General features: G+C 49.6%; 2 protein-coding genes and 1 pseudogene across 2 annotated transcripts; all 3 read right to left on the reverse strand.

Annotated features, from left to right (window-relative positions):
• Nucleotides 1-15,782: 15,782 nt before the first annotated feature.
• On the reverse strand, nt 15,783-17,933 carry LOC149325493 (uncharacterized; annotated as a pseudogene).
• A 12,997-nt stretch (nt 17,934-30,930) lies between these two features.
• LOC149325494 (uncharacterized) lies at nt 30,931-43,798 on the reverse strand. The gene is made up of 2 exons (XM_089564305.1): nt 43,788-43,798; nt 30,931-33,226 (listed from the first exon to the last, which is right to left on the reverse strand). The coding sequence occupies exons 1-2, from the start codon at nt 43,796-43,798 to the stop codon at nt 30,931-30,933; spliced, it is 2,307 nt and encodes a 768-aa protein (XP_089420431.1).
• Nucleotides 43,799-52,955: 9,157 nt separating this feature from the next.
• LOC149325495 (uncharacterized) lies at nt 52,956-54,558 on the reverse strand. Its single transcript, XM_089564306.1, has one exon. It carries the CDS (start codon nt 54,556-54,558, stop codon nt 53,122-53,124), a length of 1,437 nt encoding a protein of 478 aa, XP_089420432.1. The 3' UTR covers nt 52,956-53,121.
• Nucleotides 54,559-67,736: the final 13,178 nt, after the last annotated feature.

The raw sequence follows: 67,736 nt of genomic DNA on the forward strand, positions 1-67,736 counted from the left end.
GTTCCAAAACAGTTTAGTTCAAGCGAAATGGATAAAGCTGTAGAACTACTGCTTTATTAAAGCCGCACCTAGTGTTCAGGATTTTCAGGCATACAAAGGGGATTCAAGACATTTGAAATTTTGTGGAAGATGGCGCAGAAGAGTGAATGTTTTAGAGTATCTAACAGTCGACCACTGCTGATCCTTCAGTTCTCAGCTCTCATCGCTCAAGGGTACGCGGAGTTCTCGGAATATTTTCAATGACAGCTCTACTCAGCAGAAATCGAGCACTGCCAGATCTCTGCCAGCGCAAGCACGATTTAAGACGCTTCAAGCGACAGGGGAGTCGGGCGATTCTGTCTATTATAGGCGCTATCATTTTATTCAAAATAGGCAACTACCGCCACTGAATTTATGTTTCGGTTGAAGATGAGTTCATCATGCAGTGTGTCCTTTAGCTTACTTAATTTGTGCGTACAAGATAATCGTCTCAATGATCCGAAGCAATACAGGAGATGATGGAGAAATACCTGTCTGTTTATACGTCATAGTTCCATTTATTTTCGAGCTTGGGTCTTCTTAGGGTTGCGCCTATCCAGTGCAATGTACTGTTTAGTGCCTATCATTAGCCTTTACACATCCGCCGCGGTGGCTCAGTGGTTATGGTGCTCGGCTGCTGACCCGAAAAACGCGGGTTGGATCCCGGCCGCGGCGGTTGAATTTCTTTGGAAGAGAAATTCTAGAGGCCCGTGTACTGTGCGATGTCAGTGCACGTTAAAGAACCCCAGGGGGTCGAAATTTCTGGAGCCCTCCACTACGGCGTCTCTCATAGCCTTAGAGTCGCTTTGGGACGTTAAGCCCCATAAACCATAAATTATAAACCATCAGCCTTTACAAGATTAAGTTATTTCCTGACCCATGAACCATTCCATCACAATATGCACTGCCGTAATATTAGCGTCTTGGTTAATGTTCCGTGTGGAACACGGTTTGTTGCTGAATTCGATGCTTTCATAGCGCTACTATTCGAAAAAAAAATGGAGACAACTTCATTTCTGCCTACCACTACTACTTGATTGCATTAAATCTTCGCGAAGCAATTGAAAAGCTGGAATTGACGTAAACGTGGACTGAATTTAAGCCAATTTCTTCTGGTGTATGCGTGCGCCACCACAAACATCTCCCGGCCTACGTCATCAGAGCACATGTTCCTGGCCCTATGGGTAAAGGATTCCGCGTGCAGAGGGCGCTGTAATCGGGAAAAATAATGGCTCTAATAAATGCGGCGAGGTTGCGGTCGTCACGATCAAAAACGACTAAGAAGTGAAAATGGGCTATTTTGCCCATGGGGAACACCCCTTTAACGTGGCGTGGTTTACACCACGAAGAAGTTTATTTCAGCCACACAACAGCTATTCTTTACTACTCACGTCGACTTATACCCCTGCTACACGGCTGTTTCGAATGCCTTCCAACCGAATGTCATTCGACTCGACTGCCGAACTTACGCTGCTACACGAAGTTTTTCGATGGCATTCGGTTCAGATGACATTCGAGTCGACGGAGCTCGGCGAAGACATTCCAGATTTTGGAATGCCTTCGAAACGCGAACACAGCTTGAACCGACCAATAGCAGTCACCGCCGCCGCCGTCGCTTGGCCCCGCCCACAGCCCAACAGTCGCGCGACTGTTTTCGGTTCTGTGGCTCTTCATTTCTACCCGCTGCTCACTTTTTTCTGCTGTTTGTTTAGCAAATAGCTCGTTTTCTGTCTTAGTGAGTGCTTGCAGATAATAGTCACCAATGAACATTTATCGCGTGTGCATGAAATTTCCCCAGGAGTGCGCCGATGAGGACGACTGCACTCATACTGCTGTTTACATCGCTGCGTATGAACAGCTTCAGCTTCTGCTCGTTTGCAAGACATTAAACGAAATATGCGCTTTAGTTCTATTAAATAATCCCTTCTTTTCTGTACCGGTTGTACCCGTGCTTGTTTACGCAGCGCGACGATCTGTGGGAAGCGCCGACGCGATCGCTCGCCTGAGAAACACCTGACAGCCGGGTTGTTGACATCGCGTAGGACCGGCGCTTCTCGCTAATTTTGCCGGCTTCCTCCGACATTCCCAGTACTTTATTTTAAACTACTTTATCCAGAAATATGTTTGGTGACCGTTTGCTTTAACTAAAACGACCTAACTTGCTACCCACAAGCTAGCGACGGCGACGACTGCTGCTGGCCGTAAAGCACTGCTCGGCAGCCCGAGCCACACCGCCGCTTCCCTTTCATCGTATGCGCGTCCTGCGATGTAAGCAATAGTTGATTTCATGTCGCTGTTGTCAAAACTACACTCGTTGGTCATTTGCATTCGCTAAAACTTGTGAATTCGTTCTTCACAACAACCGCAATCACCGATCCAACGCTGCGGACTCGCTAGGCCTAGTCGTCGCGGAAGGGAACGGAGTCGTCGTCGACTGAAATTAATTTGGCAAGTGGTTATCGCTAGTGAGTGTCCAAGTGTGCACATGTGAAATATAGCCGTTCGTTTCGCTCATTTCCAATATGGATAATGTATAAGCGCGCATGTATTCGCACAGTCACCTCATCCGCGTGTTTTCGTTCAGCCGCCGAACTCCCGAGGGCATGAAGGCTGACCGTCCGCCGATCGGATTAGTCGGTGTCGTTTAGCCAAAAAACTTGTCCCACTACAATAATATTAAAGTGAACTAGATAGTTCACAATAATCACATGCTGCTGTTCGCCGTGATAGTGCCGTTGTCGGACTAGTGTGACCGTCGTCGTCGTTGTACACTGAAAACGAGCTGAGGCTTTCGAATGCGTTTGGAAAGTGTCGTGTAGCACCGCGGGAGCCCGTCGAGTTCGAATACCATTCCAAGTCTCGACTGCCATTCGACTCAGATGTCATTCGAAAGTACCCGTGTAGCACAGGTATTAAAGTGCGTTGGTCGTCCCACTCCCTTCATCAATTTACAATAAGCTGAAATCGAACTGCTTCTATGTGAAACACTTGAAGGCGGCATAACATGCTCAGGAAATGCAGCGATCTCGAACACTGACCACTGTGGGCTTCGCTTTCTATTTGTCGATAGAAAACATTCGTAAACTTGTTGGAAAGGAAATGTCTAAATGTCTTTTACTCTGCGCTGAGGTGTTTCCGAGCTTATGTACACATGCTGGCGATCAACAACATTTCGACTCTGAGACCTCTATTGCACTGGCCGGTTCGTGTCATAGTAAAAAAGTATATAAAGGATGTTCAGTCCACACTCACTTAACAGATGAGCTGCCGAATTATTCTCTCCCCACTTTCTTGCATTTCTGTTTTCACCGCTATTAGTATGAGTGGCTAAGATGACACATTTATAAGCGAGTCGAGTTCGTTTTTTGTTGAAATGGAGCAGAATTATGTGAGTGCATTTTTTCGATATTTGTTTTAGACTATGTCGTGTGCGGGGCAGTGTTGCTTTCGAATACAGCCAGAACAAGCGGCCGGCGTGTTTATCCGCTTGCTGATCAGCCGCGGTCAAGTCCTCCCCCACCCCGACAGCAGCCACGTAGCCCTTGTGGCTGCGTGCGTGCGCGCGGGCCCTTCCTGCGCGGCACGTAACCCGCCGTGTTCATTGCGCAAGAGTCTGGGGAGTTCGCTCGAGAGAGGCGCCGAAGGATTCCGCCACGGAATACGCCCCGACAGACGTTCGCGTAATAACTGCCGCCGAAACAAAATAACTGTTAAGGGAGAGAGCGACAAAGAGCCCGCTGGCGAGGAGGGCCCCGGGTGAGGCATAAAGGGCTCGAGAGACAACGAAGAGAACGGTTTTTTACGTCGGGAAGGCTGCACCCTGATGGCAAAGCTGTCACCGCAATTGCAAATAGCTATGAATGAATTCGGCACTGTATAATCTGAAATCTTCGCGTGGTGGTGTTGATAACTCGGGATGAGAAGAAAAGAAAGAGAGAAATGAATGAATGAATGAATGAAAAACTTTATTGTACAAGCGTTCTTTCTGGAAGCGTAGGTGAAGCCCTCAGTCCAGGGCCCCAGCGGCCTCTGCAGTCTTGCGAGCCCTGTCGATCAGCTTGAGCTGCTCTTCAGACTTCGTCCTGGACAGCGCAGCCTCCCACTGCTCCGGTGTTGGTGTGCAGTTTATCGGCGCTGCCTGCATTTTCTGACAAGCCCATGTAACGTGGTAAAGCGTTAGGTGTTCACCGCATAGCGGGCTTTTGTTGTCATATGTGGAAGGATAGATTTTGCTGAGTAAACTCAGATTGGGGTATGTATTAGTCTGCAGTTGTCTCCAGGCAACCGACTGCTCTCTACTAAGGTCTTTGTGGGGAGGAGGGTAGATCCTCCGGAGGGCTCGTTGGTGTTCTAAGATTGCTCCATACCGTCTAGTGACTGCGTCTAGTTCCCCTTCGGTGCGCGCCTCCCGGTTGGCGTATGCTCGGGCGTTGGCGTCCGCACATTGGTTCCCTTTGACAGCCTCATGGCCTGGTGTCCACGTGATGAAGCATCTCGTAAAGGTGATTGTCCTCGCCTGGAGTATGTGAATGGTTGCAATGGATATGCGTCCACTGCTGTATCTTCTGCACGCCTCTTGCGAGTCTCTAATGATGTGTGCATAGGACTCGTCACTCTGCTGGGTGATGGCGAGTGGAATTGCTGTTTCCTCAGCCTCGAGGATGTTGTTGGTTTTTATCGAAGCGCAGTTGATTTCCCTGAGCTGGTGATCCACCACGTTGGCTACCGAGCCGTATCGGTGTCTGTATGTGGTTGCGTCAATGTATAATACGTATTTTTCCCCGGCGAAGCTTCTTTCGTGGAATTCAGATCTTGCCTTTCTTCTTGCCTTATGTATATCTGGATGCATGTTTTTTTGGAATCGGACTGATCTCAATGATCCTCCTGATTTCATTTGGAACGCTCGCTCATGCCCAGCAACCGCAGCCGTTTCTGCCTGTTTCGGACAGCATCAGTCTTGTTTTCTGCGCGAGAAGGTGGGCCTCGATATGTTCTTGTACTGTGTTGTTTATGCCCAGTTTAAAGAATGTCACTAACTAGAACTAACGCGCACCGCTTCTCCTTCTTTCCGCGAACCATAGCAGAATGGAATGCACTGCCACCTGAAATAGTGAACATGCCATCAGTCGACTCATTTTCAACTGCTCTAAAAAATCATGTCACATAACGCGCCATATCGTTGTTTCATTTTTCGCGCACATAAGCATTGCAGAAAGTGCTCCTTCCGATAGCTGGCAAAGCGATGCCTAGCACTCTACTGTACCTTTTGTCTTTTTTTTGTGCCTGCGTTTTCTTCGTGCGTCATCACAATTCTTGCTGCTCATATCTGCTCTCCCAACAGCATATCTACCATGTACTGCTTAACTTCTTTTGATATTGTTCTTTTGATTATGAAGTGTTCATTTTGTAACTTCATGTGAACGCCGAGAGTGTATTTTTTATTATGCTTTGTTTGTATCCCCTCCTTCCTAGGCCGCCGAAGGGCAGCCGGCAGTATTTGATAAAATAAAAATAATTTCTCCGTCGAACTGTTGACCGGCAGTCCGAGAGCGCATTTGTATGCTTTTCTAAGAATTGCCTCTAACTGCTCCTTTTCTTGCTCGAGCGGTGTTTGGTAGGGGACGCCGTATAAGATCCTACTGACCACGAGGGCCTGTACTAGCCTACATGTGTGTTCCTCCTTCATACCTCTTCTTCTGTTGGAAATTCTTGCAATCATCCTGGCCGCCGCGGTGGCTCAGTGAATATGGTGCTCGGCTGCTGACCCGAAAAACGCGGGGTCGATGCCGGCCGCGGCGGCTGAATTTCTTTGGGGGAGAAATTCTAGAGGCCCGTGTACTGTGCGATGTCAGTGCACGTTAAAGAACCCCAGGTGGTCGAAATTTCCGGAGCCCTCCACTACGGCGTCTTTCATAGCCTTAGTCGGTTTGGGATGTTAAACCCCATAAACCAAACCATAAACCAAGCAATCATCCTGGTGATCTGTGTTGTGGCATTTGCTAGCTGTCTGATCGTGGGATCAATACGACGGTTGCTTTGGATCCACATGCCGAGGATCCTAACTTTCGATACTTCCGGAACCTTCGTTTCCCCTATGTAGATAACTATCTATGGAGTTTTGGAGATCATACCCTTGTCTGAAGACTCTGAGCACCTCGGATTTTTCAGGGGAGCATGCAAGTCCACAGTGTCGGGCGTATGCGTTGACCGTGTCTGCTGCTCGCTGAAGAAGCTCTTGTTTTCTCCTAAGGATACCCTTGTCACCCAGATTGTGATATCGTCTGCGTAGATAACATGCCTGGTTCCTTCAATTTCTTCGAGTGCCCTTACTAAACCAATCATTGCAATGTTAAAAAGCATAGGTGATAGCACAGAGCCTTGCGGTGTTCCTTTTTCGGGGGTGTTGAAGGTGTCAGTCCTGATGCCTCCTATTCCAATGGTAGCGGTACGGTTAGTCAGAAAGGCTTTCACATAGTTGAATATTCTCTGCCCGCAACCCAGTTTGCTGAGCCCCTCCAGCACAGCCCTGTGACTGACGTTGTCGAAGGCCGCTTTAAGATCGAGAGCGAGCAAGATGTTTTATCCATATTTTGGGACGGTAGTAAGCACCTCCTCCTTGATCTGCAGGAGAACGTCTTGTGTTGATAGGTATTTTCGAAAGAGAGAAAAGAAGACAGGGGTTCTGCCTGACACAATACACCTTCAGTTGACATAAAATTACTGCCTCAACAATCTCGCTCGTTCGTCGGTGTTTGATTTAATAATTTGTATGCATGCAAACCTGAATCCTCTTTATAATTCATCTAGCATCGCTGATATTAGTCAAGGCTGAAGAGGCTGTAACGAGCTGCGCACTATCGAGGGCATTCTTGACGGGTGGAGGGCACGATTTGAGTCGTGTCTCATGAGAGAGCGTATTGCTGATTTCGTGCAACACTATATCGCTTTATTTGCTCAAAGAACACGTGACATAATCATGGTTTCCTCGAAACGCAATACACATGATTTGGAACTGCACGAGGGAATTAAGCGTATTCGTGTTTATCTTACGCTACTAAAAATGAAGAACAGAGCTAACATCGGTTTCCTCGTCCAACTGAGCGAAAAATTTCAGGTGGCACTTTGACAGTCTAAAATGCGTAGAGGCGAAAGCGTTTTCCGGACCACTTTGATTGCCTCTGTGGCACTGGTGATGTCACCACTGTATGACGCCACATATAAATGATTATTAATTACTAATTAATGGATAATTACTGATTAATGACTAAATACGAATTAACTGCTAATTAATGGTGCTTAAGCTTCGCCGTTAGGAGTGGAACACCACAGCGTGTTTAGCGCTGCTAGGCAGTCCACGGAACGCCACCACCCGTTCGGCGCGATCTTTTGCCCTTTGAACGCGACGCTTTTTGCGGGAAGGAAATGGCAGTAACTCTCTGTCATCTCGGTGGACACCTGAACCGCACCGTGCAGGAAAGGAGGAAGTGGGAGTGAAAGAAGAAAGAGGGGCCGTAATGAAGAAAATGAAAGTTCTGTTTGAGGGAAGGAAATTACGCAGTAACTGTCCAACACATATCTCGGTGGACACCCGTTAAAGCATGACACCTCTGCTGTCAAGCTTCTGCTGACAGCCCTCTGTCGACAACGATCAGGCTTTCGCCTTAAAAAGTCGCGGGACTATAATTAGGTGCAGTGCTAGCGCCTTCTAGGCCCTCGCAGAAGCACGCGTGGTCCCCGCACGCCCCGCCTCAAGCGAGCAGGCGCGGCCAGTTTTGCCAGCGTCCTTTAGATGCATATCAAAAGGACGCTTACTATCCTCCGAGCGGCAGCGGCGAAAGTGGGGAGAGGCCGAAATCCTCTTCCTCAACTCTCGCCTTCGGCGGCTTCGGTGGAAACGCGGCAGCGGGAAGGAGACGACGGGGCAACGGGGATGCTAGGGGACGGGTCTGGACCACGCTGGGAGGCGAAGGTGTCAAGGTGACGCCACTCCGTCTGCCTTGCTCGCTCGCCTGCCGCCAGCGTTGCACCGAGGAGGCCACCAGTTTGGGAATTCCCAATAAACACCTTTGCCTACTCCTCGATGTGCTATTCTTCGCGGCCACAGCCGCGGTCCGAGCTAGCGGTGCGGTCCTGTCTCACAGCGCACTATACAGGGTGTTTCACGTAACTTAGACCAAGGATTTAAAAAACCCGACACCAACGATACATTGTTCGCCATTATGTGGCGCTCCTCACAATATTTTGTTGTTGTTGTGACTGAGAGAAGGATGAAAAGGAAATTGCACGGGCCTGCCTACTGGCTCGAGCCAAGCCACCACCGCTGCCACGTGCAGATAGAGGAGAGTTAAAAGATCAGAGGGAAGAGAAGAGGGAAAGAAAAGAGGTGCGTCGCAGCAACAACTGCGTCCGCCGGAGCGGACGCTGCTGAAAAAACAGATACCGGCCGAAGCCGCGCTCCCCGAAGCGAGAACAGATTCTCTGTCGATAGGTTACCCACAATATTTTTTATCGCGCTTAATTCGTTAACTAAGATGAATTATGCAAATTTTCAAATTTTAATTTTAGTGCCAAGACCGTTACGTTAGGCTGTAGAGCAGGTTTATAAACAACCTATACAGTTTATTGTAGCATCGTGTCTCCTACGGGGTCCTCTTTTCCGGCATCTAAAGAAAGCCCGCGAAATATGAAAAAATACCACGTGACTACGGTCGTGCGCTACCAAATTGCAGCGCTATCAACGGCGTTTCGAGCGAACGGAGCGTGCCCACTGACCGGGACGATGCTACAATAAACCGGATAGGTTGTTTATAAACCTACTCTACAACCTAACGTAACGGTCTTAGCACTAAAATGAATATTTGAAAATTTGCATAATCCATCTTAGTTAATTAACTAATTAAGCTCAATAAAAGAGACGTTCTGAAGAGCGCCACATGATGGCGAACAATGCACCGTTGGTTTTAGCGGGCTGCGGTTTACCGCTTTTTTAAAATCCTTGGTTAAAGTTACGTGAAACACGCCGTAGACTCCACAACCTTTACTGCCGAACGTACAAGCCGCTCGATAGTGCAAGGCGTCTGCGGTTTCCGCGGCTGTGCGCGGAAAGAGGCGGTGGAGACGCGCCGCCCAAATTGTTTTTCCGGTGCGACACGGAGTTCGCCAACAGTTGACGCAGAAGTTTCCGTTATGTGTTGCTGGACGAAAGGGACGTTTTTCTGATGAGTTCGTGTCGATGCGGTGTGAGAGGGTCGGGAACAGTACGGAAACGTCGCATTGGCGAACGGAGTTTGCAGACTGCTTCCGCAGTGTGATTCGGCCTTAAACCAGCGTGACCGTGTAAGGTTAAACAAACCTCAGTTCTACAGTTAAAGCTGGATGTAAGGAACCCCCATACGGCGAATTTATCGATATAACGAAGTTGTTTAGTTCCCCAACGCCACCCCCATTGAAGCGCGCGTATTTGAGACCTCCATGCATCGAACGTGTAGCGGAGGTTGACCTCGATATAACGAACTTGCTGGGCCGGCTATCTGTTATATTGTGGTGAGTTACGAAATTTAGGAGAAAAGTTTTGCAACGACAAAGCACGAACTGACGCGAGAGGAACGCCAACGATCGCAACGAGCGACCGCAGCTGAGATAACGCGTCGTTTTCCAGCGCCGTCGGACAACCTCCGTTGCTTTCGCTTTTAGAACGCCATACCGCCTGGCACAACAACAGTTCATGCTAAAAAGCAGATAAAAAAAATTGCGCCTCTCCCGTAACCGAGAGTAGAGTAAGCATGAAATGTTTACGGGCCTAACACAGGCTTCATTGCTCGGCTTAAGCAGCTCTGACGGTGGCGGCATTGAAATCCAGGACGATGCAGAAGCGTACGCGGACACGACGAGACGCAGGCCTGACAAGAATGTATCTGCAGCGCGTTCGAATACTCCGCGAGCGTGTATGCTAGAGCACTGCACGGGCCTGAATTTGAGGCCCGAGCCCGGCCCGGGCCCGCGACCTGAAGCCCGAGCCCGGCCCAGGCCCGCGGCTTCAAGCCCGGGCCCGGCCCAGGCCCGCTAAATTATCGCTCTAGTGAGCCCGGCCCGGCCCGTGAATCCCGGAGTGAAGCCCAGCCCGGGCCCTGCCCGGCCCGCTTCACAGTACCGCTTGAAGTATACTGCTCACTCTGAGCAAGTAGACTGCTACTAGACCGATAAGAAACTGGCCGACAAAGGTTCTGAGTTTGGCTTGCAGAAACTTGGTTCTTTTTGACCCAGAAGGAAGTTATTAAGAGTAGTGCTCGCCAGGCCCTCTCGTGTACGTGCGCAAAGGTAAACTCGGAAGTTCCGAGAACCAAATAAAAAGGGCTGCATACGCGCGTAATAGACTACTTTGCATTTCCCTATGATTTTAATCAGTTATATTTTGCCGCCAGCGAAGTATAAACATTAAAGCTGCCTAGCCAGCAGTGGGGTTACATTTTTTTAGTGAACGCGATCTCACAGGTTTAACTCTTAGCCGAACTAGTCGCTTTTCAGCAGAAACGAAAAGCTAAAAGGCTTGAGTATTTCACGGTGTGTGTTTTGAAGACTATAAGCGTCCTAAACTAATATGTCCTTCACGAATGCAATTCTAATAGTGTATAGGTATGTTTTGGGATGACGAACGATCAATGGGCGGTTAAGACCGGTTAAATTTTACTCTCGTTGGTGGAGCAGAAGATAACGCGCGAACCACGTGATAACTTACAGGGCAAAACACTTGTCATGTCAACCAGGCTGAAGAAACAAGGAGGGATAGATGTGGTTATCAGATGAGATTTACAAACTCTCGCGAGCTTTTGTGACTATTTCATTTACGAGACGTTCCGGTCAGCTGATCAAAAAAAAAACCAAACGCGCTTTAGTTTGTGAATTTTCTCACACGAGAAAAATATAGCTATAAAAGAAAGCGATGTTTTTGGGGCTTAAGGGCCCAAGGGGAGTCAGGCTGTGAGAGACAGCGAAGCAGAGAGCTCCGGATCATTTCGACCACATAGGTTTCTTCAAATAGCAATGATAATACAAAGTACATGGCTGTCATGCTTGCCTCCTAAATAGAAATGCGGCCGCCGAGGCTAGGAGCAAATCCTGGTTCCCCGGCTCAGTAATCAACACCTTATCCACTAAGCCACCGCGGTGCGGAAACAAGGAAATAAGTCAATCAATAAAGCTTAGTTCTTTTCTCAGCGCGTACTATAACTCATAGCTCAGCTGTCTCGCTGCTCCAATGCCGCAATTGTGTACTTCACTCTGCAATAGTGAATGAATAGTCGGACACCAGCCGTTTCTATACGGACCGAAGCCCGGCTCGGGTCCGCAGGTTTAAGCCCGAGCCCGGCCCGGGCCCGCAACTTCAGGCCCGGGCCCGGCCCGGCAAAACAGATCATGTCCCGGCCCGGCCCGAGCCCGTGCAGTGCACTAGTGTATACATCTGCCTGCCAGAGGGGGAAAGGGCTTGAAGGCCAAGCGGCCGGTCTTTTACATGCGTGAGTGTGGGACCGCAGCGCCATCCTTGGGGAGGGAGCGAAAGTTTTCCGCCGAAAGCCCTTCTCGCCCTCTTTCTCTAAGCGGCCTTCTCTCAAAGCCCCTAACAGATCACGTATGACAACGAAGTGTATTGTGGCATGTATGTGCTTTTTCCACGCGTTATTAGAAATCAGAAATTATAATTCCGTGCATTATCAAATGCACAGCTCCACTGATATCTTGATAAATATTGAGAAGACACTGGCAACAGTTATTTTTTGTGACTCGTTTGGAGAGCAACCGGCGCTTGTATGCCGGTCCCGTAGGAGGGCTTAGAGAGTTTCGTTAAATCTCGTTCGGTCTCGTACGGTGCCCGGATGTTCTCGTTTCTGAGCCCGGATGAGTGGAATTCAGTGTCCGGATGATGGCTCTCGGTCTCGGCGTGACGTCACCACAATGCCGACAACGGGAGCTAAAAGCATTTCATGCTTAAAAAATTGGTTGTGGCCGAGCTAAGGTTAAGCCTGGATATACGTAGCGGAAAGCGTTCTTCTCGTTGCTCCGGTGTTTCGGCCGCACGCTTCGCCTTGGCTCGATCTTTCCTCTGTTGTTCGGCGGCCAGCTCCCAGGCGACCACCTCTTGATCGGAAGAACTTAATTTCTCCGCTCTTCTGCGTCGTTCAGCAGCAGCCGCACTCTCCTCGGCTTCCGTGTCGAACGCGCCCGCGCATGCGCAGTAGCGCGCGGCACAACTGTCGTAAACACTGCACCGGCTGAAGGTCACGCGTCGGAGAGGAGCGCACGCCGTCGTACGGAGCGGCGGAGGGAGCGGCGAGGCTTGCGCAATCAGCAACACCGCTTCTGAACCGACGACGGAGGGGCCTCGCCACGTGACCAGTAGTGCCGCTGTCTGTACGCCATACGTACAAACTTTTGTTTAAAGAAATTTATAGGTGGTGTTGAATGCTTATAATGCAATATTTATATTTGCTTAAATAAAATATGCGAATAAATGACACAATAAGGCTTATATATTACGCTTCTAGGTGTTTGCAGACCACCAAAACCGGTTTCGAGCGCATATCGGTTGCCAGCAACAGTGGTTCTGGCAGCGGTGGAGAACGCGCGGCGGCGACGCGTGTGAAACGAAAGCTCGTGGATCGCTTCGCTGGGCGGCTGTTCGCTCAATTCGCCGAATCCCTTGTATGCGAACTAACTCTGGAGCCGATAGCTCTCGCGTGTCGGGACTCCGGAGCGAGGATGGCGGAGAGCACGGCGGTATGGGTGGGGCCGGGCGGCACCACGTCGCCTGCGCAGCCGGCGTCCGGTAACCGGTATGTATCCGCTAAGCTAAATCTCTTTTTGACGCTTTTAGCATAGTGGAAACGTAGTACCGAATAAGTGTACACGTTTACCGGACTCCGGCTGCACATGAGCGATGGCCGCCTTGCAAAACCGCGTCAAAACCTAACGACTTCTCTTTTTATGTCTGCCATGAATTAGCCTCCTCACGCACGCTCACTTGAGGAACGGTTGATTAATTTCGCATCCGGTTAAAATATGCCCAATCGTTTGCGGTTCTTTTTTCGTTGACCGAATACGCGCCTCATTTTGGTGCGTATACTGTCTGTACGTTTTGTTCTTCAATATATCTTTGGTTCTACGGGTTCTGCAGTGCATTGTCATCGAGCTTCTTCCTGTGCATTCACTGATCCGCACTGCCAGATATTTATGGTTATCCACATTGGTATTTCCGTGAGACCCTTTGCTTACAGCCTCCTTTTTCTATCTCAAAACCGCAAATCAAGCTTGTCAGCCTCTCTCTTCTAGATTCCTTCTTATCGCTGTACATCTCGCACGCTACCAGCTAACAGGTCCTACCTAATCTGTCTGTTCCAGAAATGACGCTAGGGGCGCATGCGGCTGCAGTAGTCACCCATAGTAAAAAATCTCGGGAAGAGCACAGTGGGATCAAATCTCTGCTGGAAAAAATTGTTGCTGAGAAAAAAAACACCACCCAGGAGACGAGTGCAAATAAGCGATTTATTGGGACTATCACCCCGCCTTTTGGAGCATAACATAAAACGTAACATAAGAGAAACCTTGTTGAAAAATCAGATACACAAAGACACCGCGAAAACAACACTAGCGCTAGACAGATGGAAAGCGTTTCAGAACGTCCGCCCGGACTACATCCTATCGACACTGTATTCGGGTACAACTGAAGCAGGAAGCGACTAATCCCTCTCAGAGCAGACTCTCCAGCCAAAGGTGTCGACCGATCTACATGACATCGCGGTTAGGTGGCGCGATCTCTTTCGCATATCGCCTGTGCTCTGTCCCGCAAGCCCTCCTAGAGTTAACAAGGACTTACCGCGATGTCATGAAAATCCCTCTACACAATTCATAGGTTGGACAGCCTCAGTTGTATCACACTACAGGAACAACAGAACACGGCACACGTGCATGGATATACATCCAGGGATTCCTATTGCCTCAACCAGTGACGGACGTTGGGAGCACTCACAACAACCACCGTCCATTTAACCAACCACGCCGCTCTAGAAAGATCAGTTTTATCGCTCCCTCTATTGAATATCGCCGTCACTCCGCTACCTCTACTATCTGATATTGCTTCCAACTTTCAACACTCAATATACATCCCGATGATATCACACTCTAGTCCACCACTGGAACTCCTGGGCATGGACAGGATAGTGTACAAACAGCAAACAACTCTATACAAACACACAGACGCAATCTGTAGGCCTCACCAGAGTGCCCACGAGATCCGAGATGCCTATAATCAAAACTCCCATCCAGGCTCCTTCCACTCAAATAATCCTTTCCAGCAAACCCCTAGGTACAGTACAAAAATTTCATCTTGGCCTACACCTGAAGCAAGGCACGAAGGCAGTGCACAGCATACACCTTCTGCAAACAATACATCTCATCAACGGCTTCTCCAAACAGTCATACTCAAAGATAAAAGATAGTATACACATCTTAAAAGCAGATCATAACCTCACTAATACACATCTAAACTCTGAACACAAAACATGAATAAATGTAAAAGCAGAGCTATAGGCCTATGACGACACGGTAATAGCACCAAACTGCTACTGCTGGGATTACATAACAACGTGGAGGGAGTTCTCAAATAGCATAGAGTTTCCCGCGAAGGCACCGCGTCCACATACTGTCTAAAATGCCAGCCCCACCACAACAAATCATTATTGGGGTCCTGGGCTTGAAGGCAACCTTATAAATGAGCGCGCGTTCATGAGTTTGGACACAGACATCGCTTCCCCGTGCCGGTGGATGGCGCTCCCAACCCACATACAGTAAACTCGCTGGATCATTCTCCAGTGACTAACATACACACGCTCACACTCAAACGAGCGCTCCACCGTGCCATCTGCGGCGAACCACTCTACCCTCTCTGCATCTGATAATGCGAATGCTAAACGCAGTCTGCGTGCCACCTGTTTCCTCCGCCATCCCTCCCACCTCGAACTGTTGGGAAGGTTATAACTGCGTTTAAATTAAGCCTGCCTGCTCACCTCACTCTATCACAGATGGGAAATAAATCACCGGTTCCTCCTGACTACATCATCATAAGCCAAGCTGCGTCGACGGTAGGACAAAGGCTTCTTCAATTAAGATGGTTTTGTGCCAGCTGCAGCCACCATATCTCCGGAGAGTTCCAAATTTCATCCATCCACCTCAATTTCTGCTTCTCTCTGCTACGCTTGCCTTCTCTTGGGCTCCATTCCTTTAACCTTAAAGGGACAGAGTAGTGAATTATAAACACCGAATTCTTTTCAGCGCAGTGGAAAGCTTCCTGTATAATGTGCTTGATTCCGAAACACTTGTTAGAAGTGCTGTATGCTGAGTACTCTATGCCGTATTCAACGCCAAATTAAAGTTATAAATGCTTGTTTCTTCGGTACTGCAGTGCACAATTCTCACAGTACGAGACACCATAAACTCTTGACGCGTTTTGCTCAGCAATCGGTCTGTTTAACGACCAAGAGTTAACTTGCCTTCAGATTATACGCCAGTTTCTTCTTGATTTCGACTATTATTAACTCCCATTTCTTCCCTGACCAACTCTGCCCTGTTGCAATCTCCCCCCCCCCTCCCCCACCTTTTCATCAAGTTTTGACTATAGGACCCTGTCTATGCACCGAAAACAAGAAAAAAAAACGTGAAAATATAAGAACTGCGCGTGGTAGTTCTGATTGGATGGTGATTGGCCCGCTCTGTGCTTACTGCGGGGATTCGAGAACGTCGCTCAGGCGCAAGTACTGCCGTATGTGACGGAGGCAGCGTTCGGGCAGGTCATCCAGCTGCTTTTTCCGGTCCTCGCTGGGATTGCACTCCACCGAATCGAACACCACGCCTGCGAGGCGCACGAACTCGCTGAAGTTGGCCAGTCGGAGGGCGCTCTCAGTTACCAGTCGCTTTGCTCGAGCTTCTTCGATGAGCGCCACCGATTGAAGCTCCTCTACCAGTCCGGGAGACTCGGAGACCTGTTCAAAGGCCTCTGCTGTGTACTTGGCACTGGTGCCGGTGACGTAGGCAGCAGCGCGCTTTGCCAAGATCCGGTTCCTGTGCACGATGTCTTGTATGGTCAGACGCTCGTTCATCATCTCGGCGCCCTCGTAAGAAAACTTCAGGCTTTGCAGGGCGTAGTTGTTTTCAAACTCGGGCTTCAAGAGCTCTGAGACGAACTCTGTGAAAGCGTCGGGGCACGGAGGTTCTAATGTGAATGCGCGGAGTGTCCGGCTTCGCTGCAGAAGGCGGGCCAACGGTGCCATGTCAAAGTAGCCTCTCCTCGCGAAATGGACCCTCAGAGTCCTGATGGTTGAATTGCTGCACACTGCGTCGCATATAGCGGATGCGCATAGATTCCAGCATTTGTTACAGCACTCGCGCTGGATACGCAGTGTCAGTTTTTTGATAAAACGCGCCCTTTCTATCAGCTGGACGATGTCCGTTGATGCTGGATCCGTTTTACCATGGACGCACAGAATCGAGAAAACTTTCAGCTGGATTTTACTGGTCGTGGTCACTTGCGTAACAGCGGCTTGGAGGATGCTGAAAGGCACAGGTTGAAAGTGGCCCCTCCTAGACGGAGTGTCTTCTGGGTAGATGACGGTGCTCTTCCCGTTGACTACGACCCTTTTCTGCGCTTCACTTTCGGTGAGAGCGCTGCATATCGGCAAGGTGTTAGAATGCAAATCATTAATGGTGAGCAGGTGCAGAGTCTTGTTTCTGGTCATTGCTTGCAGAAATCCTTTGCATTCCAAGAGACAAAAGCCCCACATTGAGAATGTCAGTTGCTGGAGGGCCGTACCGTCGGCCAGTAGTGCCGTTATCCATGGTCTCACGCGATCGCTTACTTCTTTGTGAGCTTTGCAGCACTTTGGGCAGTACTGCATAGGAAACAGATCGTCCTCGGGATATCGAAGTTCGTTGCTGACCGCATCGCTGTCTTCGATATACTGTTAGGCGAGGCTGAAATACTTCAGCGACTTGCTGCTGTTTAGAAGGCACTTAATTGGCTTGGCATAGTCCGTCCTGAGCCTGTACAGCTCTAGATCTAGCCTAGTCAGCACCGCGTTCTCAGATAGGGCCAGGCTTAGTTTCCTGACGTCGATTTCCGGACCACCTAGTGGAGCAGTTATCTTCAATGACGTCAGAGTCGTATTAGCCCGCAGGTATGCAGCAAGGCCGACGTACAGGTTACCTGAGCCAGAGCGCCGGTTGCCGCGGCCAAGAACTTTCGTCGTCAGTGACAGCTGCGTGATGCCCGTGTTTTTGAACAGCCCTTCCATGAAGGCATTGACTGGTGGATTTTCTACAGAAATGTCGGCAGCACAGAAGAATCTCAACGAGGCAGTTCCTGTTAGCATAGGTGCGAGATTGGCGACCAGAGCGCCTTGTATGCACCCGTGCAAGGAGAGAGATTCCAGCCGCGTCAGTGAAGCTATGGCTTCGGTGAGGTGTCGCCATGAGAAGAGTAGCCTGGGGGATTTAAACCCCAGCGTGATCCTCTTCAAACCTCTGCTGTCGCGAATTGCGTGACAAATGGTGTTTTGATGATCCGAAAGGATTTCGTCGTTGATGGTCGCTTCGACAACGCAGTGGTGCTCGGCTAGCAAGTGGTACAGATGCATCCTCATCAACACCTTCTCGTTCACCGCGGTCATCTGCGTGAGGCGCGTGCCGTCGCTTGCCGTCACCAGGGAGAGCTCCGAGGCAGACTTCTCCTGCAGTTCCAGCCCGATCATCCAGAGGAAGCTGTTCCAAGCTTTCAAGCTGCCGAAGATTTGGCACAGGCGGCCTTCCTGGCTCGTGCATGCCTGGCGGTGGTCGACGCTTAGACCAGCGTACCGGCTGAGGGCCCCGGCCATCTTTTCCAGTGCAAGTGGTGTTGGACCCCGGACACCGCAACCTCTTCCAGCAGGTCTCTTTCCGCAGAGCCACGCTTCAATGCTTGTCCTGGTCTTGATTCCGTTTGGTTACCGCTGTAGCGCCGGCGCGTCGGAGCCCTGCGAGACAAGCATCAAGGGAAGGCTGAGCACACTGCTGATATGTGAATGACGCGATACTGCTCCTGAATGTAGACGAGTATAGAAGGTATACGCACAGGACGGGGAGCAAAAAAATAAGATGGCTAGATTATAAATTTCATCGGGATGGGTGCTTGAAGCCAGATCAGGAAAGGGCTAACTGATCTGGAACGGGAGAGGTCTTTTCTCTTTTAAGAGCGTTAGCTATTCACCACGTTTCTCGATTTCTTGGGGTCTGCTACCACCTTTCTTCGGCGTGAAATTTTCCAAGTCCGAGGAATTCAAGACGGCGGCCCCCATAGTAAATCGATATAGCAACCCAATTGGTTATTTATTGGTGACGTCATTATTATATAGAATTGGTGATTGATGACGTCACTGATTTTGCGACGTCATAATTTAGTCACATTAAATCAACTGAAATTTTATTAGGAACCAAAAATATTTACGATTAGGGCAGTTAAATGCTGTGAGAAACAGTTTGAGGAGCCCTGACCTCCTAGCACACGGGGCAGCATAGAAGCGTGCGGCTAAGGAAGTAGAATGCATTTGGGCAAAACACATACATGACATGCTCGAGCAGCGCTAACAAGAGCAGCTGCCGAATAGAAGTGACAATCATTTACGACGCAGTTTTGTGCGGCTATCGCTCCCTACGACATCCGGCCCAATCCCCAATGCACGCGGATTCCAAGCGGCTGCGCGACACGGGAAGAAAACATGCTCGCGGGACAGTGCTACTGCTATTTGGACCTCAATCACGGCGTGTGGCGGCGTTGCACCGCAGCGCCGCGGCTGTGCGCATGGGACAGCTGAATCGTTTTTACGCCCAACTGCACAAACTACGCGACTAAAATGCAAAAAAAGTTGTTAGAAAGACGGTGATGCATATGGGGGTTATTCTTGTAATGGCGCTCAAAGTGCTAGGAGCCAGTAGTGGCAGATAGTAGTAGGATAGTAGTGATAGTACGCGCGGATATACTGCGAAGCTATCGGCGTGCGGGCGGGCGCCGGTGGTGGTCAGTCAAGTTGCTCCAGAAACGCGGCATTGTCAACGTCGAGTTCGCAACGCAGAATTTGCGCCTGGCGTGGCGTTGCCTGACGTTGGCAACGGCGCGCCAGTCCGACCACTCCGACTCGGCGCACATACGCGGCGCACGACGAAGGACATACGCAGAACGTCCGACGCCAACGCCAGCGTCGGCCTTTCTTTCTCGCCTTCCCGTCGGCCGCCGCGCGACCGCGCCGCCCCGCCGTCATCCCGACGGCCCGGCGCCATCGCTCCCTGCCGCAAGCCGCTGCTGTTGGGGCGCCTATGGAGCGCCTATAACTAGCACATGACGGCACTATCGCTGTCGAGCCATTCGCCCGTCCCCGCTGAAGCCTGACCGCTGCTAGGACTCTTTGGATCATTTTCTTAAGCGCGATGCCTACTCCACATAGTAATTAGCCATCCAGTGCAGGCTACTACTGTGAAATTATTCGATCCCCCAGCGACCGGATGTGACTTCGGTAGCGTTTTACCGACGTGACGCCGCCGTGCCGCGCGCGCGCCACGTCGGAGACCACTCCGACGTGCCGCGCTCACGCCACGTCGGAGACCACCCCGAGGCGCGGTAAGTCGCCATCACAGCGGGTACGGTAAAGAAGGGACAAGCATGAGTCAAAGCGAACTGCCGTAACGACTGAGCGTTACGCTCGCGTATGGCGGCGAAAAAGCACAAAACAGACAACACACGAAAATGAGTGCGGGAGGAAAGTTCCGCTCACCTCGCGTGGCACCGGGACCATTGCCGCCACTTCCGTCTACCCAGAATGCACCGCGCGCGCCTCCCACGCCTCTCCTTCCTTCTACCCCCTTCGACACTCGCCTCCTCTCCCAGCCGGTTTTCGAACGAAGAACGTCTGCGCATGCGCTGCCTCGCTTCGGAGCGGCTGACGACTCTATGTGCGGCGCAAAAGTGGGGTCCACACCGGCGTCGAAGAGTGCGCGGGAAAGCGCTGCAGCGCAGCCTTGTTTTGATGACAAACCGGTTGTCGTCCCTGCTTCTGGAAGAGCACGTGAGGCACCGCTGCCGCCGCTGGAATGCAACTTCGGTAGGAGCCAAGAGATGGCGACACTGACGCTCCCCAGTTCGGGCGCCGCTCATGGGCCTCTGCGGCACGCGCCGTGAATGCATGGGAGCGTTGGGTTGCGTTGCGCCGTTGTTGCGATGGCGGAGGCGCCGCTGCGTCGGCTGCGCAGCGCGGCGAAGTGGGTTGCGTGAGATGTGCGTTTGTTTGCAGGCGCGTTGTATGAAGTTGTATGCTACAGCTTGTAACAAATATAATCTGATGGCGAGCACTGTTGTTGAAGGATGTGTGCCCTTTCTTTTTTTCTTTTTTCATTGTGACCCATCGATACGCCGCATTAAAGCAACATCAGTGTTTCGAGTTGGAGCTCCTGCCAGCATGGATCGTAGGTCCCAATACACCGAGAAATTTAACACGGGTGCACCGTTCTGGGCGCCTTTCTCAACTAGTTAGTACTCTGTAGGATTCATTCAGTTTCTTTTTTAGCTCCAGAAAATTGAGCGCGTCTAGCACTTCACATTTCGCAACTTTTCTCGAAAGTGTCGAACTTCCGAGGATGGGCTGCGAGGCGCATAAAAAAAAAGGCTCCCATTTCAAGTCATAAAGTTTTATGTAATTTTACGGCTTCGATTTTTAGCGAAATCACTGAACCGGGACAAGAGCTCGCAACGGAAAGAAAAATCATTTGAGGCTAAGGAGAAGAAAATAATGGTGCAGTGTATGTGCTTACAGTACAGCGTGGTGTGTCAGTTGTTACATGGTCTCACAAAACTTTTGTGCGAAATAATTTTTTCATTTTCAACACAATGTGTAACCGTGGCGACATTGTATAGTGAATCTTTTCGCTTCAAAACAGCCCTCTCCGTCTACTGCGGGCGCGATGAACGCGACAGAGCAAGGGAAAACCCGGCTGTGAGATTGTGGCCTGATACCTCCAAAGAGGCAGCAGTGCTTTTTTGCCCTATAAATATCTGCAATATGATTCCCTTGTATATGGCTAGTTTATTATTTGCGTTTTATCCAACAATTTTACTGTTCTTTTTTTATTTGTAGAACGTCCCCATCCATCGCTGAGCGGTTGTGTGTGTCCTGGATTCTACAGGGTGTTTCACGTAACTTGAACCAGGGATTTAAAAATAGCGGTAAACCGCAGCCCGCTGAAACTAATGATACATTGTTCGCCATCATGTGGCGCTCCTCATAATCTTTTTTTTATTGCGCTTAATTAGATAATTAACTAAATGAATTATGTAAATTCTCAAACATTCATTTTAGTGCCAAGACCGTTACGTTAGGTTGTAGAGCAGGTTTATAAACAACCGATCCAGTTTATTCTAGCATCGTATCTCGTACGGGGTCCTTTTTCCGGCATCTAAAAGCCCGCGAAATATGAAAAAATACCACGTGACTACGCTCATGCGCTACCAAATTGCAGCGCTCTCAACGGCGCTTCGAGCAAACTGATCGAGCCCGCTGACCGTGGCGAAGTGAACGGCAGCCGCTCTTAGCAGCGTCTTAAATAGCAGACTTAAATAGGTTGACACAAAATTTTTGTTGCAGACAGTTCTTTTCATGGCCGTAAGGAGATGCCTTCAAGCAAGTTCCAATTACAGGCGTTGAGTTGAACATATTTTTATGTTCTCCGAGGAATCGTTCCGGATTTCTACATACTCGAGTGACGTCGAGGTGTACTCCAGTTATTGCGACGTCACCAAAACCAGTTATCAGGAACAACTAGTGCGTGCCGGCGACGCTGATGTCATCAGTATTGTGATAGTCCAGGTTGGCCAGCCGACCGTGACGTCACGGTACACTTCAGTGCTGGCGCCTATAGAGACCGAAACTGCCTGTACAAAGTCGTTCGTAATCATTAACGCTGCTCATTGGTGTTTTGGGCTCATTTTCATAATTAATATGCGCGTAGACTTCTTTCAAGGAAAACAAACGGGCACCCAAAATATTTGTGTGTACCTCTTTAGAAATAGATCGCTCCAGATACGGAGTATCCACGTGCGACTACTACCTGTTTCAGTTGCTTTGTGGCTTTTGTACATTCCGAACGGGTGTGGTGCTACCATCAAAATATGGATGAGGCAATGGCAACTCGTCGCATGTACAACGAACGACTACGGTTGATGCAAACTGTATATAATGTATAGTCAGTAACAGAGCGATTTAACCAAATTTCAGCTCACATCACTATTTTCCATAGGCTGGCATCATTAAAACTACGCAATGAACCTGATTTCTGGTGAAATACTTGGGATGTTTGTCTAGAGGAAAAGGACGTGTTTAGGCCTTGTTTCGTAGCACGAGCACTCTGCAGCTACGGCTTACGGATTATAACTGTGACGTCATTTAGATTGAAGAAAACAAGATCAGAGTAGTGGGCCGTATTTTCTGCATCGTCCACTCTGTCCGTCCTGATAGTGATTTGTTTCACGTTGTCGTGTGCAAGCGTCTTCATGCTGGCTACTTCAGCCCTTATGGCGGCTAAACAGGAGCAGTCTTCTTTAATTTTTTATCCTTTATCTCAACGAGTTTTGTGGCTGTTCACCTGGTTGCATAACGCAACCTCAAAACTTCATCCATGTAGCGCTGACCATTTTTTTTTAACGAATCTTGAAAAATTACTTTTCGATACCCTGTAGATCGGATTCCGAACAAACTGAAAGCATGCGAAGTTGAAATGGTGTCGTGTGTATATTTCACACCACTCGCCGCTACTGGCACAGGATATTTCTCACCTTCAGCGCCATTTTGTTTTGAGATTATGCTGTTTTTGAAGCCATTGTAATGATCGGAGGCCCAGCCAGCGGAGAACGGCGAGCCAGTCAGGCGCCGTCAGGTATGCGGCCAAAAGCGCTGCTGTTTCTCGGCGTTGGCGTGGACAAAAGCTCTAATACCCTTCGCCGGCGATGCTGAATGCGGCTCTGGTGCCGGACTGCGCTCCTGGGGACTGGCAGCGGAAACAGGTGAGCCAGCCGGGCGCCATCAGGCCACTTCGGCCGAAGCGCTGCTGCTCGGGGAAGACAAGAGACACTGCGTGGGGCAGCTACTGGCGACGGCGTCGGCGTACACAAAGGCGTCTAATCCCCTTCACCGGGGAGGCTGAGTGCGGCGCTTCTCCTGGACTGCCCGTGGACCGACGGACGAGACCTAGTTGCGACGACGGCGGGGGCGACGGCGCCGCCAACTCAGAGCCCGCGTGCGCCCTGGGCAGCAGACAAAGCGGAGAGGCGACACGGCTGATTTGTGCCTTCCACCGAACTGAAGAGGTCACCGGTGTGAGCGGTCAGCGCTCGCGTCCCCATCGATCAGGATCGTCACTCAGCAGCGAACGACCTTTGGGCCTGGTCAAACAGTTCGCGACTGAGAGACGCCAAGTTCCTCCTTGCCCGCGTGTGTGTGTGTCTGCGGTGTGCGCGGACACGTGGGGAGGGCGGAGCCTAAGAAGCGGCCCATTGGACGCTCAACCAGAGATCCGATTCCCTAGCTGGGTGCCTGGGGAATGTGAACTGCATTTAAGCAGCAATCTGTGGGGTGCCATGATCGTCCCCCATTTTCTGACTTGGTCTCCTTGCTACTGTACAAAATGTAAAATAAACCTTCAAGTTTGCTATTCCTCCCGAAGGCTTCCCTCCGTAGTCTGGCTGCTTCGCCCTGATGCGGTGAAGACCCTGGTCCCGATCCCCGAGCACATCACCATGCTCCAGAAGCAGTTAACATGAATTAAAATTATATTAAGACATAGTCTTAAAGCGTGTGCTCTGTTTATACGCAAGTCGCACTTCATTGCAAGCGATGTGTGACAATTATATACAACCTAAAAAGAAATGCAGGATAGAAACCCCCACCGCTTTTAATCCGCTATAGTAAGATTCAACGCTGGCTCCCTTGAGCGGTAAATGGCCCTCAACGGATGCATTCCAGCCAATGGCAATGACCGATTTTAATGGCTTTGCGGATGATCCGATGGAGACGCGGTTATTCCCCACTCATCTGCCACCTCCTGCGATTTCACACTAGCAAGTCAAATAGAAGAATTGGTCGACGCCATTAATTGGCTGGAGAGGCTCCTCGTACGGACATTTGCTGCTCCGTTCCTTCGTGAGAAAGCATTACTTCACGAGGTCTCACAGATTGTGTGCGAAGCTTGACCTTAAACGTGGCCTTGAACAAACTATAAATAAATAAATATTGTCGCGACTAGAATTCGAACCCCCGGCGGCGCGAACTCAGGAGCTTCGCTGGCCACAGCACGAGAGCAGTATGCTGTCGCAGAAGACGCTCACGCCTAGCATTGAACAGCAACACACTCGTATAATCGCATTGGACATCGTCGACTTCATTAAATAATACTATAGAACTAACACCGACGACCTAGCAAAGCAAAACAATGAGTGAATCAGGCTAAATAGATGCCTTCGTACGTCTACTCAGTTTAACTACGTCAAAACCCTACCACTTTTTTTTTTTATCTCTGCCATGAATAACCAATTAGCCTACTCTGGCACGCTCTCTTGAGGAATGGTTGGATAATTTCGCATCCGGTTATAATATGCCCAATCGTTTGCGGTTCTTTTTCCGTTGACCGAATACGCGCCTCATCTTAGTGCATATGCTGGCTGTAAGTTTTGTTCTTCAGGATATCTTAGGTTCTTCAGGTTCTCCAGTGCATCATCATCGAGCTTCTTCCTGTGCATTCACTGATCCGCACTGCCAGATATTTATAGTTATCCACATTTTGTATTTGCATCAGACCATTTGCTTACAGCCTCCTTTTTCTATCTCTAAACCGCATATCAAGCTTGTCAGCCTCTCTCTTCTCCATTCCTTCTCATCGCTGTGTACATCTCGCACGCTACCAGCTAACAGGTCCTACCGAATCTGTCTGTTCCGCAAATGACGCTAGGGGCGCATGCTGCTGCAGTAGTCAGGTGCACCTGAAGTGGAGGTCTCAGGAAGAGCGCAGTGCGATCAAATTTGTGCTGAAAAAATTGTTGCTGAGAAAAAAAACACCAAGCAGGAGACGAGTGCAAATAAGGGACTTATTGGGGCTATCAACCCGCCTTTTGAAGCATAACATAAAACTTAACATAAGAGAAACGGTGCTAAACAATCGGATACACAAACACACCGCCAAAACAATACTCGCGCTAGGCATACAAAAAGCCTTTGAAAACGACAGCCAAGACCACATTCGATCGGCTCTCCATTAGGGTACGACTCGAGAAAGAATCGAATAATCCCTCTCAGAGCAGACTCTCCAGCCAAAGGTGTCGACCGATCTACATGACATCGCGGTTAGATGGCGCGATCTCTTTCGCATGTCGCCTATCCCCTGTCCCGCAAGCCCTCCTAGAGTTAACAAGTATTTACCGCGATGTCATGAAAATACGTCTCCACCATTCATTGGTTGGACAGCCTCAGTTTCATCAGACTACAGGAACAACCCAACACGGCACACGTGCATGGATATACGAACAGGTATTCCTATTGCCTCGCCCAGCGACAGGGACGCTGGGAGCCCTCACAACAACCACCGTCCATTTAAAGGGAGACTGAAGCACTTTTTCTGAAAATCAGGCTGGCAGCGGCGTACTATAGTTTTTCATGCTGTATACTGGAATATCGCATCCATATAAGGCAAAAACAAGCGCGAATTGCCTTTTTTAGCAGAAATATGCGGCCTCACACCGTGCGGCGCATCGCCGCCCGTGAATGGTCAAGAGGTCGTGACGACACTTGGAGGACTGGAGAAGCTGCCGATGCGTATCCGGCACTGCGTTGAGTGCAGATCGAAGCTTTCCGTGGTGTTGTAAAAGCGAATACGGCGACTGTTTTTTTACTGATCTCCAAAGAAAAGTATACTACAGTTTAATTCCAAGTATCACCTGAAACCAAAAAAGACGCCAGCAAAAAATTCTACGCCTAGCACAAGCATACGCCAGTGGGAAAGACAAGTATGCAGACCATGCGTAAAAGGTGCCAGTACAACCTCGGCTCGTATTCTCGGAAAGGAAGGGGTGCGAACAATACTCGGACGCCTCCTGGCTCGTCGGAAAGAGCCTCGTCCGAAGGAAAAGGCCCAAAGCGCTGCGTACAAAAAATCCTGTTCTCAGTACTCGGCGTTGTAGGTTGGGGCAAGAAAGTATTTCACGGAAACGATGAAGTAGCACAAAGTTGATGCCAAAATGAGCGAAGCGCAGTGGCCAAGCACTGCGAGGCATGTGACCACAGGATAGTGACGCAATCATTGTGCGCTGGAAACAAAGCCAAATACGCGCACAAGACTGCTGCTTCACTCGTGGCGCGTTCAACAGATGCCGGAAAATATTAATCGCTCCCTCGGAAACGTTAGCCCTTCCTAGATTTGCAGTGAAGGGTTCAGTGAAGTGGTGGCCAGCTATATGTGTGTTTGTAAAAGCCAAGCTAGCTGCAACTCGCCCGCTGCCACAACTTGATGAAGATACCGAATAAGGTTGCGAAACATGGTGTTTTTTGCACTTGGCATTCATTTCTCTCTTAAATTTGCATCCAAAATCAGGACGTCGAACGCTGTCGAACGCTTTCATTTTAATCGCTTAGCTACGATTAAACGAGATGCCGCATATGAAGAGCTTCGATGCTTGCTCTGCTTTATTGTGCTTTGCTTTGCTTGCTTGGTTGCTTGGACACGTCGAACCGAGTATAAAATCACTAACCGAGCCTTGTTGAGCATGCCTCAGGTGGTCTGGCCGCACCTAAGCTGAGGAGAGAGACTCATGCTTGAGCCTCTATAAGGTTTCTGCAGGGGCTGAGTGAGCATGGTTCAACTTTTAGTAGAAGCGCTTCTTCGGAATGGTGACAGATGCGCGAGAAAATCGAAGGAACTGTGTCATGGTTCAGCGGTGCCTTTTCGACAGAAATCTCCAGAGATCACATTAGGGACAAGCTCTGCATGTAGCCGCTCTTAAAAAAGTGTTTCGAGCACAGTACGCTTCCTTTGGTCGGCTTGAATTCTTCGTCATAGCAGCGAGCGCTTGCGCTGCGAGCTTGATCTTGAAGAAAACAGTGGAATACGACACAGTGGCGGCCGTGGTTGCTCGAAGACACGAACGCTGAGGAGTACCTCGTGTTGAACCTGATTCTCAAGGTCGGCTGACACGCTTTACACGTGACAACGCACGCAGTAAGAGGAACAACGCGCGCTGAAAGCTCGCTCGGGTGGGGTGTGCCGAAGTATCCCCGGCTCCTCAACGTGACGTCACATTGGCCGACATCCCTCCCCGCTGTTCTCATCTCCTGCGCTCCGCGATGCGCGGGAGATTTAAACATCGCGTTTTCAATTGGTGATTGCGCCCCTGTTATAGCCAAAATCGAAAAAATAATTTCACAGACGTGATCAGCAATGACATTCCTTCAAAACCCAAACAATTAACTGATTCGAAAATCGCCTCAGTATACCTTTAACCAACCACGGCGCTCTAGAAGGATCAGTTTTATCGCTCCCTCTATTGAACATCGCCGTCACTCCGCTACCTATACTACATGATATTACTTCCAACTTTCAACACTCAATATATATCCCGATGATATCACACTCTTGTCCACCACTGAAACTCGTGGGCACGGACAGCATAGTGTACAAACAGCAACCAACACTATACAAACACAGACGCAATCCGTAGGCCTCACCTGAGCGCCCACGAGATCCGAGATGCCTCTAATCAAAACTCCCATCCAGGTTCCATCCACGCAAATAATCTGTACTGTTTGTATCACGATAAGCAAACGGCGAACTCACGGCCACGTGCCGGTATTTGGGCACCGCCCCCTTGCCTGTCTGTATCTCGATATAAGCACATGCGTGTTGGTTTGCACGGGCAGTCGTCGACCAGCGGGACGCGCGGTCTGACGGCCGGCTGACAATAAACACGAGTTCTTGTTGCACCTCGGCTACAGTGTCGTTTCCCGTCGCAAGACACGACATAATCCTTTCCAGCAAACCCCTACGCACAGTACAAACATTTTATCTTGGCCTACACATCCAGCAATGCATGAAGGCAGTGCACAGCATACACCTGCCAAGAATACATCTCATCAAAGGCCTCTCCAAACAGGCATACTCAAAGATAAAAGATAGTATACACATCTTAACAGCAGATCATAACCTCACTAATACACGTCTAAACTCTGAACACAAAACGCTGAATAAATGTAAGAGCAGAGCTACGCCTATGACGACACGGTAATAGCTCCAAACTGCTATTGCTGGGATTACATAACAACGTGGAGGGGATTCTCAAATAGGATACAGAGTTTCCCGCTAATGCACCGCGTCCACATGCTGTCTAAAATGCCAGCCCCACCCCAACAAATCGCTATTGGGGTCCTGGGCTTGAGGGCAACCTTATAAATGAGCGCGCGTTCATGAGTTTGAACAAAGACTTCGCGTCCCCGTGCCGGTGGATGGCGCTCCCAACCCACATACAGTAAATCGCTGGATCATTATCCAATGACTGACATACCTACGCTCACTCTCAAACGAGCGCTCCACCGTGCCATCTGCGGCGAACCACTCTACCCTCTCTAAATCTGCCAAGCCGCCTATTTCTTCCCCCCACACACACCTCGAACTTTGAGTTTGAATTAAGTCTGTCTGCTCACTCCATCACAGATGGGGAAAGAAATCACCGGTTCCTCCGAACTATATCATCATCATCATCAGCCAAGCTGCGCCCACGGTAGGACAAAGGCTTCTTCCATTCATCCCCAGACGGTTTTGTGCCAGCTGCAGCCACCATATCTTCGGAGGGTTCCAAATCTCATCCACCCACTTGCCTTTCTGCCTTTCCCTGCTACGCTTGCCTTCTCTTTGGCTCCATTCCTTTACAGAATACTGAATTTTAAGCTTCCTGTATAATGTGCTTGATTCCGAAACACTTTTGTTAGAAGTACTGTATGCTGAGTACTCTATGTCGTATTAAACACGAAATTAAAATTATAAATGCTTGTTTCTTCGGTACTGCAGGGCACAATTCAAACATTACGAGACACCATAAACTCTTGACGCGTTTTGCTCAGCAATCGGTCTGTTTCACGACCAAGAGTTAACTTGCCTTCAGATCATACTCCAGTTTCTTCTTGATTTCGCCTATGATTAACTCCCATTTCTCCCCTGATCAACTCTGCCCTGTTGCTATCTCTCCCCCCCCCCCCCCCCCCCCCCCCTTTCTTCACGTTTTGACTATAGGACCCTGTCTATGCACCAAAAACAAGACCAAAAAAGAACGTGAAAAAAAAAAATGGCTGAGGTTTAACTTGGTTAACCCTGGTCAGATGCGAAGCATATTGATGGCTAGGCTTGGTAATACATGGCTTTCCTTGGTTGAATACTTGGTCATTTTAATACAACCACTAGAAGCCTTCGTCGTGGGGGAAGACAACGGCATGGCTACAGCGGAACGCCGACTAACCCCGAGACGCGCGTTTGGTGGGCGCCTGGATTGCCATGGAAGCCGCGTCCGCCTGCCCGGTGGAGCGAGCGTTTCACCTACACCGAGTGTGAACGCGCGTTCGAAATGCGCGGGAATGCCGCTCGAGGACATTCCGGTGTCTGTGCGATGGCATCGTTCTCCCTCTCCCAGCGCGTGACGGCGATCTGTCGTGACGTCATGTGTCACGTGGTATGTCACGTGGTGTGTCGTCACTGTAACACGTGGTCTGCACGGCGTGCAACCACAGCGACGGCGCGAGGTGGACCCTCATCTTCCTCTGTCGTACGTCATGTGTCACGTGGTATGTCACGTGGTGTGCACGGCGAAGGGCTGTAGTGTACCTCTGTCTTCCTCTGTCGTGACGTCATGTGTTACGTGGTATACCACGTGGTGTGACGTCACTGTACCACGTGGTGTGCACGGCGTGTAACCACGGCGAAGGGCTGTAGTGTACCTCCGTCTTCCTCTGTCGTGACGTCATGTGTCACGTGGTGTGACGTCACTGTACCACGTGTGTGCACGGCGCATAACCACGGCGAAGGGCTGTAGTGTACCTCGGTCTTCCTCTGTCGTGACGTCATGTGTCACGTGGTATGGCACGTGGTGTGACGTCACTGTACCACGTGGTGTGCACGGCGCATAACCACGGCGAAGGGCTGTAGTGTACGTCCGTCTTCCTCTGTCGTGACGTCATGTGTCACGTGGTATATCACGTGGTGTGACGTCACTGTACCACGTGGTGTGCACGGCGCGTAACCACGGCGAAGGGCTGTAGTGTACCTCTAGTAATATGCTTCGCAGAAAAAGTTGGAGGCTTATCAAGGTTAAGCCCAGTGGATGCGAAGCAGCCTTCGTTTTGCATTCTTATTATTAACGTCCTTAGCGTTTGGAGGCATCTTGACCGCATACACGCCCGGCGCAAAGACGCTGGCGGTTGCGTGCACAGACTGACGCGACGGCGGGCGCGCGCCGCTTCATCCCTGGCGTGACGTCACATATCACGTGATGCAGCGATGGTGGCGCCGTCGCCGCGTCGCGCGCGACGGCGCGAACCGAAGCGTGGAGGCCTCCGCCGGGCGACGTCCGACGGCGCAATATGAGGCCCCATCTGCAGCCGGTGTGACGTCATCACGTGACGTCACATCATGTGATCTCACTTCAAGGTCAATGGTGGCCACCACCGGGCGTCGCGCGAAGGCCCGAAACCTACGTTAATATGCTTCGCATAAAATAAAAACTGCGCGTGGTAGTTCTGAATGGATGGTGATTGGCCTGCTCTGTGCTTACTCCGGTGATTCGATAACGTCGCTCAGGCGCAAGAACTGCCGTATGTGACGGAGGCAGAGCTCGGGCAAGTCAGCCAGCTGCTTTTTCCCGTCCTCGCTGGGATTGCACTCCACCGAATCGGAGACCACGCCTGCGAGGCGCATGAACTCGGTGAAGTTCGCCAGTCGGAGGGCGCTCCCAGCAACCAGTCGCTTTGCTCGAGCCTCCTCGATGAACGCCACCGATTCGAGCTCCTCGATCAGTGCGGGGGACTCGGAGACCTTCTCAAAGGCCTCTGCTGTGTACTTGAGAGTAGTGCCGGTGACGTAGCCAGCAGCGCGCTTTAGCAAGATCCGGTTCCTGTGCACAAGGTCTTGTATGGCCAGACGCTCGTTCATCATCTCGCTGCCGTCGTAAGAAAAGTTCAGGCTGTGCAGGGAGTAGTTGTTTCCAAACTCAGGCTTCAAGAGCTCCGAGACGAACTTTGTGAAACCGTTGCTGCCCTTTGGTTTCAATGAGAACGCGCGCAGGGTGCGGCTTCGGTGCAGAAGGCTGGCCAACGGTGCCATGTCAGAGTGACCTCGCCTCGCGAAATGGACGCTCAGGTTCCTGATGGTTGAATTGCCGCAGACAGCGTCGCATATAGCGGGTGCGCATAGATTCCAGCAGTTGTTGCAGCACTCACGCTGAATACTCAGCGTGAGGACCTTGATACAACGTGCCCGTTCTATCAGTTGGACGATGTCCGTTGATACTGGATCCGTTTCACCGCTGGCGCACAGAATCGAGAAAACTTGCAGATGGATTTCCGTGAGGTTACTGGTCGTGGTCACTTGTATAACGGCGGCTTGGAGGATGCTGAAAGGCACCGGCTGAAAGTGGCCCCTCCTGGACGGAGTGTCTTCTGGGTAGATGACGGTGCTCTTGCCGTTGACCACAACCCTTTTCTGCACGTCACATCCACTTAGAGCGCTGCATATCGGCAAGGTGTTACGATGCAGATCATTAATGGTGAGCTGGTGCAGAGTCTTGTTTTTGGCCATTGCTTGAAGAAATCCTTGGCATTCCAAAAGACAAAAGCCCCACATAGAGAATGTCAGTTCCTGCAGGGCCGTACCGTCGGTCAGCAGTGCGTTTATCCATGGCCACACGGGATCAGTTACTTCTGAGTGGGCTTTGCAGCACTGTGGGCAGTACTGCATAAGGGACAGAACATGGACGGGATCTCTACGTTCGTTGCTGACTGCACCGCTGCGGTCGATATAGTGGTAGGTGAGGCTGAAGTACTTCAGCGACTTGCTGCTGTTCAGAAGGCACTTAATCGGCGTGGCATGGTCCGACCTGAGCCTGTACAGCTCTACATCTAGCCTAGTCAATACCATGTTCTCCGATAGGCCCAGGCAGAGTGTTCTGACGTCGATCTCCGGGCCACTTTGTGGAGCAGTTATCTTCAGTGATGTCAGGGTCATATTGGCCCGTAGGTATGTACCAAGGCCGACATCCAGGATGCCTGAGCCAGAGCGCCGGCTGCCACGGCCAAGAACTTTCGTCGTGAGTGACAGCTGCGTGATGCTCGTGTTTTTTAACAGCCCGTCCATTAAGGCGTTGACGGGCGGATTTTCCACACAAATGTCGTCAGCACAGAAGAATCTCAACGAAGCAGTTCCCGCCAGCACAGGTGCGAGACTGGCGACCAGAGTGCCTTGTATCCTCCCGCGCAAGGAGAGCGATTCCAGGCGCGTGACTGAAGCTATGGCCTCGGCGAGGTGTCGCCATGAGAAGAGTACCCTGGGGGATTTCAACGCGAGCGTGATCCTCTTCAACCCTCTGCTGTCGCGAATTGCGTGGCAAATGATGTCTTGATGATCGGCGAGGATTGCGTCGTTGATGGTCGCTTCGACAACGCACTGGTGGTCGGCTAACAAATGGTACACATACATCCTCACCAACACCTTCTCGTTCTCCGTGGCCATCTCCGTGAGGCGCGTGCCGTCGCCTGCCGTCACCAGGGAGAGCTCCGAGGCAGACTTCTCCTGCAGTTCCAGCCCGATCATCCAGAGGAAGCTGTTCCAAGCTTTCAAGCTGCCGAAGATTTGGCACAGGCGGCCTTCGTGGCTCGTGCATGGCTGGCGGTGGTCGACGCTTAGACCAGCGTAGCGGCTGAGGGCTCGGCCCATCTTTTGGAGTGCCAGTGGTGTTGCACCGGACTCCGCGACCTTTTCCAGCAGGTCACCCTTCACAGTGCCACGCTTGAAGGCTCGTCCTCTTCTTGCTTCCGCTTGGTTACCGCGGTAGCGCCGGCGCGTCGGAGCCCTGCGAGACAAGCATCATGGGAACGCTAAGGACGCTGCTCAAGCGTAAATGACGGGAAATATGCTCCTGAGTGCAAACGAGTGCATTCAAATAAAAGGTGTCGCACAGCAGTGAGGATCAAAAAACCATGTGGCTAGATCACAAATTTCATCGGGATGGGTGCTTGAAGCTAGAGCAGGAAAGGGTTAACTAGGCTGAAACGGGAGAGGTCCTCTTTCTTTTTACAGCCTTAACAAGGTTAATGATTACGAAAATACTTCACATCCAACCGCTTCCCCTTTGGGATCCACATGGAGGAAACTCAAAAGAAAGGTCGCTGAACGTCCTCCTGTTGCCTGCAATGCTGCTCCCTTAAACGTAAGAATAGTATGATCGTGCCTCTCGCCAACAGTAGGCTTAAAAAGCCACAGCCTCTGCATCATCATCATCAGCCTGACTACACTACCCCCCCCCCCCCCCTGCAGGGAATAGGGCTCTGCCAGGCGTCTCCCTTTAAACCTGGCCTTCGCCATCTGCGGCCTCCTTAGCCCAGCAAACTTCTTAATCTCATCCGCACACCTAACTTTCTGCGGCCTTCTGCACGCTTGCCTTCTCTTGCATTCGCATTACATGTCCTGCCCAAGCCCATTTCTTCGTCTTGATTCCGACTAAGATGTTAACACGCGTTAGTTCCCTCATCCACTCCTTAAAGGGATACTGAAGTAAAATCTGAAAATTGAACAAAAACGCTGAAAATAGATTCTATGAATGTGATTACACCGAAATCTAGTCGTCACTGCGCATGTTTTTCAGCGGATGATTTTGTTTTCGATGTTTCATGAGCGCGCGCCAAGCCCTCCCGGCTAGCGCGAGGTGAAGAGCGTGACGTCATGGCACCCTCCCGCGGCGACAAATATGGCGGCGCCCTTCGATGCATGAAACCTGGCTTCGGACTGGTTGCGTTGTTGTTACTGGCTTCTTCAGCGCGTTCACTGGCCATAAATGGGTCACCGGTCTTTCGCTTCGTCTCCTGTCGCCCATAAGAAAACTTACGAGTAATAAATTTGCTTTATTTTTTATTTACAGTGACGATTCTGCCCTCTTTAGGCTAAGAGGGGTGTCGGTTTGTTGACACCAATGTTTCCCCTCCTAACCACCAGATGGCGCCACTAGCCTGAACATCGTCGCGCTTCTGTTTTAAAAGTGAGAATGTTAGAAATGGCGTAAGGCCCGGAAAAAGCAGCTGCATTTAGCGGACGTAAGCGTGCCTACGGTTATGGTATGTAGACAGCATCGATTAACATTTTGACATATCTGTGTTCGCCGTGAGCAGACGACAGACATGGAAAAGCCGCGAGTAGCGATGGCAATCATGCTTCTGCGGGAACGGTGGGTGCGCGGGTATAATGACGTCTAGTCGCAGCTTCCACAGGCGGCCGCCAGGTGCAATGATACGGCAATAAATCGCGAAAAAAAGCGTGTTATCCGCCTTTTTCGCTAAAATGCTTGGCATATTTATCAATTTTAGCGGTCAAGCTCTTGTTTACATGCAAAAGAGCCGCCATAGCTCGCTGCGTTGTCCTTAGGCTGAACCCTCTTCGTTAGCCTCCACGTTTGTGCCAGGCACGGTGTAAGAAGTAGCTACTTCTTACACCGTGGTGCCGGGTGAAACCGGACGCCTCTTATTTCGCGGAAGCGCTGCTCTCACTGACCGCTATCCGAGCTTCAATCCCAGATTCGAGGGTAACTAAACCCGCGACCATCTGACAGGCTCGAGCAGCCCTAATTAGCGCAGCTGCCCAATCAAAGTGGCAATCGTTTACGACGTAGTTTTGAGCGGCTGTCACGCCCGACGACTGCCGGCCAAATCCCCGATGCACCCGGGTTCCAAGCGGCAGTGTGACACCGGAAGAAAACTTGCTTGCGTAGCTGGACTTCGTCTGCTACGTGTACCTCAATTATGGTGGCCACCATACCTCAATCATGGGGGCCGGCGGCGTTGCACCGCAGAGCCGCGGCTGTGCGCCAGTCATGCAGGAAGGAAAGAAATAAGGAGAGGACCTGACGTCACTTTTTGTGAAGCCGCCTCGCAACCGGAAGTTGGCTCATCTCTCCTCCTCCGTTTTTCTCTCTCCTCACAATGTTCCTCTCGCGCGCGGCTCGGGTAGCGCCGCGTCGCTCGAAAGAGGAACTTTTGAATGTGTTGTGCGTAGTTGCGTTCGCGGCGTCGTCAGAGTGTTTTAAGCATGAAATGCTTTTAGCTCCCTTTGTCGGCAGTGTGGTGACGTCACGCTGAGACCGAGAGCCAACATCCGGGCACTGAAATGAGAACATCCGGGCACCGTACGAGATTTAACGAGATTCATACGTGATCTGTTAGGGGCTTTGAGAGAGGGCCGCTTAAAGCAAGAGGGGAGCTCCAGGCCGAGAAGGGCTTTGGGCGGAAAAACTGCTTCCGCGCCGTCCCCAAGGATGGCGCTGCGGTCCCACACTCACGCATGTAAAAGACCGGCCTCTGAGCCTTCAGCTCATGACGTTTCCCCCTTTGGCAGGGAGATGTATACACGCTCGCGGAGTATTCGAACGCGCTGCATATACATTCTTGTCAGGCTTGCGTGTCGTAGTGTCTGCGTACGCTTCTGCATCGTCCTGCATTTCAGTGCCGCCACCGTCACGGCTGCTTAAGCCGAGCAATGGAGCCTGATGAAAAGAGAGGTAGGAAGCGTCTTGCGGAAAGCGATCGCTTCGCGAGTGATACGCCACAGAAAAAGACTGCTCGTCCCTGCCGAGAACGCCATGATTATGCGGCCGCTCCCGAAAGCGACAAGGCCGCCACGGTTCGCGGCTGCCTACCTAAGCCCGCACTATTGCAGGCGATCGCTTCGATGCAACAAGAAGAGTGTGGTGTGGTGTGTTGAACACTAGACCCATTTCAAGATTTTGACTAGTACCATCTACAACCAATGCGTTATGCCCGTAAACATTTCATGCTTACTCTACGCTCGATTACCGGAGAGGCAGAGATTTTTTGAGACGGCCGCGGCGTGGCAGTGGAGTGTCATAAGTCAGGTTAGGTGTTTTACGCTGCAAGCCGCGTGCACGACGTTTCAGTTTCTGGAGTGAGCCTTTAATCGAATCATCTGCTTACGCCAAGCGAAACGTGCTGCGCAACGTTCGCTTGCGCGCTTTGTTGAAAAGTAAGCTCCGTCGAAGTAAGTGGGCTGACACCGTGCACCCTTGGCGTCGTCGCATCTATTCCGACTTACGAGTGGTGCAATACTTACGCTGTTATTGAGAGACAAGCGTGACATCGAAATGAAGTGCAGAATTCATCTACCGAGTGTGTCTTTAAGCGCAGAATTAAGAATGCTATTAGTACGAAATCTGCGTGCTGAGAGTGCAGTACGGAACATCGCGATGCAAATACGTGCATCATACCTCGTATAATGTCCTGCTTTGCTAGCTCTAGATATTGATTGAGCAATGGTTGATAGGGGCAGCTCGAGGAGTACATTCACCATAGTAAAAACTGGACAGCAATTGGTTATCGAAAATTTTCGTGAAGCTTACTCAGTTAAAGAACTGTATACTTGTATTTTGCATAAATCTCCGGGCTGACTACATAGTAAGCTTTTTCAAATAAATTCATCTGTCTGTCTTCAAATTATCCAGGTACTTCATTGAAAATTGAAGATGGGTATCTTATGTAATTTGCACATTTTGCTATTGCATTACAGATATATTGCTTTCTTCAAATGTTCGCATGTGTGCTTCTTATGTTGTGCTGGAGAATGCTTGAAGAACACTCGTACATTCTGTTCAGCTGGCATGGCATGACTGTGGTCATCACAAAGTGAACAAGGGAGGAAAGAGCCTTGGGGGTTCTTATGAATGCCAATGTTTCGACAAGAGCATTGTCTTCGTGTGGGCGAAGACAAATCCCTCTCGTCTAAATGCTGGCAAGAACCCTGAAGCTACAGCCTCCCTTGTTCATTTTGTGTTTTCAAGGAACACTTTTGATCTATGCGCAGTTGTGTAAAGTCTTTTTTTTTGCGGAGGTCATGTCCTGAAGCTGTGTTGTAGCTATAAGAGATGCCACACTAAGCACCTGTCACCAATTTTTCTCGCCCATCTGGGGTCTTTAACACTGTCTCTCAGCACATGGGCATTTTTGCTTGTCTCCAATGAAATGTGAATGCTACAGCTGCGATAACACTTGGAACTCATGCTAAGCAGCTCGATGCTGTAGCCTCTGCACCACTCCAGCCAGTGAAGAAGCATTTGGCTTTCTTTAACAGTCTTGTGCAGCATTTCAAGCAATTAAGGTGAATATAACCAGGCATGTGCACTTTATTGCTTTGCTCATGTCTGAAAACTTTCACATATTTTATCACAGTGGTAATTCGTTCCCGTTCTCTGTATACATGGACATGGTACCTGTCTCTTGCATTTGTAGCGGGGCATCCTGTGTTTGCAGGTGGCAGCTAGATTTATTCTGTCAAAGTCGAGGACGTGCCCCCCCCCCCCCTAATTTCGTGTAGAGTAATGCATTCATACACGCCTTTTCAGACATTTTTTTTCTATACATATTTTCACTCTGGGCTATCATTTGGTTTAGTAGGATGACTGTACACTGCATATTTAGGTTTATTGCTTACTTATGGCCCGTCGGCACCAAACATGCATGGTCTAGATTTTTCAACTGCGTTAGCAGCAGTGCATCCTGTGTTTGTAGATAGTAGCAAGTTTTGTCCTTCAAATTATGAAATGTCTGCAGGCCACTATTATGAACACTTTGCTGCCGGAACAGGATATCTGCAGAGGACAGCCAACAATTAACATTCATACTTGCATATTTTACCCGAAAAAAATTGTTCTACTTTAAGTGTGGGGTACCAGTGTGTTTACAGTGACATACTGATATCGTAGCACTACACTCCATATGTGTTCAGTGGCTCTTTATGTTGGTTGAGAGAGCATTATAAATGTTTTTTCACCAATATGCATTTGTGCTCAATGCATTACTTTGCCAATTGAAGATATTAAACAACCACTGCATTGAAAGACAAAGACTTCCCATATTATGTCGGCCACACTCGTTAGACTATAGCCAGCACAAAATAGGTGACCATGCTTGAAACTAAGGGAAAAATAATCTACGTTGTATGTGCACTACATGTGATGAAGACGCATGAATCAAATAGCCCATATGTGCGCGCAGCAGCACTATCCCAAGACGTCCCTTGTTACACAAGGCTTCGAGTTACGCTGTGTTCTGCAGTGGTTGCACGAGCACATAATGCTCGGAGATGTTATGCGAATAAATTCACTTGATGAGCTGGAAAGTCCTCGAGTGAGATTTTATTTCCGTCTTGTTTAGAATGTGCTGCAGAAGACACACATGCCCCGCCGCGGTGGCTGAGTGGTTACGGCGCTCGGCTGCTGACTCGAAAGATGCGGGTTCGATCCCGGCCGCGGCGGCTGAATTTCGATGAAGGCGGAAATCTAGAGGCCCGTGTGCTGCGCGATGTCAGTGCACGTTAAAGACTACAGCGAGTTCCGGCCAGAGGGGACAAGCAGAAGTCGCCTACTCGTAAGAGCGTTTATTACTCATGAAGAATACACGCAGCAATAAGCAAAGGAGACTAATTAGGAAGATGTATTACAGATCGCTGAGAGTTTAAGTTAAAAGTTCAGTCATACATTGATAAGCATAAGCTCCAAGAAGCACGAGCTGCTATTCAACCATATGTTGCTTTCCTCTGTAATTCAATTCAATTTATTTTCCAGAAAGATTCTGGCGGGTTTACAGGCAAAAAGCTGTTCCTGACAGCCTGACAGAGGCCTACAAAACCGCCAACGAGGCAGCCGGTGATGAATTGATGATGCAGAGTATTAAAGAAAAATAATATGTTTTACTCAAAATATATGACTAGAAACGTGGATAATAGCAAACTAACATAATATACATTAACAAGAATTACAATTTCAAAGTTCTCACCAGTTCTACAGCAAGCAGTATTCACGAAGCACCGATTATAGCTTCAAAGAAAATTTACACATGATGTTTAGCATACAATCATGAGGCAATCAAAAATAAAGACCTTAATGCTAAGCAATAAGGAGCATGAACAAACTCTTCACCAACAAGACAACAAGATTTGTGCATCCCGACAGAACCTCCCCGCACGATGACCTCGGAGAGGATTATAGGCCCTTTCTGGGAAAGGGTCGGGACGGTCGCGGTGGGGACGGATACGGGGCCCGGTTGTCAGGGAGTGTGTTGTGCTGTTTGGACTTGCCGTGGTCGGTGATGTAGTGTGCCGCCTTTTCTCCTCCATGTAAATAAATGGTGGTTGTTGTGTTGTAGAAAAAGAATGCGTGTGGTGGCGAGTGATTAAAACGCCGAACGGATCACTCCGTTACTACACTAATTTCTGGTGCCGAAACCCGGGAGAACGATTCTGCAACATCAACGGACCACCAAGATCGACTCCTCGAAAGACATGGAGATCTCGAAGAGGAAGAGGAAGGCCCTGCGAACGCGTCTGGTTGTTGAGGCAGAAGCATTGCTGAAGTCTACCGCACCGAACGCCGAGGACCTGGAGGTTATTATCGAGCGTCTACAATTGACTCGACGTCAACTGAACGATGTAGACGCCGCGATCGAGCCTTTGATCACCGAACAGGAAGCCGTCGCAGAGTTTGCAACCGTGATCGAATACGGCGACAAGATCGGGACTTCTCTAGCCAAGCTGAAGTCTGCAGCGAAACGCAGCACAGAAGGAACGAACGTTGGCAGCATTAACTCAAACGAAGATCGAAGCACAACGACAGGAACGACTGCCAAGACAAGACTCCCCAAATTGGAACTCCTGAAATTCAACGGCAAAAGAAGGAATTGGCAGCCATTTTGGGAGCTATTTGGAACATCGATACACAAGAATTCGGACCTATCACCAGCAGATAAATTCCAGTATTTGCGATCTGCACCAGGGTGTAGAACCGGAACTGAACCCGAACCCGAAACCGGAACCGAACCCGAATTTTCGCTCGGAACCGGAACCGAACCGAACCCATATTTTTTTCGCCATCTTGGAACTGAACCCGAACCGGAACGATTCAAAGGAACCGTTCCGAACCGGTTCGGGACCCGGTTCAGCCCCACTTTTTTTGCATCCCGGCATACGTCTTGTTTTCCGACAAAATGAGATGATCTATCGCATAGATTTACACACCCGTAGCTGTCGGCGCTGGGAAGTGCGAAAATGGTACCCAGTATATGCGACAGCAAACTTACAGGAGGTCTGGTGCCTGGGAAGAAGCCTAATTAACGCTTCTGTAATGTTCTACCGCCAATTCTAAACACTTGTACGTCAGGTTTATATGAAATCTTGAGTTATTACTCCTCCCTTTTACATATTTGCGTAAATCTTTAATCAAAATGTTAGGACTGCTCTAACTCAATAATGTACTATAGACACCAAACTTTTGCTTGCGTGCTTTCTTCTTTCAAACTGTGCGTTAGACGTTGGTGTACATGGAGCACCGCGTGGTATTCACCAACACATAATAAATAATTTATATTTGAATTTCTTCTTGACCTTGTTTTGGTTTCACCAACATAACGATGGCTGTGACGTGTAGTGGAAATTAGGCCGCAGGAGGTGCTATAAAACGGCAATATAACTGCTGATACGTCGTTCGTTGTAATTATAGGTCTCGAAGTCTGCTGATTTAAGTGCTACAGTGAGCCAAAATAACGTATCAGCGTTTGTATTAGTTTTCCCGTGCCTCACGTGACCTAATGTTGAACTCACGTCACAGCCATCATTCGGTTGATGAAACCGAAACAGCATGGCAGAAAAAAAAATATTTTCTAAATTATTTAGTGGCCGTGGGCGAATATCACACAGTGATCCATGTATTCTAATATCTATGGCGTGATTTGAAAGGAGAAAACACGCAATAAAACTGGGTGTCTAAAGTCATTTTAGTACCGATTGAGAATGCCTGCATTGTCTTTGCGTCATATCGCACAAATAGACAAAATATTAACGCGAGGACCCAACAATGTTGCGATGGTGGTTTTTGAGGAAAGGAAATGGCTCAGTCTGTCTCACTTCTTGATGGACACCTGGACCGCGCCGTAAGAGAGGGAGGAAGGTGGGAGTGGAAGATAAAAGAGAAACAGGCGCAGTAGGGGTGCGCTCCGGAATAATTTCTACTAGCTGAGGATCCTTAAAGGGCAACTGCATTGGTTTAAGAAATCGACGAGCTTAAAAGGCTCAAATGTATGAAACTTCCAGGTAAAGTATGCGAATTCCTTTTGGCCTAGCATTTGAAACGGTGATGTAATCACCAATTAAAAATGCGACGGCCTTCAAGCTTCTCCGCAGCGCACAACGCTAAGTGGGGGACGCATGATGACGTCATCGAAAGTATTCGTACATTTCCAACGCATAAACGCCTGCTTTGAAGGAAAAAAACCAACGCCATCGAAGTCAAAGCCCGCCGAAACATTGTTTGGACGCGTCCAACGAAGCATGACAGGGCGTGGCTGACGGCAGCAGTAATTTGAAATCATACCTTCTGTGACATCACACTGAACTTCCCCGCACTCCTTTGTTGCTTTGAGGAGAAGTGCAAAGTTTAATCGTCGATTAAGTCACTATTTTGAATGGCAGTGCAAAAAACTTAGCATGCTTTACCTACAGCCTATATAGATTTGAAACCTTGAGTATCGCGAGATTCTCAAAAAGTGGCGCAGTAGCCCTTTAACGTGCACTGACATCGCGCAGCACACGGTGGCTTTTACGTTTCGCCTCCATCGGAACGTGGCCACCGGGGCCGAGTTCGAACCAGGGTACGCCGTATAAGTAACCGAGTGCCCTAACCACTGAGCTACCGAAGTGGGTAGTGCAACATTTACTTTTGTAGGCGCTCATTGTCTTAGACAGCAAGTTCTAAATAAAACCCCTCACGATGGGCCTGTAGGGCAATAAAGAAAAAAAAATGGCTCAATGGCTGTGCAGCTCGGCTGCTGATTCCAAAAATACAAAAACGAGCTTGCTCTGTCGCACGTCGAAAATCCCCAGCTGGTCTCCGTTAATATGGAGCCCTCCACTACACCGTCTGTCATATAGCCCCAATGTCTACTCGACATGTAAAACCCGAGATATTACTACTAGTATTACCAAAAGAAGGATGTGTAAATTGGTACAGCTTCTTTTTTTTTGGGGGGGGGGGCATCCGCATATTCTTGTTTGCGTGACGGAAATAAGCAACGAAAGGCGGGTTCTTGGCAACGGTGGAGATGTACTAATAAGAAAAAAATCAAATACCGATTACACAAAAGGGCAGTGCGGAAATACATGCGCTTGCTGGCATGAGATAGTGATTACGATCAGAAAGATGCTACTGCGATAAAATGTAACTGCGATGAAGTGATTTCGTTATGCCGATTCACTGAAATCACTCTGCTTCTAAGAAAATATTGCTGCCAATCGCCAGCGCGCGGCTCCATCCGCTGTTCTCGCACTGCTCGATCTTGAATTCTCTGCCTGGCGACTTATATCTACTTTACGCAGTCATATTTCCCGTTCTTAGTGTCTGACACGACAGGCTTATGATTGTTAGCGTTTTTATCGTAGAACGCTTGGGCGACTGAATACGTTGAGCCTTCATAACAATCTGCCTCGGCTATATCGGGTACAGGTGGGTGGAGGGGGTGGGGAGATAGGTGAAAGTTTTTGAAGGTGCATTTTTACCAATGAATGCCCTGATGTGCACCCACCGGAGTGGGCATCAAGGATGGAGGCTGCACGCACGCAGCGAGGTTATTTTTGGGAAAGCAGGCTATACTGCTAACGCAGTAAAAAGAACAACTAAAAGAGTATGCATAGTCTAACCTCTGACTCCGAGCGGGATTCGTATGGCGGCGCAACAGAAAACTCTGTTTACAGATGCTTTAGGCTATTCGGCTATCTTGTAGACTTCTTTTTATGGTTGTTACATGGAATATTTGGAACCTCTCTGACCCTCCTCATGCCTTACTTGACCGCGTCGAATTCAGTGATCTCTGCATAAGGCCTCAAGCCACCATAACTCCCTGCCTCCGCCCGCACATGAAAATTCCAGACGGTGCACACGTCATGAAAGGGGAACCATGCAGTCAGGAGGTTGAACTTGCGCAGCATATTCCTCCTGCGTTAAAGTGCACTGTTGTCTGAACAGTGACCTCGTGGATCACGGCGGTTCTGTGTCCTATGAACACGAAGTGTTCGCACGGAATTCCGGAGTTTTTCATCGCAGACATAAATGTTATAGTGAAATGTATGATGTCAACGGGTTTTTTAAGAGACTGCTTAAGTATGTCCTCAAAGTATACAGCATGACGACAAAAATATGATTTTATTGCTGAAATTGTTTCTTGTTGCTCGCACAGGTAGAAATGCACTGACCACGGCACAAACGCCCCTTTGACGCGAAGGTACGTCCTAATATGTAAGGTCCATGTCTGAGGGGTGAAAATGGTTTTTGTGGCCACTTGAAACTACAGTCGGGTCCACTTATAACGAACCTGACGGTCATGCGGGTTCTATTCGTTATATCTGATGTTCGTAGCAAGTGGATTCTTCGTACAACAGCCAAAAATACTAAGGCCGCTAAAAGTGGCAATTATTTCTTATAAAGCTGCGTTATGCGTGCCTGCTTGTAAGCAGAGCCTGTCGAGGCTCTTTCCAGGCTATCTAGGGCGGTCAATTAATTCTCGTCGAGACCTTGCTGCCAACTATCAAATTCAGGGATGGGGTATAACTAATCATGGATGAACTGTGCGTGGCAACGGTTGGCAGGTCGGCCACATAAATGAGATTCCTGGCAGTAGGGAGAGCTCGCACTTGGTGTGCAACGTCTCCGTCAGAGCAGGCGCTTCTGCGGTTTTGTGGTCCGCAGGAACGTAGTTATCCGAGGAAACATCCGGTCGCCTATGGATCAACGAAGTGTTGCCAGAAGTCTGCAAGCATCTGGTCACGCGTGTTTTCGAGCTTCTTCTGTCGTTCCTGGGCTGATGCAGCGACGATGTAGCGCAGCGCGTGTGGCGCAGAATGAATCCGTTGCACTGTCCGCTATATGACAATGCCTGCACATGGTAGCGGCGCAAAAGATGGAGACGACTGGGCAGGTTATGCATACCACGTGACTGGCATGGCCAGCAAGGATTTCAGAATTATGTAATCGCTGCTGTTAGTTGATCCGCGACCATGGCCACTAACTTCGCTTTTGACAATGCCTCTTTCTCACGCGCACCGCGCTTCTTCTACTCGGGATGCTTTGCCGAGCCGGCGAACGCGTAGGCAATGATTGCCCTCTTTGGCCATCGACGCGGGTTTGGCCGGCGGTTACTTACTATTTCAATACAGAATTATAGCATATCATTACCGTGTTCACTTTAGCGATTATAGTGTTACCGGATGCCGGACTTTCCGGTTAGCGCTGCTCACAGCAGTGCCGCCTTTTAATTCCATTTCTGGGTTGACATGTTCTGTCCGGACGGTGTCGTGAAGGTTGAGAGGCTTGGTTTGGTTTATGGGGTTTAACGTCCCAAAGCGACTGAGGCTGTGAGAGACGCCGCAGTGAAGGGCTCCGGAAATTTCGACCACCTTGGGGTTCTTTAATCTGCACTGACATCGCACAGTACACTGACCTCTAGAGTTTCGCCCCCATAGAAATTCAACCGCCGCGGCCGGGATCGAACCCGTGTCTTTCGGGTCACCAGCCGAGCACCATAACCACTGAGCCACCGCGGCTGCTAAGGTTGAGAGGCGCTATTTCATCTGCGTGCTTAGCAGAAGAACGACCTCTACAACCTCGGGGTAGTTCACCACGCCATCTCGTTCGCTATAACCGAGTGGTGTAGCCCGAGTTGTTCGCTGTATCTGCGACAAATTTCCGTTGCCCTTATGCATATTCACAACCGCTCGTAATAAGCGAGCGTTCGTTATATCTGCAACCATTAAAGTGGGCTTCACTGTACATCCGCTCACTTCGCTTTAATACACTTTAATACACTAACACTAGTATCAAGAAAGTCTAGGTAAGGCTGTAGATGCACGGGTAGAGGAAGTAATGACTGATAACAACATTTGTCATCTGCCTTGTGGAGAGGCAGTACAGGTAAGTAAAAGCGAAGAGTGAGAAAACCGAATGAATCAGCATTCGCGAGCACGTCCAGAAAAGACAGGCGAGCACTTAGTCACCTATTAAGCACATCCGCCAGAAAGGGGTTGTTTGTAGTTTTAAAATAAATGGCTGAAACAAGTGTGTGGAAAAATGGTGCATGCCAGATTAACCATTCTTTTTCACGCTATGAACGGCGCAAAAAATTCTGCTGACGCAAAGGTTGCTTTTGACAGCGCCCCAGGAAAAGTCCCAAACATTCTATCACAAACAAATTTTTTACTTTACTATAGTGAGAAGCCACGTACGATTAGCTGAGTTTTTGAAGATACTGAGCTATAGGGGCTTGGGATATATAACATGAGTCACAAAGGCGATGTCGAATAGGTGATTTAAATAAAATATGTTTGGTAAGTTCTGGATGTTAGGGAGAGCCAGTGCTCCCACAAGGCTCTCGTTGGTTGGGGGATGGGCGGTGGAGGGATTCTCGAACATTTTCTTACCATGTAGTAAAGGAGGGGGGGGGGGGGGGGGGACTGGCAAGTCGGTTTCGGGGTGGCGGAAAGGTCTAGTATATGTATACGTGCCGATACATGACAGTTTCGTTTCTCAGTAGTGCGCGGGAACGTAGAGGGCGCGTGCGGCGGCAATTTTGGGGCCCCGTAAGTACAGCCTCCCTGATTTTTAATAATATAGCGCGAGCGTCGACCAAACTGCTGGTCAGCGCCTTATAACGGCGATAAGCGTGCAACAAGGCGAGAGTTCGCGCACGCGCACGAAGGCAGAGCGTCGTCTGCTACGCTGTTCCGAGCACGAGGACACACGCCCTGCCACAATATCAGTTCGCTAAATCCCGCCACGTCGTAGAGCGCATGCGCATGATTAATATGTGATACTTTCTTTCCTTTTATTTTTCTTATCGTAACTTTGCATCGCCAGGCTGGCCTCCCGTAGTAGGCAAAAAAAAGAGGGAAAGAAATCATGTCTCATGCAGTCTCACATATTAATCATGCGCATGCGCTGTACGGCTTGGCGGGATCTAGCGAACTGATATTGTGGCAGGGCGTGTGCCCTCGTGCTCGGAACAGCGTAGCAGACGACATTCTGCCTTTGTGCGCGTGCGCGAACTCTCGCCTTGTTGCACGCTTATCGCCGTTATAAGGCGCTGACCAGCAGTTCGGTCGACGCTCGCGCTATATTATTAAAAATCAGGGAGGCTGTACACTGCGTACGAGAAAGTCCCAACGGACTCAAGCTTCAGGGGAGACCTGCTCAAGCAGGAGGGTCTTGTAGATGCAAAATCCACCAGCTTTTCGTCTCACACCTCATAAATTGGATTATAGCGTATATACATAGCCGATTTTCATTAATTTGAAGTTCATTTCATTTTGCGGCTCTTGCCTAAATTCGTCTTTTTGCTGTGGACAATTAATGAAATGGGTAAAGTGAGAACATCTCACATTAAACAATTTTTTCATGCTCAAGTAGCGCAGTAAACAAGACAAAAGAAAGACGGGAGATGACACGAGCGCTGACTAACAACTGGTTATTTTATTCTGGGAAAAGTACATAAAGGCGCAGGACACAGGGAACAAAAAAAAAAAACAGAACAAAGGTTACAACTTAAAAACCAAGCTGCGCACGCACTTCACAGTCGAGTCGTGACGTCTTTTTCAACGAAATTCGAAGAGTATCTTCCATAGTAGACGGCACTCCCCAATCTCCTGGACCTCACACAATGCCAAGAAAGCCTGACTCCTTATCCACCAAATTGATAGATGGTGAAGCAACACACTCATCTGCTTCCTTCCTGATCCCATTGGCCTCGACCAACTCCCTAAAAATGCAAACAGGGTTATTAAACAGGACACTTGTCTTATCTACTGTGGGAAGCAATCGTTCACTCGCTGCAATGCAAAGCCAAGTTGTACGACACCGCTACTTTTTCACCCATCTTTGATGTTCGAACAAATGCCCATTGCTTTGCACTTAGAAGGACAAGTCTCCTGTTTAATCACCCTGATCGAATTTGTAGGGAGATGGTGGAGGCCTTTATGATCAGGAAGGAAGCAGATGAACGTGTTGCTTCACCATCCTTCAATTTGGTGGATAAGGAGTTAGGCTTACGTGGCAACTGTGTGAGGTCCAGGATATAGGGGAGTGCCGTCTACTATGGAATATAGCCTTCGAATTTCGTTGAAAAAGACGTCATGACTCCACTATGATGTGCATGCGCAGTACGGTTTTTTAGTTTTAATCTTTGCTCTTCTGTTATTTGGATTGTTCCCTGTGTCCTGCGCCTTCGTATACTTTTCCCACAATGTAATAACCAGTTGTTAGTGTCTATGTCGTCTCCATACATCCTTTCGTCCTGTTTACTGCGCTGCTTAAGCATGAACCCAAGCAGCGCAGTTAACCGGGCCAATATTGGAAACGTATCGGCAAAGACCGGTCTCCTACAAATAAGGACCAGAGTGAAACCATCCATTTCCAATACTGGGCCGATTACCTGCGCTGCTTGGGAATCCTTACCAACTAGCCCAGTTTTATGTTCTCGTAAACAAATCTTTGCATTTTTTTTTATTTTGTATTGCGATGTGCAAGAACAAAGAAAACGCATAGCAAGGTTGACTGAAACCCATCTGCGTTCTAACTTTTTTAGTCCTGAACCCGTTTGAACCCGTTTGAACCGGTTCGAGACGGTCCGAACCGGTTCGAACCGGAACGGAATGGCCTTCTGGAGCCGAACCCGGAACTGAACCCGAAAGGCGTGAACCCGAACCCGAACCGAACCCGAAAAAATGCCGGTTCGACACCCTGATCTGCACTGACATGAGACGGAGCATCTGCCATCGAGGGGTTGCAACTGACGGCGGAGTGCTACAACCACGCCATTGACATCCTAAAGCAGCGATTCGCTAATCAAGCCATCCTCATTCAGGACCAGATGGAGGGCCTCATGGCTGCCGCACAGGTGTCATCGACAGGCAGTGCCCGCACTCTGCGGCGCTGGTATGACAGCCTTCAGGCTCACATGCGAGGCCTTAAGGCGTTGGGTGTAGGAGACGAATTTTACTGCACAATGCTCTACCCTCTTGTACTCTGGGCACTTCCCTACAACCTGAGCCTGCTGTACAACAGGATGATGACTTCGAAGGACGCAGAGGGCTCCAGCAACGGCAACGCCTCAACCACCGACACCAGCTCCGAGACAAGAACAGAGTCAGTGCATAAGAAAGAGCTGCGCGCACTTCTGGAATTCCTTCGGATCGAAGTTGAGAGCCGAGAAAGGGCGGGCAGGGACCAACTCAACGACGCAACTGGTAAGCCCATGTCCCGTAATCATGCGTATGAACTGGCGAAGAGTGCAGCATATCCTGGCAAGCCTCGACACTCGTCTGCGGCAGCCCTGCATGGCACAATGAAGGACGTAGAATGCTTCTTGTGCAAGTCAGAACAGCATGCAACGGAGAATTGCACCACCGCCAGGGAGTTGCCGAAGAAGAAGCGCATGCTACGTGAGCACGGCCGATGTTTCCGATGTACGAGGCCAAAACATACGGCAAGGATGTGCAAGAGCTTGATTCTTGCAGCAAGTGTCGCGGCAGGCATGCCTCAACGATGTGCGACCCGAGCTTCATTCCCAACCGGCGAGACGCTCGACCGCATGAGAGTCAGCAGGGCAAAAACGAAGGCGCTGGTCCAGTCAGCCTACAAGAAACGCAGTGTGGCGCGACACCGGCGGTTCTGCTCCAAACTGTGACAGCATGGGCCGAGAGTCAGAAGAAAAGAAAACTGGCTAGAATTATGTTTGACACTGGTAGCCAGCCCTCCTTCATTACTGAACAGCTATCAAAGGAGCTGAACTGCAAGCTGCTCGGTACCGAAATCCTAACAGTCGGCGTGTTTGGAGACCGTAAACAAGAACACACCTTTCGAAGGGTTCAGCTGACTTTGCGAAGCAGGCGGAATAACAGAAGGTACGCGATTGACGCTCTCGAAACACCGACTATCTGTCAACAGGATCTCCCAAGCCCAGACTAAAGTATCATACAAGAATTAGACCGCCTTGGCTGCAGTTAGGCGATGACCTGAAAGAGCTAGAGCAGCGCTCAATTATTATTCTGATCGGATCGGACCATTACTGGGGAGCGGTGACAGGCCAAATTCGTCGTCTAAAAGGCAGCCTGACCGCGTTAGAGACGATGTTCGGATGGGCGGTGCAAGAAAGAGCAGTTCGTGTTCTCCGGAACTGAGTTGCGCCCAGGCGATTCTTCTGCGATACACATTTGAGGAAAACAACACACCGGCAGAAAACCCAAGCGAGAACAAAGTAGTACGAAGGTTTGAGAACACCATCACTACACGCAATGACAGGTGTGAAGTTGGCCTACCATGGAAGCTAGCTGGAAACGAAGATGTCCGACGATGAAGGTTAGATAACCTACGAAAAGAGCCCCATCGTCCTGCCGAAGGACCATCGGTATTACACTCTCCTGTCGGTCAACGCTCACCGAAATATGCTGCACGCCGGAGCAAGGGACACACTCGTGCAACTGCGTGAGAGGTACTGGGTCCTGCGCGGTAGAGATCTCGTGAAAACGGTGGTGCGTGCTTGTGGCATTGTGTTCCGTGCAACCCGACGGAACCACCCATTAAACATTGTTCCCTTCAAACCACATATAGATTGTTTTAAATTTTCTTTTTTTCCTCTAACTGTTGAAATTTGGACTGGATTGGACGGCTCACTTCGTTCATTGCCAATTGAAGAGTTTGTTGTTCAGTTGCCTGACAATTTGACCCGTTGATCTGTTTTTAATACTTCTGTGTTATCTATTTCTATGCTACCCATGTTATATGTTTTTCTCATGTATCTACCCACTCCTGCTATGTCTCTCCTCAGAGACAGCAGTATTTATAAATAAAAATAAATAAAATTTATTCGGACAACGCGCAGACCTTCAAGCGAGCAGCAAAAGAACTGAACGAACTGTAGAATACATTGCGCCACACAGATGTCGTGGACCATTTTGCAGGTGCATGTGAATTTTGCATGTGCAGCTGGTGATACTCAGAGAACCCCTTCCCCGCCTGCTGTGGAAGCTTGGGAGAGTGGAGGAAGTGTTTAACGGCAGGGACAATAACGTACGTTCTTGAGAGAAAGGAGTGTCGCGCGGCTGAGTTCTCCGAAGGCCGGTGCGGCAGAATGCACTCCACGCATTCTGGGGGGGGGGGGGGGGGGGTTAGAACGGGCGCTGGTAGCCGCACAGGGCATTACCCCTTTGCCCTGAGACCAGTGGGCGCCGAACGCGCCGAACCTCCCCGCACGACGACCTCGGAGGGGATTATATGCCCTTCCTGGGAAAAGGTCGGGACGGTCGCGGTGGGGACGGGAAAGAGACGGGGTTGTCAGGGAGTGTGTGTGGTGTTGTGGACTTGCCGTGGTCGGTGATTTAGTGTGCCGCCTTTTCTCCTCCATGTAATAAATGGTGGTTGTTGTGTTGTAGAAAAAGAATGTGTGTGGTGGCGAGTGATTAAAGCGCCGAACGGATCACTCCGTTACTACACCTCCAAACATTTAATCTGAGCGCGTTCTGGCTGCGCGTGTGAAGCAGAAACACCGAACCAGTATCGAATAGCGATGTATGCACCGCACGCTGTTCCCATGCACATGCGAAACCTGCTGAAAGACAGGCAGAAATTTCAGTTATCAAATCAAACTTAGCAAATAAGTAGCCCCTGTAACAAATATGCTTGCATTTGCATCGCAGCAAAAACCGGTGCTACAATTTTCAGCCCCGTTTCATTGGTCCCTACTTGGTGCTCAACCAAACTTCTCCAGTGAACTACCGCGTCACTCCTGTTGAACCTCCTACGGACCGCCGTTACCGCGAGACTGAAATTGTACACGTTTCCGCCTCAAGCCAATCATTCGGCGCTCTGCATCGGACTAACCGCGGCCAGGCTGACTGCTTCTGCCCGCGCGGGTAGTCAGTGTGAGCACTTCATTCACTTTCGTCGTCGTCGCCTCTCTGGCTGCGACTTCATTCTCTTTCGCCTGTTAATTCCCATCGTCATCGCTTGGGGCTGTTCGCTTGGAACACGTCTCTGGCAGAGGGCTAGAGTAAACGTCTTACGTGAAGTCTTCCCTTACAGTGTCCAGGGTGGACATTCTTAGGAACGGGGTTTTAGGATGAGCGCGGCGTGTATGACGCGAGGGAGATGCCCTCGAGAGTGGGTGCTCGCAGATGTCTGATCATCCGGTCGACATTACCAACCGTCCGAGGGATTTAGCAACCGATAGGGAGCGTAAACTGGCTAAACGGGAAGCCGATCAAGAGCGGGGGCTTCGAAAGCAGAGTAGCATAGCTGGCCCCCCTGGGACAGTGGACACGTCTCAGAAGCCGCGTGGCGGTAGTGACAGATATGTGGGCTGCATGCGTTGGCATAGGCAACGTTGTGGCAGAAACACGCCACTGGAGCACGCCCGAGCACTCGTCACCCGGGCAGTGGATGGCTTGTCCTTGTCCCGAAGTGCGAGGGACCATCTCCTCACCTATTCGCAACGCCATCCCCATTGAAGCGCGTGTATTTGAGACCTCCATGTAACGAGCGCTGGTTGACCTTGGTATAAAGAAGTTGCTGGGCCGACTATCGGTTACTTGGGCTGAGTTACGAATTATTTCAGAAAAGTTTCACGACAATAAAGCATGAACTCACATAAGAAGAATCGCAACGAGCGACCGCAGTTGAGATAACACGTCGTGTTCCAGCGCCGTCAGAGCACCTCCATTGCTTTTACGGTTCATTTCCGCAGCTAAATATTGCGAGGACAGCAGTCGCCATCAACAGGCGGTATGGCGTTAAAGCGAAAGCTTTTAGAACGAAAGGCATACTCTAATGCGTGCGCACTGTACTAAAAGCCTCTATTACGTGTTTGCCAAGCACAAGAACATCCCTTGAGTGAGGCGGTAGGAAGAAAAACTATTAACATCTGTGCCCAACAAAAATTTTAGTAGAAAAACTCGTTCAGCTTACCGAAGGCAGGACAGAGTCTGACGTCGCTGCAGTAGGCTCGTCCACTGTAGCCGACGTGCTCCACCTTATCGCTAGGTCTTAGCAGCACTGCGAAGCGAAAGACTCTGAGCGCTTTGTGGAAGAGGAAAATTATCTGGCGGCGAGGGTAAGGAAGCCATGCGCAGGGCATCGCCGCTGCATACGTTCGCATGGCTTGGGTAAGGGCATGGGTAAGGGCAACGCTGAAGCCCCTCTATTGGCCGTGAGATAGAGAAGAGTCGCCGCCTTGCGGCGCTGCGACGAACCCTCACCAGTGTGGGTGGGTCAGACGACATACTCCAGCCAGCAGCGTCTGCGTGCGCACGTGGTACCCACATTGCTGGCAAATTTGAGTGGGTTGAGCATCGGTGGCCGTGCCGAAGCAAAAGGAGGGGAGCGAAGTTCGCGGTGCTGTGCATTGTCCGGGTTCGCGATATGGAATGCCCATCGCGTTTTTTTCTTCTGCCCTCTGCAAAACTGCAGAGAAGGCGGTGAGTCACACTCGCTAGATAGATAGATAGATACTTGAGGCCGTACCCTTTGTAACGGGCGGGCACCACTAAAGTGAGCACCCAGACCAAAAAACAAAAAAACACAAAAAAACGAGATGAAAGCGCACAAGAAAGGAGAGAAAAAAAAAACGCAAAGTTCAAAGCAAGGAGTTCGCTCATCGACCGCGTTCACATCCGACTCTGCGGTTTCGCGCGGTTAGACACAGTGCGCCACCAAAGAGTCAGTCGACGCTTGGTTCGCAGCACACCCTCGCTCTTGTGCTTGGAGTTGTCTCCCTCGTCGTCCACCGCAGGGTCGTGAAAGCCGAGCGCCTGAGGGAATGTGGTGCCCTCTGTCGGCATCGGATGGAGTCTCTGGCACGACATCACCAGGTGCTCGATGGTCTCCTCCACATCGCCACACGCTCGGCATAGTGCTGCCTGTGCTTCTGATGTTGCATCGAAGCGACGGCGGTACACCAGTGTCCGCAGCGCTCCGGCCCGGGCCTCAAACAGCAGTGTGCTACCAAGGCCGTTGTCAAAGATCTTTTCGGGTCCGATGCTGTTCTTGCACTCGCGGTACACAGCCAGTGTCGGTTTTTCAGCGAGCGCCTGCAGCCACTGCTTATTCTCCCGTTCTTGGACCCGTCTCCTTGCCTCCTGTTTCCACGCCGTTGCTGATTCGGCATTTATGGGTGTCTGGAAAAGGCCATACTTGCCTTCTATCCGGTGGAGGCGCTTCACCCATGTAGTGCGTAGGCATGTCGCAGCGAGATATTCAAAGACCCGCCTAGCCCATCGGGCGCGGCTCATGAACTGGAGTCGACCGCGGTACTCTAGCTTGCTGCATGCCTCCCTTGCCTCAAAACTAGACCATCCAAGGTCGCCTTGGATGGCTGCATTGGCCACCCGTCCATGACAACCGACTGCAGTGCGGCCGACCTCTGTCTGTCTGCGCTCTAGCCAATTCCTGGGGGCTGATGGGAGGCAGACCACCGCGTTGGCGAACGTGAGTCCTGGTACGTGCGCGAGCTTCCAGAGGTCGCGGACCATAGTGTACTGATGGCACCCCCACAGGCACCGACGTCTGAGGATGCACTGCGCTCGGAGAGCAGACTGACGGACCTTGGCCTCGTGCAGCCTGAACATGTCAGTCTCAGCGCACAAATTTATGCCCAGGTATTTGTACGATGTGTCGACTGTCAGGGGCTCTTCGTTCAGCATCAGCAACAGCTGATCAGTCGCCTCGCCCGCCAGCTGAACAACCATGCATTTTCGTTGGTTGAACTTGAGTCCAAGGCTTCGCAGCTCCACGGCACAAACGTCTAGCATTTTCTGTACATATTGTGGTGTTTCTCCCATAATTACTATGTCATCAGAAAAGGCAAGACCCGGCAGTCGGCTGGAGTTGTCAATTCCTCTGGTGCTGTACTTAAAGCCGAATCCCAGTTTTGCCTGTAGAAGTGCCTTTTCCAGTCCGCACACATACAGCAGGTAGAGGAGGGGAGACAATGGGCATCCCTGCCGAAGCCCAGCGTGATAGGGGGGCGCCGTATAGCGGAGGATTCCGAAAAAAAAAACGGGAGAGGTCAAACTCCATCCGGCAACGCATACGTCAGGTCGCATCCCGTTGTGCACGTTCTTGCGGTGAGGCGGATCCGCGTCGAGCGGCTTTTGTCCCATGTCTACAGCGGCGCGCGTTAACAGCTTGATGCGCGGTCAACAGGAAATTGCAGCAGGCTTGATAACAGTTTGTAAGTAACAATATTAAACAGATGGGCCTTGAGGTGACTATCTTCGAACCAGGGTCAACCGGAAGCTGATATATCTTGCACCGTGAGAAAGCGAGAATGTTGGCGCAGCTCACGGGAGGAAGGTAGGATCCTCCGAAATCGTGATGGTGGAAAGTGTACATACATATTTGTGCAGTGTTTCTCGAGATGAGCTATCCTCTTTCCCCAATCATTGATCGGCTGTGTTGTCCGTTCACGCTTGTTGATTTATGATGTTTTCCTTTCCCCAAAGATTTATTGGGGGGATGTTTGTAGAGTTACCTGACTTGTTACCGTCCCCACCGAGGGTTAGGACATTGGGTTCAGAACCAGCTGTTTCGGCAGGACCGAGGGCTGGTTTAGTCACGTAAAACTACGAGTCAGCCAAGTGTAAATAAGTTTTCTATTAGCTTTTATATTGCTTTGTTTTATTAATTTTAACGAAAAGTTAACCTCTCTAGAAGTGTCCTCTAGCAACGTGATTGAGCAATATCGAATATGCAAGACGTCAAGCATCCTTCAATAATCATCATCAACGCAATTTCCCCCTACAAGATTGAGAGGGAAAGCCTAAGGCGAAACCCTTTCTTGGCGCATGGGTGACGTGGACGGAAGTTGTAGGCGCAGGCTGTCCGCAAGAACTGTCAATCACAAGTTGTGTGGTGATAAAACACCATGTAAAAGTTGATCAAGTAGCAGTTGATATGCTACATATACAGGGCCTGTTGTGAAAGTAGTAGGACTGGTTTTTTCCTGGGCGAACGGGCGGACGAGAGGCTGTCTGCGCGTGCAGGATCGTTGAAAGGGGATATTGGGAATGCTGGGGAAAATCGGCAGTAGGCTCTCGGCCGTTGAAGAGAGGAGGTCGCTTGTACTGTGAACCCCTGTCGAAACGTCTCGTCACGCAGAATCGTCGAGCGTTTACTGGATCAGCGATACGCGATCAAATTTTTAGTAAATCTTGGTAAAACGGGCAAAGAGACTCACAACATGATTAATTAGGCCTACGGTGACGCTTCCATGGGTAGATCAGGTGTTTTTTGAGTGGCACAAGCTTTTCCGAGAAGGTAAGGAAAGAGTGGAGGAAGACGACCGCTCGAGACGCCCTTCGACCAGCAAGACCAACGAAAATGTGTAGCGAGTGCAACATTTACTTAACAGTGATCGTAGAATGAGTATCAGAATGATTGCTGATGACTTGAGCATTCCTCAAAGCCAAGTTTTTGAGTTCGTGACAGAAAACTTATCCATGAGGAAAGCGTGCGCGAAGTTGGTGCCGGGAGTATTGTCAGAGGAGGAAAAGGCCAACCGGTAGGATCTTCTTCATCATGTGAATGAAGACCCCGATTTTTTTGCCCAGCACAAGGTGGCAGCGCTGCCTCAGCACTCCTACAGCTTCGACTTGGCCCCGCCAGACTTTTTTCTATTCCCGATAATAAAATCGACACTCGAGGGGAAACATCACGGATCGGTAGAGGTCATGGGCGTCCGGAGGGGGGGGGGCAAGGGGGGGCAAGGGGGGGCGGCTGCACCCCCCTGGAAAATCACTCACTCGAACCGTGAGTGATGGCCGCACGCCAGGGGCGGTGGTGCGCTCAGTCAAAAGGGCAAAAGCAGCCCCGCATGGTCACATCTGCGAAATGCCGCGTCCGGGCGTGCGTCGTTCCGCCGTTTTCAAACCACGCCATCGTTAGCTCTACTGAAGGGCGACCTGTTCCAGACATACAGCGGCACCGGCGAGCATGTGTTTCGAGCCGCCTTGAGATGGGTGTCTGTTTCTTTGATCTCTAGAGAGATAGCGACACGGAGGCAGACAGTGCACGGGGCATCTTGTTTTCGCCTATCGTTACGCCGGTCACCGATGAATTCTTAAGGAGGGAAGGTAAAATCAGCCGTGTCCACCCCCGCTTTGTCGGGCTGCTCAGGGGCAAGCGGGCGATGAGTTGGCGCCGCCGCCGCTCGCTGTCTCCTCCGATCCACGGGTAGCGCAGTTCGGTAGAAGCGCCGCTTTCAGAATCTCCGGCAAAGGGGATTAGCTGCTTTTGTTCACGGCGACGCAGTCTCCCGAGGCGCCCCCACACCAGCGTTCTTTGCGTCTTCTGCGAAAACCAGCGCCTTTGGTCAACGCAGCCCGATGGCGCCTGCCTGGCTCGCCTGTCACCTCTGGCTGGGCCTCAAATCACAACAGCGCCCATGTACTGTGCGTGTCAGTGCATGGTAAAGAGACCCAGGTGGTCGACATTACCCGGAACTCTGTACTACTCCATCCCTCATAGCCTGAGTCGTTTTGGGGCTCTGAACCCCATAAAAACACAAAAACAAATTTTCCGACTGGAGTGGCGAGTGTCCCTTCCCCTCGGAAGTTGCGCGGCGTTCCTTTCACCCCCAAAGTGCGCATTCGGGGATACTGCGGCAAGTAAGCCCTTGCACGTGTGCGCGCCTCTGTGTTTGTGCTTGGGTGTTTTTAGTGGCCGGTTGTCAGCGAAGCTGACAACAACCAAGACAGCGGACGAGAAAACGACGAGCGGAGAGCAGTGTGTGTGCGGTTGCTCGACTGTGCGGATGCGCAAGCAAGATGGAGCGAGGTGTATGAAGCTGCGAGCGTGCATTTATCTTGTAAATAAGTTTTCGTTGTAAATATAGTCATCTTTTGTTTTCAACGTACGCGTTCAACAGTTTTTCCAATCAATGTGTATGATGAGTGTGCACCGAGAGCGTGTAATGAAGCACAGAAGTGAATTTATCACACGTGTAATTACGCAATTCGCCCAGAAAAATCCGAGGCGCCTACAGTTGCTGTTCAAGGAAGACTGACTGAGCGACTGTAGTTGCGTGTTTGTGAACATATTGTGCTGTGTGCTGGCCATCAATCCGGGTGAGTCGAGAACCCGTATGCAGCAAGACTGAGCACTCTTCTCCACGAAGTGATATAGCATCTTTTTGCATTTTTATTAATTTTAGTTGTTTCTTCGTTGATAAACTCCAATGTACCTCTCCTAGCCGCGCTTTAATTTGCTGTTTGTAATTTTTCTTTCATGTGTGCATTTTGTTTAATTTTTATTTATATATAAATAAATAAATTTACTCCGCAAATAGCGCCTTTCTGCTACGAACATACCCCCCCCCCCCCCCCCCCCCCCCCCGGGGCACCAACGGGGCCCCCCCCTGCAAAAAATTCTGCGGACGCCCTTGGTAGAGGTGGTTCAACAGGCCGTGACGAGGGAGCTAAACAGCATTCCGGTCCAGGCGTTCCTGGAGGCGTACGAAAACTGTAAAACTCATTGGCAGCAGCGTGTAGGTGCGGAAGGGTGTTACCTTGAAAAATTGCAATCGTTTGTACTATTCTCTTGAATAAATTTTGTTTAAAAAAATGAGTCCTACTACTTTCAGAACAGGCCATGTATATGTAATGATAGTAAATAGGAAAAAATAGTAATACACAGTGATAACGATATCTATTATTAGTAACAGTGCTAAAGATAGATAGTGGTAGTTGTAAGGATGATATTGATAGCTGCCGACAGTGACAGAGGGTAGAGATAGTTATGGTAGTGAGAATGATGGCTACTGATAGTGATAATTATAGCTACCGATAGGGATCAGTGCTAGAGATAGATAGTAGTAGTGACAGTGATACTGATAGTGGGTATAGTGATGATGATGATAGGGATATCAAAAAGGCCTTGAGTTCGAGTCATTGAAGGTCATGGCGTCGAATCCCGCAATATTGTGGGTTCGAGTTCCGTGAAGGTCGTCGGTTCGAGTTCCGCGAAGGTCTTTCGGACGTCATGATATCCATGAACGTCGACACAGTTTGCCCGTCTCGGAAACGGACGCCACGATAGTCGTGGAGGGCGTCATATTTTGCCCGTTTCGGAAACGGACGTCCCATAGCCATGGACGTCGACATAGTTAAGCCTACTCCCCGTGACATAAAAATGAGAAAGGGAGGAATAAAGAAAGGGAAAGGAAAGGCATTCGCCTTTCCGCTCTTACTCAATGAATGGCTAAAGGAAGACGGAAAAGTTAGGACCAGCTTCATTTCCTGTGAACTCTGCGTGCGTTAAATCTCCCTTTGCGACAATTGTTAGAAAGAAATCTTATCAGGTAGACTCACACCTCATCTATGTAGCCCTTCCCGCCTTGGATATCCTCTATTTTGAGCCCTATGTTTTTCTGAGGAAGGCTCACTGCTACTGAAAACAACAGCAAGTATACTTGGGAAAAAGTGCAGGCGGGTTTTCGTGGATGGGGCAGGAGGAATTTGGCTTCCTCAGTGTTTCTGGCATTCAGACAGTCCATCGTTAGAGGGGGCGTCCCCCGTCTCTTTTTCACTAAGGGGCTGAGAGCATTGGAAGGGCTGCAAGCGGTGATCCCCGTAAAAAGAGTATATAAAAGCTGCACCCAGCACTGCCAACATACTCACACAGGCGCGTTTTGCCGAAAGGCGCACCCACAACTGCTTCAGATCCTTCCTTTGTTGGCCTTCTGGCCATGGGCGTCCGGAGGGGGGGGCAAGGGGGGGCGGCTGCACCCCCCTGGAAAATCACTCACTCGAACCGTGAGTAATGGCCGCACGCCAGGGGAGGTGGTGCGCTCAGCCAAAAGGGTAAAAGCAGCCCCGCTTCGACGCTTGGTCACATCTGCGAAATGCCGCGTCCGGGCGCGCGTCGTTCCGCCGTTTTCAAACCACGCCACCGCCAGCTCTGCTGAAGGACGACCTGTTGCAGACATGCAGCGGCACCGGCGAGCATGTGTTTCGAGATGGGTGTCTGTTTCTTTGATCTCTAGAGAGATAGCGACACGGAGGCAGACAGTGCACAGGGCACAGGTGGTGGTGGTGGTAGTGGTTTATTTAAAAAAAAATAAAAATAAAAAGTGAAGCAAAAGAGTGTTGCCGGCCGCGGCAATTGCTATCTAATATCTTAAGCACCCGAGCTGCAGCCGGCGGAAACGAAAGGGAAAGGGAGAGGATAGTGAGGAGAAGTATAGAGGGGAGCGACAGCGAGAAAGGGCAGGGGAGAGCTTTGTACACTATTTACAAAATACAAAAGTAATCAAGTTCGCGCCGCTCGCGCGCTAAGAGGGCACAGGTCGCTCGCTAGAATCAGGTTACGCTCGTACGCCGGCCACCGATGAATTCTTGAGGGGGGAAGGACAAATCAGCCGTGTCCACCCCCGCTTTGTCGGGCTGCTCAGGGGCAAGCGGGCGACGAGTTGGCGCCGCCGCCGCTCGCTGTCTCCTCCGATCCACGGGAGAGCTCAGTGCGGTAGAAGCGCCGCTTTCAGAACCTTCGGCAAAGGGGATTAGCTGCTTTTGTTCACGGCGACGCAGTCTCCAGAGGCGCCCCCACACCAGCGTTCCTTGCGTCTTCTCCGAAAACCAGCGCCTTTGGTCAACGCAGCCCGATGGCGCCTGCCTGGCTCGCCTGTCACCTCTGGCTGGGCCTCAAATCACAACAGCGCCCATGTACTGTGCGTGTCAGTGCATGGTAAAGAGACCCAGGTGGTCGACATTATCCGAAACTCTGTACTACTCCGTCCCTTATAGCATGAGTCGTTTTGGGGCTCTGAACCCCATAAAAGCACAAAAACAAATTTTCCGACCGAATTAGTTGCGGGTGTCCCTTCCCCTCGGAAGTCGCGCGGCGTTCCTTACACCCCAAAAGTGCGCATTCGTGGATATTGTGGCAAGTAAGCCCTTGCACATGTGCGCGCCTCTGTGTTTGTGCTTCGGTGTTTTTAGTGGCGGGTTGTCAACGAAGGTGAGAACAACCAAGACAGCGGACGAGAAAACGACGAGCGGCGAGCAGTGTGTGTGCGGTTGCTCGACTGTGCGGATGCGCGAGCAAGATGGAGCGAGGTGTATGAAGCTGCGAGCGTGCATTTATCTTGTAAATAAGTTTTCGTTGTATATAGTCATCTTTTGTTTTCAACGTACTCGTTCAACCATTTTTCCAATCAATATATATGATGACTGTGCACTGAGAGCGTGTAATGAAGCACAGAAATGAATTTATCACCCGTGTAACTACGCAATTCGCCCAGAAAAATCCGAGGCGCCTACAGTTGCTGTTCAAGGAAGACTGACTGAGTGACTGTAGTTGCGTGTTTGTGAACATATTGCGCTGTGTGCTGGTCATCAATTCGGGTGAGTCGAGAACCCGTATGCAGTAAGACTGAGCACTTCGAGTATTGATAGTATCTTTTTGCATTTTTATTAATTTTAATTGTTTCTTTGTTGATAAACTCCAATGTATCTCTACAATCCGCGCTTTAATTTGCTGCTTGTAATTTTCTTTCATGTGTGTATTTTACTTATTTTTTATTTATATATAAATAAATAAATTTACTCCGCAAATAGTGCCTTTTCGCTACGAATATACCCCCCCCCCCCTCCGGCGCCAACAACCAATGGGCCCCCCCCTGAAAAAAATTCTGCGGACGCCCTTGCTTCTGGCTTTTGGTGTCGGTTTATACCAAGCGAACAAGCTTATGCATTTGACGCAATGTCTGAATTATTACGTCTGTTATCTTTCCAGTGAATCCAAAATTCCATCTGGCTCTAAGGCTTGCCATCTAGCTTGCCGGAAAAACTAGAACCTCGTCTGTTACGCCTGGTCGAGGCGGAACCGCCGCGCAGCTGCTGTTTCTCGCTCTCCGGTTCCCACCGGCGGCATGTGGTTGTTTTTTCTTCTGATTTTCTAATAAATTATCTTTAAGCTGTAACATATTCAGTAATATTCTCCATTGATCAACACCACAAAACAAATAAATGCAAAAAATCCCCTGTGTTTCTTAGTTTCTGTGGCTATTGGCTTCTCTCATATGAGACACTAATTGGAGGAAAACCAGCAGTATCACAAACTATGCGTAAATTCAGACAGTGATTATTGGTACCAAATATACTCATATGTAGGCGAATTTAGGAAACATTGACTGCCCCAGATGAAGCTGAATACCACAAACTTCTCGAAGGCCGCCGAGGTGGCTCAGTGGTTATGGCGCTCGCCTCCATACCCGAAAGACGCGGATTTGATCCCGGCCGCGGTGGTTGAATTTCGATGGAGGCAAAATCTGCCTGCCAGCCGCCGTCCTAGCTTGTTTTGGCCTCCTCTCGTTTCGGCCATAAAAGAGTGGAATTCTTTGCCATTGAGTACTGCGGCTTGCCGATTCCATGCTTGGCAATACGTTTTTTCTAATGCTGTTTTGTCTTTTCTCTTGCCCACTTCAAGCACACCAAGCCAAGCAGCGCTGAAGCACTACTGCGCGGTGGGCAAGTGTGGCACTGGTTGTGGGCGGAGCTCGAGTTGCCGTTGTCAGAAGGGGAATTGGCCCACGAAAGCGCCTTGTTTCAGGGTAATACACAACCCATCAGCCCTTCATCAATCATACAACACCCGCGACAACCCCCCCCCCCCCCCTCCCTGCCCTGAGCCAAGGAGGAACAGGGGGAGATTTTTTAGCGCCGCATGGATGCTTGCCGCACCGGGTCAACGCCATCTGGACCATGTGTCCAGGTTTGCAGTGGACTGGCAGTTCGCAAGTGCCGACCGGCGCGCCAGTTTTCCCTCATGTGACAACCGCCGACAAGCGCTAGCCGGACCTTGGCAGACAGAAAGGCATTGTACGATGTTGATGTCTTTCTCCCCTCTTTTTTCTTTTTCCTAGAAGTGGGTGAACGGGGGCTCGCTCCCTCGGCGGTCATGCACCCTTGTCAAAAAGCCACGCTTGCACGTGGGGCTTCCTTCTCTCCACCGAGAACATTCCCAACTCCTTCCCCTTGGTGTTGGTCTCCCGTCGTCTCTCTCTCTCCGCACCGCAACCACTTCTTGTCAGCAGTTCTGCGCGTACGGTTGTCCGGTGGTCAGTGCCGCCCGGCGTGATTAGAACGCGCCGTGGCATCGATGCATCGCTAACACGTCTAGTCTGGAAGACGACGCGTCCCACTTCTTCCCACACCTCCAGGGTAAGCGAAAACAACTTCCTACCAAAGCCTCTTTTTTTTTTCTTGTGCAGAGTGGTTAAGAGGTTTTCTTTTATGACTAATACCCCTGTCACACTAGCAAATTTAATGTCATTCGAATCGAATGACATTAGCACCTAATGTCATTAATCGGCTGCTACACAGGAACATGTAATGCCATTAGGTTCGAATGACATTCGCCATCGAATGAGTTAGGGGAACTCATTCGCATTCGATCTCGAACCGAATGCGTACTCTGGACACCAGATACGCAGCAGGAACAAGCGACGCGAAAACATAATGTGCACACTGCCAAACTTAGAAAGTGCATTTATTTAGTTCTGATAAAAAAAGGTAATGTTGGTGTGAATCTGTTCACACTACAGGCAGTCGTGGATAGCTATTACTCTCGGTCTCAGCAGCAGCCAACAGCAGCGGCCGAGCGTGAGGCAGCGTCCTTCCCGCGACCGTCGGTCATTTTGGGTTGCGTGATTCTTGCTGGTAGGCGTGCCATGTTTGTTAAGCTCGAAGGTACTTAAAGACGTAACTGAGCAGTTCACCTTTTGGAAGTCATTTCCAAGCTCCGCGCGTGTCCGCGCGCCGCCATGTCAGCCATTTTGTTTGTTTACATTTGTCGGATTTGTGGTTGACTTTGCACTTGGCTTGGCTTTTGTTGGCTAAAGTGGTGCAGAATGGCCGGAAATAATATTTTAAGCTTATAATACGACACACAAATGTTCTCACTCGCTTTTCAAACACTGCACAACAATTTCAAACATCTTTTATGCGCGCTGATGTCGTTCAGTTGGACTATGTTTTCTTCACTGATCGTCGATGCCACCATTTTCGAATGGCATTATTTTTTTCCGTGTAGCACCGAAAGACACCAAATGACATTCGATGCATCGAATGCCATTAGGTTCGAATGACATTAAATTTGCTAGTGTGACAGGGGTATAAGAATGCTTGTATGCTGGACAAACAGATAACATTCCTGTTTGAACACGGTTTTCGCCATTTTGTTGTCCACAGTCGCCGTGGTTACGGCTCTATGCTGCTGACCCGAAAAACGCGTGTTCGATCCCAGCCACGGGGACGCATTTCGATGGGGGCGGAAAACTAGAGGTCCGTGCGTGTATGTGCGACGTCAGTGCGCGTTAACGAACCGGTAGGAATTATCACGAGGCGTCCACTACGACGTTATAAACCAAGCAAACCAAACTTTGTTGGCCAGCGCGTAGCATGATCAGTGCATGCCGGAGCAGGAGACGGAGAATCTCTTTACTGCGCCGTATCGCTTCTTTCTGCGTCGCCTTCTGCAGGGGTGTGTTCTAGAGATGTACTAAGGTAGCAATAAATTATACGTTGCAGCTCGTATATACTTTTTTTTTTCCAGTTCATTCTTAAGAATTTGTGTGTGTGTCCATCAGAGAAGAGTGCGGTTTCACCATACACCTCGCCGATAAGCAATTGCATCTTTTGGCTTAACAGGGGCGAATACTGTCCTGGAGTCAGCAGTCAGTGCTATTTGTGCATAAGCACTAATCCGATCGGTAGCAGCAACCCGAGCAAAATAGTCCGTTGTCTCTTCCCTTGCCTGTTCGCAGAAGGACTAGCGCGGGCTCTCCGTCCCGCGGCACTGTCCGCTCTTCGTCGTCTTCTGCTTAGCACAAATCCTTGCTTTCGCACTGATTCCAGTGTGCTAAACACTCACGAGGGTGTTGTTGCTGGCTAGTTGGTTTAACATTCCTTAAAATGGAACAGCGTCAACACAGGACAAAGAGAGGAACGCACAACACAGGCACTGACTTACAACTGTACGTCACCGCCTGTGCTGTACGTTCCTGTCTTTGTCCTCTTTTTGCGCTGTTTCCTTCTAAGCAGTACTAAAAATTCTATGTATATTAGTCCCCAAGACCATGGTTGCAAACCTAACAGGTTTATATAAAATATGCTCCTGCTTTTTCGTGCTCAATGAGAGAACAACCCCGCGAGCCGCCCCTATCAATTGCGCAAGATTAGACACCAGGGGAGAAATCATTGGCAGAAGCTTCATTTTCCGGAGCGGGCGGAAACAACCCTCCCTATCAAAAAATCCAACAGTCTCTCCTTGTTGGCCCTTGAATGGCAAACAGGAATTGCTATTGGCACTCTGTTTGTCAAACAAGCCAGTAAGCCAACACCAACAGATTCCTTACTGGGCCGTGTTGGCGGAACGCGAAATTATGCCAACACCAACAGAGTGGCTTGAATTGGAAAGAAAATACTGACTGGTACAGCTGTTGGTCAAAGACGCCAGTAAGCCAACACCAATAAGTGGCTTGAATCGGCAGGAAACTTGTTGGGTGAACACGCCATGTAGCCAATAGCAACGTGCAAACAGGTAAATTTGTATGCGCAGCAAAATATTGACACTGTATGCCATGAAGACAACCCGTACGGTTATATCAGTCAGCATGCTTTTCTTCGGATGGTCTCCTTCCGTGTCATAGGTAATTTTCTGTGCACTAATAGAAAAGAATCGCGGCTCGATTTTCAACATATCAACGCGATCCAGTCTCCATGCATGTGCGGTGTGTTCGTTAAAATGGGCAGTCAAGCTCGAATCAGTTTGTCAAAGTAGATACCACACTGATCAATGCATACATCGCCGATTAGCTCTATGCATCGCCGAGCTCAGTCACGCATATATTGCCTTCACGTCTACGCAATTCATTCGACGGCTGCTGGATGTGTTTTGCAAGAGTGCGAATAGCACTGGATGTTATCGTAGCGCGCAGATCTAACGCAGATCTAACGCATATCGCCATGCTTCCTTGCAGTGGGTCGATGAATATGCAAGCCGACAATGTGCTGTTAAGGCTCGCCGCGCAGCTATAGCTGCGCGGCGAGCCTTAACAAGGAACGCATATATATATGCGTTCCTTCCTACGTATCAACATTTGTGAAATGTGCATTGCATATGAACGCGTAACAAACAGCGACCGTGACCCAGCCGGATGGTGGCATCGAACAGTCAAAACCAATCCCGCGATTGCATTTCTTTAACAAATATTGGCAAGATTATATCTGACGCCAAGTTTCGGTTCGCGGCCGACTGACAAGCGCTCAGCAATCATACGAATTCGCATTAAAGCTATGCATTTTCCCTGTATGCGATATGCTTTTCTTCATCGACGCGATTATTTCGTACAGCGTATCCAGACCGCGTAATTCGTGCCAACGAGGTCATTTCGCATATGCGACAACTAAATTACATGTCTGGACTAATTTGAAGCGTAGCGTACGCTGGCTACATACATAGAGGAACGTACAGCTCACGTCGACGCGCACGTTACGCGCAGTTGCCGGCTCGTTTGATTTCCGGTTTTGCGGACCAGTACCATCTGGCGGGATAAGAAAATAAAATATTATAATGTGCCCGCCCGTGCCGTGAAGTATATGTGTGTACAGTTGTACAAGTCTGAGAACAGAACATTTAAGAACCGTCCATCTTCTTCGCACATCAATGCAGCTAATTCTCGTGCCTGCAACTAGCAGCGCACTGCCAAAGCCAAAAGTAAAGTACCACTCATAGTTCCTTAATTTAAAGGATGCATATCAGCATGAATCTGCACGCTTTTTTCTTACTAATAAAGAAAAAAGGAAGGGAAGCATATTTGTACCCTCACCTCAAGATGTAGTTCATACATGTGCACATTATTTAGAATAAATATTGTTGTTGATTGATTCAGTGTGAATTAAGACAAAACAGGACACAATGTCTTCTACATTTCAAGTTGTGTCCATAACTCCAAGTACACATTACTCGGACTAGCTCAGTACATTGTGACAAATTAAACCTCCAATCAGCAGTTTGTTTTTCCTGCAATAAAGTAAAAAGCAGATTATTCTTTACTGCTTCTTGAACAGCATACTCTCATTTTCCGCATAATAGTAAATTTATTGCATTGCTTATTCTAAGATTTAGAAAAAGAGTGATATAATTTGTGATTGATTATTTAATCTGAATAAATGTAAGTGCCACCAAAGATATAATGTTTTAAGGAAAATTTAGCCTTATAATGGCTAGCAACGCCAGATTAAGCCCCCCGTGCAATGCAAAACTAGCTATGAAATGCAACTAACAAATACTGCCATTTTCAGTGCCTGCGCAAGAATGTCATCTGAAGTGACAAGTTCCGTGCACAGGAGCACATCGGGCTCAGTGATCTTCATCAGTACCATCAACCTGACTACACCCACTGAAAGAGAAAGGCCTATTCTATGTCTCTCCAATTAACCCTGTCCTTTGCCAGTTGCGGCCACCATATCCCTGCAAACTTCTTGATCTCATTCGCCCACCTAACTTTCTGCCGCCCCCTGCTATGCTTGCCTTCTCTTGGAATCCACTCCGTTACCCCCATGGACCACCGGTTATCTTGCCTTCGCATTACATGCCCTGCCCAAGCCCATTTCTTTCTCTTGATTTCGCCTAGGACATCATTAACACCCGCTTAATCTCTCACCCACTCTGCCCGCTTCCAGTCTGTTAACGTTACACCTGTCATTTTTTTTTTCGATAGCTCGCTACATTGTCCTTAAGCTGAACCCTTTTCGTTAGCCTCCACGCTTCTGCCCCGTAAGTGGGTACTGGTAAGATACAGCTGTTGCATACTTTCCTCTTCAGGGATATTGGTAAGCTACCATTCATGATCTGAGAGAACCTGCCATATGCGTTCCACCCCATTCTTATTCTTTTAGTGATTTCCCTCTCATGATCCGGATCAGCAGCCACTACCTGCCCTAAGTAGACGCATTTCCTTACCAGTTCCAGCGCCTCACTAGCAATTGTGAACTGCTCTTCTTCCCTTGCGAGACTGCTCTACATTACTTTGGTTTTCTGCATGTTCAGGCCTACCGTTCTGCTTGTATAACTCATTGATCATGCTTTGCAGCTCATCTCCTGAGTGACTTAGCAAGACAGTGTCATTGGCGAAACACTGGATTGCATTATCAGCTCAAGAACACAGCAACTTTTCTCCATCAAAGGACCCCCTTCCAGCCGTTGGCTTTCTCCGATTTTC

Source organism: Amblyomma mixtum, chromosome 10 (genome assembly GCF_055824585.1).
Source record: "Amblyomma mixtum isolate Tamu chromosome 10, ASM5582458v1, whole genome shotgun sequence".
Classification (NCBI taxonomy): domain Eukaryota; kingdom Metazoa; phylum Arthropoda; class Arachnida; order Ixodida; family Ixodidae; genus Amblyomma; species Amblyomma mixtum.

Bases quoted from the DNA above. Each gene is read 5' to 3' on its own strand.
- LOC149325495 (XM_089564306.1), bottom strand. From the start codon at position 54,558: ATGCGACCTGACGTATGCGTTGCCGGATGGAGTTTGACCTCTCCCGTT.